This window comes from Pollicipes pollicipes, unplaced genomic scaffold, assembly GCF_011947565.3.
Source record: "Pollicipes pollicipes isolate AB1234 unplaced genomic scaffold, Ppol_2.1 Scaffold_3087;HRSCAF=3621_pilon_pilon_pilon, whole genome shotgun sequence".
Taxonomy (NCBI): domain Eukaryota; kingdom Metazoa; phylum Arthropoda; class Thecostraca; order Pollicipedomorpha; family Pollicipedidae; genus Pollicipes; species Pollicipes pollicipes.
In genome coordinates, this window is record NW_023596225.1 from 38282385 (window position 1) to 38345445 (window position 63061).

At 53.9% G+C, this 63061-nt stretch overlaps 1 protein-coding gene and 1 pseudogene across 1 annotated transcript; both read right to left on the reverse strand.

Annotated features, from left to right (window-relative positions):
- Positions 1-17981: 17981 nt before the first annotated feature.
- Positions 17982-30936, reverse strand: LOC119089527 (extracellular signal-regulated kinase 2-like; annotated as a pseudogene).
- An 8186-nt stretch (positions 30937-39122) lies between these two features.
- On the reverse strand, positions 39123-62955 carry LOC119090113 (putative phospholipid-transporting ATPase IIB). Its single transcript, XM_037212908.1, has 20 exons — positions 62876-62955; positions 58152-58296; positions 57595-57708; positions 56121-56240; positions 55506-55621; positions 54339-54498; positions 53830-54018; positions 53346-53467; positions 52211-52433; positions 51621-51772; positions 50445-50619; positions 48997-49356; positions 48087-48209; positions 46394-46582; positions 45085-45261; positions 44685-44779; positions 43960-44118; positions 42478-42644; positions 41905-42108; positions 39123-39926 (listed from the first exon to the last, which is right to left on the reverse strand). The coding sequence occupies exons 3-20, from the start codon at positions 57685-57687 to the stop codon at positions 39793-39795; spliced, it is 2958 nt and encodes a 985-aa protein (XP_037068803.1). The 5' UTR covers positions 57688-57708; positions 58152-58296; positions 62876-62955; the 3' UTR covers positions 39123-39792.
- Positions 62956-63061: the final 106 nt, after the last annotated feature.

Genomic DNA, 63061 nt, shown 5'->3' on the forward strand with positions numbered 1-63061 from the left:
TACAGCCGAGACTCCAGCTTTTCCTCAGCGCGCGCACATAAAGAAAATGCTCAACTCAAATCAATGATGTAGTGCAGAAGAGCATTAAAAAAACATTACACTGTTCTGGGCCGCATTATGTAGCACAACTCTACTGAAGAGAAATTGGGTAAGTTGTTTGGTGCATTAGCGAGGAACGTTATTCACATGGATAAGACAGTAGTATTAGCCCTACTCATCGGAAAAAACAGTGGAATTGAAGTATAGTTGGGTTTTGTGCAAATTTTTTAAACAGTCCTGGTCTATTTTCGCGAATAGTGATTTCAAAAGCTTATTTACACGTCGCGCATGTGTAAGCGTGCCTTCTGTACTCCAGGAAAGATGAAATCAATCCAAGTAAGCGTGAGCGTTGTCGTTCTGAAACGACATTTCTTCGAAAAGTTTCCGTGATTGCCTCGTTCAATAAAACCGTAGCAAAGTTAGCACAACGAGTTAATACCTAAGTATTTTGGAGAAATTAATTAAAAACAATGGCCTGCAATATAGCATTCTGTAGAGGAAAATAATCTAGATTTTAATTAAGGCAACTATAACTATGCAGTTGCGTTTTTACCCAACTCTAAAAATTTATATCTAAAATAAAAAACAACTTTGTCTTCATTGCCCTGGTCTCTCTGAGGAATAATCACGTTTTAATTGGCCCAATTCCAGCTAGCGGCAGGCGGCTGGAATTGTCGTCAGCTGCGCTGGCTGTCGGGAGCCTTCGTCATTTGTTGGCGGTCGAGAAAAGGCTGTAGATCGAGCTTGGCCCGTTAATGACCAGTGGCACCTCAGGGCACTACACGCTTAAACTGAAATTTGAGATAGTGTTTCTGCGGCGGGAGCCGGCGGCGCGTAATAGCATTCCCGCGTCGGCAAGACCGTGACGGTGCCGTTTGAGTCTTGATCAGTCTCCGGAAAGCCGTGTGAGTCTCGATCAGTCTCCGGAAAGCCGTGTGAGTCTCGATCAGTCTCCGGAAAGCCGTGTGAGTCTCGATCAGTCTCCGGAAAGCCGTGTGAGTCGATCAGCCTCCGGAAAGCCGTGTGAGCCTCGATCAGTCTCCGGAAAGCCGTGTGAGTCTGATCAGTCTCCGGAAAGCCGTGTGAGTCTTGATCAGTCTCCGGAAAGCCGTGGGGGTCTCGATCAGTCTCCGGAAAGGGTGAGGATGGTATTTGGTGGGGTCTAAATTAGCATAATGAATGATGGCGGGCGTTACATTGCTAACGACTGCGTTGTTGCCTTTTCCAGGGATGTGGTTTATGTTTGGTAGTGGACAGATAGTCGACACCGCATGCGCACGATGCCAGTGACCTGGCGCGCGTGAGAGGCCCCATTCTGGATAAGCCAAAGTTTGGCGCTATCCCGCGCCTGTTGTTCTTGATACCGCCAAAGTTTGGCGGTATCAAGTGGGGTCGCTGGTCCTGCGCGCCGGCCACCGAGGAAAGGCTTGACACGCGGGAGGGGAGCGCGGTGCGCCAGAGAGATTCATATTGTGTGGCTTCGTTGGTAAATAGCTTATTGGTAGTGCGCCAAGTAATCGCCAAGGTCAGCGGCATGCCATGGACAAAGACAGCGATGCGTTTTCAAGAGGAGCAATCGGAATGATCAGCGGGATCTATTTGGAAGATGAAGTGAGCTGACTGCAGCGAACGTGCCCCGGACTGTGATCGCGATAATGCGGAAGAGTTAGATGACGTCACAACTGGACGAGCAGAAATGCGCGACGCTCCTAGCTCTGCTCTGCCTGCTCTGGTTCATCTAGATCACCATGTTTCGGCACTCTTTGTCCCTTTAAGTCAAACGTCGGAAGCTGGCTACAGCGCAGAAAACGAGGAGAAAAGAAACAAAGGGGTGACGCAAGCAGTAAAGCATGCCACTGCGGCAGCTCGCTCCACCCAAGTACACGGCATGGGAAAATTCGTGCGATTCGGCTCCACGCAGCTCCCGTTAAAACATGACGCACTCTCTGGAGGTGCGCCGGTGGAGACCATGGAAAAGCTGTCTGCTCTGGGACACTCCAGTGCGTCCGGATGGAAACTCTACGGCAAGCTCGACACATGAAAAGCGCCCCGCTCTTCTCGATTGATGGCTGCGACCTGCAGGTGTTCGTTGGTATGTTCATCCTCCTTGTGTGCGTCACGCTATCAAGTGGAAAGCTCTGAGGGTCTGAGGCAGAAGGCCTAGCCCATGACATAGTTCGGAAGACAAGATTCGTAAGGCACGCGTCGAACACGTTGAGATAAGACCAATGTTCATGAGCAGGATAACTGGAAGCAGCAGGCAAGCATGGATCGGGACTACAAAGCCCCGCCACCAATTAACATGTTGAAGAAGTCGTTCCAGAAGTTTAGCATATTCTAGGAAAAACTCGCAGTGCACAACATGCTCGTCCGTTACCGTGGATGCTACAGACTGAAGACAAAAGTTCTCCAAAGGTTTTCTGAGCGTGTTTTAGCGGTGCCAGAGCACTGCATTTTAAAGTTTTCAGTTGTAAGTGGTGTAAGTGCGCTGCTTGCATAAATGACCTCAAAACTGTATTTAATTTCAAACCTCCTATAAAGTTTACCTCCTTGTGTGAAACATGCGACTAAGCATGTCCGTCAGAGTATCCGACAAGCAAATAGATGGCTGTCCAACATGGCAAAGGCTTGTGGAATCGTGGATGTGGTCATAGTGATGACGTACACGCGGTAAGCAGTCAACTTCCTCAACTAAACGCGCCAGACTGCAGTCAAAGATATTTAGCTAGGGATGACTCAATTCATAACCTCAAAACGATAGTATTTGAGCCAGTAGTCCCCCAGGCTGGATAAGACAGCAGTAACAGCCTTATTCCTGGGAGAAACCCCAAGCGAATTGAGATACAGATGCATTAATATTTCGGTAACATGCCTTTGTCGAAACAAAGAGCAGAATATATATATATATATATATATATATATATATATATAACTGGCGTTGGGGTTTGGGCCCCCACGCCGGGCAGTCCGCGCCAAGTGCACAGAGCCGTTGGAGCTTCTTGGTACCGGGCCATATCTCGAAACCGGCTGAAGACAACGATCTATTCGTTTTTTCAGTGTTATAATAGCTCAACCAGATGTATGATGCCCTGAAATTATTAGAACTTCTTGACAAATGATGTACCCAGTTCTTAATGGGTTTTAAACCTGAAGCCCCGTAAGACAAGAGAACTGCAGTTGACTGTTTTCACGACTGTGCCATCTCGTAACATACGGCTCATATGTCTGCGGTCTGAGCGGCAGCAGCTATTCATTACATTAATGGAATGCTTGTGTACCACCGGCCATTTCGATTGCGTGAGTATAAAGTTGAACAGTGCGACCATGACAGGGCTTCCGACAATGCAGAGAGCTTGATTGTGAGAACCTGACAGGCGAGCACGACATGGCGCAACTGGGCATGAACGTCATTGCTATGTTATGTCATATGCTACTGCGCCACGCCACTGGAAACAAATTTCCTGTACGTGATTTGGTCGGCGGCGAAGAAGAGAAAAGGCACCTTTACATTACCCCGCACGTGATGGGGTACCACCCTCCCCCCCCGACGCCCCGAGCACTCCACCATCGGTGGTCGCTCGAGGTGCACCGAGCACAGTGAGGCCTCCTCCTGCGGTGGTCGCTCGAGGAGCCCCCAGCACAGTCCTGCCTCCTGCGGTGGTCGCTCGAGGCGCCCCCAGCACAGTCCTGCCTTCCCTGCGGTGGTCGCTCGAGGCGCCCCAGTACAGTCCTGCCTCCTCCTGCGGTGGTCGCTCGAGGCGCCCCCAGTACAGTCCTGCCTCCTCCTACGGTGGTCGCCATGGGCACCAGCTGAACCATAAACCGGTTGGATCAGGGCCTCTGAAGCCGGAAAGTCAATGCGCTTCGACGGGCCTGGGCCCTAAATTACATTGAATGAAACTAATAATTAACTTGTATTGTACCTGCCGTGTATGGCCTGCGGTCGGTTACACGGGCCGTGCAAAGGTATGCACGCGACAGAGCGTAGGACGAGGCGCAGGGCATTACGGGACGATAAACTTTCCCACAGCATTCGGCCGTTGGCCTGGGATCTCACAATCGGATGGTGGGTTTAGGGCTAACGCAACACACGCTGCTCAGCGAAGGCTCTGATTCCAGAAATCCATCCATCCAAGCGCTCAGACAAATTCGCAAACAAAAGCTACGGTCTCCACAAATGGATAACAGAATATGCACAACAATTCTGTCCTTGGTTTTGCTGTAGATTTCAGTCATGTGGATGGTACGCTTGCTACCATTCCTGAAACATATTTTTGCAAACAGTCTCCTGTTGTTTAAGAGGTTTTGCTGAAACGCAGATTTCGGGTACACTTATGAGATGAGTAGAAACTTTCATTCGTTGTCATAATCTGCGAGCTGTATTTTTTCGTTATCTCCCACGCAGTAAAAACAGTATTCCAACTAAGGTATCTTAATGAAAGAAGAGATTCGGAGGCCATATCAAACTCACGAGGCAAGCAGAAAGGGTCAAAAGGTGTTAATACGACAATAAAAAACAGCCAGGTCAGGTGACGGCAGCTACACTTTACCTTTGGAACGACAAAGATCTGTGCGCTGGAAATCGCAACCCTTGCGACCTGAATGGAGTAATACTGCTCGCTACAATAATTTAATAAAGGATATGGTTACGGCGACAATCTTGCATGCTACCAGGCAATAGACCAGTCGTGTGGATAAGACAAAAAAAAAACAGCTGATGGCGAAAAGGGCATAAATATGCCATTAGAGTATGTTCTCTAACGCATAAAAAAATTCATTGCTTTCAAATAGAGCAACGGAATTCGATTCTATCTATTGATTGTAATGCAACCCTAGGCTGGTCGACATTGATGACACATCACTTATAAAACGTTGAACGAAGCTTCGGGGTGCCTTACAAGCAAGTAGAAAGTACGATATTTGAGGTACTCGTGCTGAAGTTCGTGGGCTTGGAACACAGTAGTTGCAGTGGGGAGGGGGGGGGGGGGGGCGATGGTTATGTGTAGAGACTGCGTGATTTCTCGCTGGAGGGCCCTTCAGTTGTGCGCAGTGCCACTGCTGAGCGGCCTTACGGGGCTGCTGGGCTACCACTACTGCAGCAGTAGTATAAGGCTTTGACAGAGGAATGGGCCCAAGGTGGGGCAGAAGATGCCCTCACCTCCACTCTGCTGCAGAAGTGCTTTGTGTTCAGTTTGCTTCTGAACTATCTAAAACGCAAAGAGATTGATGGGTCGGGCTTGTTATTCTGACGGCAATCGACTTGCAATACACTTCAGCGTGCCAGTTAAACAACGTTCTCAAAAATGGTTGTTAATGTTATAATAAAACTTCCGACACTCTCAAACCTGGCAGAAGCCCCAGGGCACTGAAGTGTCCAGCGCTCCATTCTCCTATCTATACTGGCCCTCGTTTTGCGGTGCTCGCTCAAAGTCCCTCCGGATGCTTCGTGATTGTGAAGATTATTCGTGAAACTGTCAAGAAAAAATGTCTGATACATTCGTCCCTACGTATGAAAGCAGATCAAACTAGTCACTTGCGGAAGCGCGGGGCAAGCGAATACCAGTTCATACCCTAGCCAAGCGCTTCTCATAATTTAGTTTGTGCTGGTAGGACAGTGGTATTAGCCTTTTTCTGGGAAAAAAACAGGAGAAAAGAGATATAGTCAGGTCTCCTCAAAAATAGTTCTATATATACATATATATATATATATATATAACATATAGTTAGGTATAGTCTTCTGGCTTTTCCGATGAATAAGGCTAATACTACTGTCTTATCTATGTGACTACTGTTCCTCGCTAATGCACTGGACAACTTACGTAGGGATGCGAAATTCCGTAATGCTTGCTGCAGCATACATTTCCCTTTGTTACACATCAGCGAGCTGTGTCACCGATCCTCTTAAGTTTACTCTTAGGATTGAGGACTTAACAAAAGGTTAAGTAAACTAACGTCGCGTGAAAAAGACAGTACAATAAAGAAATCGGCCCACTACCCCTTTTGCGTGTTGTGCACCGCATGTGGGACGTTTACTACAGTGATACCTGGCTTGGTGTGTTGGGAATGCGGCATCAGCATCAGCATCAGAAGCATCAGCATCAGAAGCATACCTTCCTCCCCTTCTCCCTACACACTGTGTGAAGTGGTTTTAGCTAGAGAAGAAACCTTTTGGAGCGTTCCTGAGCCTATGCTATAAACTATGAGTATAGCTTACGCCGTAGGCAGCCATATTTCTGTGCACTCCTGCCCGTTGGAAGCAACCTGTTCCGGGCCAATCGAGCTGCGTCATGAAGCATGTAATGAGGTGGTCGCATCTATGGTGGTCGCATGACGTTACCATTGAATGATGCACATCCTGGACGCTTTACCGTACCCGATTTGCTCATCGATCTCCAGTCTTATGTACATGCAGCACAGTTTAGTGTATTCAGTCATCATTCCCACCTTATTGACCGTCTTCTCAAAGCTTTGGTCAAAGGACTGTCGCTTCAGGTTACCATTCATACATGGCACTGTCTGGCAATGCCAGGGTGGAAGGTTTATGTTGAGTTCATTCATTATCCGTATCACAGGGTGATTGGGCTGCAAAATGTCACATATGCTTACCTCCCTTACCAAATGCCTTCTTTATTTGTTTCCTCAAACAGCGTTGATAGGCTTTTTAGCACAACCCAAGGGAGTGGGGGTGGGGCCTGGACTCCCTCTTAAGACAGCATTGCTTTGTTTTTCCACAACAGATGACTACGAGTCGAAATTTTAAAGTCCACATAACGCGTATACGCCGAGTTCCCCTCCTCCTGCCCCTTTAAACAATCCTGGCCGCGTGCCTGGGGCCGGGCCTGAAGCCCAAGGTAGCTCTGAGCGGGCTCGGTCCGGATCGGCGTGGCGTCGGCGCAGGTCGTGGTGAGCACCGCTCTCCCAGGCGTCACGGGTTGGCGACGACCGCCGGGCAGCGCCCGGGCAGCGATCACGCCCCGCCTCGCCCAGCCGCGTGAGCCGGGCACGGCAAACACGGCCGACAGCAGGGCAAACAGCGGCGGACGCGGCGCGGCCCGCCCGGCCCGGCCCGCAGTGACCACCGGTGGGCGGAACACTCCGACGCTGGGCAAACAGAGGGAGCCGGGGAGGTGCGGTGACTGGCCACTGGCGGGCCCTGTCATCGGGTGACCGGCCGGAGGTGGGCGGCCCGCGAGGGCCGAGCCGCCGCCCACCCCTGCCCAAGCGACGGACACAACAGCTGCCTATGGGCCAGCCCGCGGACTGGACTGGCCAGGTGGCTGTAAGGGGGGACACAGTCGGCCGTCGTGGTAAATAAAACCATTTACCGCCACGAAAATTCTGCTTCCTGTTATTTCATTGTTGTTGTTATTACCTCTTTGCTTTGGACTTGGGACAGAAAAAGCTAAGACCATTCCGGACTTGTCAAGACCGGCTATTTGTGTTGTCTACGGTACACTGAATGCAAGCGATGCAGAGAGCAGGCTGAAGGTATTCTGCTCACTCAAAACATTTTCAAATTTTCTAGCTGATGGGCTGATGGAAATTCTAAAAACCAGCTTTCAAACCCAACAGGTGCTCAGAAAGAGAAAAAGCCTTCACTGGTGTCTTCACTTGTGCATTCGGCCCACGTCTTCATGGAGCTAGGGCATGACATGCCGCGCGCTGTTGGCACGCGATGCTGGTGCCAGCATTTCAAAGGACGCACGCTCCGGACAACGCTTCGCGGACATGTTGCGACGCAAGAGCAAACGCCTGACAATAAGGCAGGCACCACTGTGCAATTAATGGAGAGAAAATGCCGCACATGCTAACGAACACATCCAAAACATGTTGTCTGCCTGCCTGAATGCTTTAAGATATTCAGAATTAAAAGCTCTTAACCGAGGGAGCTTGTCCAGCATTGGGAACTCAGAAGCAAGTCCACTGGTTACCGCCGCAGACCCAACGTTAATTGTTTTAACTGTCTTTGACACACTACCCCTTCCATGAGGCTACAGTTTTCCAGCCCATTCAAAAGCCTCTCATCACCATGGCTCGCAAATGGCAAGTTTATTGTTTGAGCGGAAGAGCACATACTTTTCACGACTGAACAGAATGGGGAGTGGCGTGCCGCGGAGAACACCAAACCCCTCATAAAATGCATTACTGAAGGCTCGATGACTGCCACCCGCCCCTGAGCCAAGCCCTGGCCTTTGTTCCTGCATACGCGAATTGGCAAATCTAATGGACGCGGCTCACAAAAAGCCTGAGTGAGCCCTTGTACCTGGTCGGGTTCCGTCGTGCGGCGGCCGCCCTGAAAAACCGCCCACTTATCCCGGAATAGAATTTAATCTTAATGTTATCGTCGACGGCTGCCCGCCTCGTCTCGGCCATAAAACTAAAAGTGCCGGCCGGCCGGCGAGACAGACTGCATGACGCGTGAGGGCTCGGGGCCTCGCTCGGGCTCGGGGCCTCGCTCGGGCTCGGGGCCTCGCTTGGGATCGGGGCCTCGCTCGGGCTTGGGGCCTCGCTGGGGCGAGGTCGGGCCCCGCGCCAGCGGACCACCGAGCAGACAGTGACACTGACGTCAGCAGGGGTCCCGGAAAGCACCCCGGGTGGGCCGCGGTGCCGGCGGAGCGCGAGCGACGGTTGGCCGCTTTGATGGCCGCTTTCGTCAGCGCCACCCTGTCCCCAGAAAAGAAACCTTCATGTGGCGAGGGCAGCCCGCTGACCTACAACAGTGTAACCCAGTGCCGTTTAGATAGACTCTAGACGCACTTAGGGCTTTACTTGGGTGATTGACAGTGGATGCTTTTGCCGTGGTTTCCCAGGGAAATTCAAAAGTTAAGGTGATTTTGAGTTTTTGCTTTCAATGACAGCCCGTGTCCTTGTTTTGCACTGGAAAATAAACCAACTGTTGGAATGAAACGGCCGCAGTCTGCTTCTTGGGGCTCCTTGCACACTAGGTATGTGCTGATAGACCCATCTGCCATTTCGTTGCTCCATGCTCGTTAGCTCTTTTACAGCGAGATCCTCGTGCGGAATGTGATTGGAAACCTCTCCCCGCACGGCGAAGGTTAGGGCCGGCTCTAGCGAGACCACCGTGGGAAACCCCACCATTTGCATATGACTTTATCTCTGGTTTCTCGAGGCTAGGAGTGACGGCAGTGGGATCTCTCTCATTGGATTGTGGCACTGCCACTAACACAGCGACAATGAAGCGGAACACGCTGGGAGCCAGGGGCAGAGGTGCCGATACGATCCGCTGATATACACGGATGGCTTGAAGGGTGACAGAGGCCCCCTGATGTGGCGTAATCTGTGATGGTGGACAAAGTGCTTTATACTGTCATGCTGTTAAGTTTTTACGGCTGAACTAATTGATACTGAGGTGGCGCTGAACTCTACAGAAGAATGTATTCGCCGTGGGAATGCGCTTCGCTGCCTGACTATCTTTTGTCCACTTAAGACAATAATAACCGGCCAACTACTGGGCGCTTGCCAACTTCCTTTATCTGGCGCGCTATTTCCGGAACCCGGAGTATCTTCGGAAACAATCAGCCGATCAAGCTGACAAAACGGCAAGGAATGCTCCTGGGTCGTGCGAGCCCAGCACCCCCCATTTGTTGATCGGCTGTGGACTGCGGACTTGTCGACCTACGGGTCGTTTTTCGACGTGATCGTTCAGGTCAGATGACACGGTCACTTACAATCTGCTCTAAATGACGCGCCCATGCAAATTTAATCTGATAGATCGACTAGACTAAATAGACCAAGAATAAGTAGACCTGGATGTCTGCAGCGCGCGACATATTTCTGTACGTTGATATGATAACCCAACACTACATCAGCTGTAGTTCTATCGAAACATTGCGACGGTGTTGCCCCCATACTTGCTCATCGTTGCAAACTTGGCATTTCTTAGAGACCAATATGTGAAATGCAAGCTACGGAGATATACGTTACTTGTAAAATGACGATATCAATCATAGCTTAAAAAAGCCGTGGATTTGTGCATCTTAGAGTATGCAGGTCAAGAGATCAAATATCGTCCCTGCCTCTAGGAAACACACTGTAACTGTAACACACTGTAACTGTCATGGACCGATTCCTGAAAACAGTCGATAAACTGCGTCTAAACTGCTTCTGTACCGTCGTGAAACCAATAACTTTTGCACTTGATCGACCGAGCTTGGACGAACTACAACAGAAATAAGTCGGCCATAAGCGTAACACACCCAGCGCGAACGTACGGGGAGCTGCTTTTCGAAACCGACATACATGAGCACGTGACTAACTCTGCAGACAAGAACGACATCTAGCGTTGCATTTTGTGGGATCGTTTTGACATGACCTGGTTGACATCAGGCTTCGAGTCAGTATGACATAAGTCGTGACTTAAAAAGTGACGCTTCACCAAGGTGGAGACATTTGAAACCGTGCACAACTAAAGCTGTTTTCATGATATCGTGTCACAACAGGTCAGTTTGTAGCGGCATTGTGGTATGACTGAGCGTGACCCGAAATTCGATTTGCATTGCAATGATCATTTGACGCGCGCTAAAGCTCATAAGTTAACTGTATTCCCTAACAATCACGCAATAACAAACCTAACAATAGACGTACCAAAGGAACCAAAGTTGTACCTCTGTTAAGCTTTTCGCCTTCTCTTTGATAGCCAGAGCTGTCTTACAAATTATATCCTGAGCGTTTTTAGGAACACTGAAAATTTCAGATCGCAGCTGAATTCACCCCTGAATGTCACGGAAAAACGAGAGAGAGGCTGCAAACCCCAACAAATGATTAGCTGATCCCATTCGTTGGGGTCTGTTGGGTTGTTGGGGTCTGACTCCAAGACCAGTTTTCCAGTTTCGTCAAGAAGAGAGCTCATGCTACCGTTTGAATGGAAATTGTTGTTGATCTTTTTCCTTGAATACTTTGTTCTCAATGAAAAAGTAGTTGTTTGGTTTTAACCATATCTTAGCGACATCAGAGGAGACGAACTCAACAGGATCCTTGGCAACGAGATCCTTGGTTTTATACACCAGAGCCAAACTAATTTTTTGATACAACTTGTGACAAGCTGATCTTGGGTGAACCATGTTGAGATTGCCGTAGTCATTTCCATTTAAAAAAAAAAACAGGTCAGCTGTGTAATCACAATTCAGCGTTATCCAAAATCAGGTCTTTGCATGAAATGAAGCCATTTCCTTAGCACTAAGACTTAGCGGAACACATTGCAGAAAATTCACTGGACCTTTAAAAAATGATTGGCTACCGGCTAGTGGTTGTGAAAGTAGTCATGCTTGAAGACAGATAGCGCGTTTCATGGCCTTAGTCGGAACATACACTTCCGATTTCGTGATGATTTGCCTATTTTATGGTTTCGCCGACCCTGGTGCCTTTTCTATCGTCATACACCCCGAGTAAGACCCGTCTTGCGATTTCACTACAATATTTTGTGATGGCCTCCAAAGGGACGCTCTTTATTAGCTCAACGTTCTTCTGTTGACAGTATTGACCTTCAATGACCGAGATGGTACTGTTAATCAGTGCCTTTTGGTGCATTCAAGGTCAATAGTTGTCAGCGCAAGATCTCTCGACTCACAACGCCAAAAAACCAGGAGCTTCAGGCCTTCCTTGCTTTTATCGAGGTGTCAATGTCAATACAACTTAAGCTAGTTAGATATTTTTACAGCGCTGCTATATTCTTTGTCGTATCACAGGCTGACCCAAACTTCCAACGGCATTGATTTGTGCGCTGATGTTCACTTATAAGTGAGGACCATAGGATTATCACAGGGTTATAGGATTCACAGGATTATCATAGGATTATGCCGTGACGATCTGTAAAAGGGAAGTCTACAGCAGTTTTGAAAGAATGGCCATGAGCATTTATTCAGGGGACATTCCGGTCTGCAGGTAGATGTTTGTGATCATCTGCCGTCAGCTGGTGCACCTAACGAGCGCACCCAGCGTCGGAGCGGCGGTGTCGTCAGCCCCGAGCCCGGCGGCACGACGCGACGGTTTAGCTTCGCCGAAAGGCCGGGCGCGCAGGCCCGCCGTCCTTTGTCGCCCAACTTGCCGGGCGGCAGGCGGCAAACTTCTGAGCGGTAAAGGTCAGCCACTGCAGTGACGGGTGTCGCCGCGCGGGGTCCTCGCCCCTCCGAAGTGACGGGACGGCCATCGTCGCCGCGCCCGCCGGCCGCTGGGCCGATCCCAGCGCTGATTAGGGCCCAGCCCGCGCCCGCCTGTCCACGCATGCCCCCCCTCATTGTTTTGGGCGGCCGGCCGGCATTCCTGGGGCCGGGCGTCCCTTTAATCTGCGATCGTGCCCCCCGCCGCCTATCTGCCGGCGCCATCGGCGCCGCTGCCGGGTGGTCCGTGGCCGGCCTCTAATAGTGCCGCCCCTGGACAGGTCGGCCGCTGGCGCACCGCGGGCAGGCCCGGCCGGCGAGCCGCTCCTGACCACGCCCGGCGCCGGCGGCCTGGTGCCTGCCACGTGCGGCTGACGCGCCGCTCCTGACCGAACCCAGCGCCGGCGGCCTGGTGCCAGCCACGTGCGGCCGCCGCGGGCAGGCCCGACCGGCGCGCCGCTCCTGACCGGGCCTGGCGCCGACGGCCTGGTGCCTGCTACGTGCGGCGGCCGTGGGTAGGCCCGACCGGCACGCCGCTTCTGGCCGGGCCTGGCGCCGCCGGCCTGGTGCCTGCCACGCGCGGTGGCCGGTGGCCTGGTGCTGGCCATGTGCTGCCGCCGAGGGCAGGCCCCGCCGGCGCGCCGTTCGCCACCGCGCGCGGCACCCGGCGCCGGTGGCTCGGTGCCGGCCAAGTGCGGCCGACGCGGCGCCTCAGACAGGGCAGAGTGTTTAGGAAAGCGTATTTTTGGTAGTATGCGCCGTCAACAGCGGGTCTGGCACCGGCATCTGTGGGCTGAGGATCCTGGCAGAACTTGACCAATTGCGCGTGGGACCACTTTACGAGTTAACATGCGGGTGTCACGGCGATGGAGGAGGCCAACTGAGAAGGATCAAAGAGGGCAAGACGCTTAGACCGACGATAGCCACTCACCGTGGCTACCAAAAGTAAACACGGTCCGAACGAATAACAGCGGGCCTCTGACATATCTCACCAGTCTCTGCCGGCCCCTCGGCCTTTAACCCATTGAAACCACTCCCGCTCGCATGCCAATCATTTCCGCGTGGACAGTCTCGCACTCGGGCGTCACTCTCGGTCAGCGTCCGGACTGCGGAGGGCCGCGGCTGCCCAGCTCTGGCGGCTACGGTTACAGGGGTGATCCAGATGATCCGGACCCGCGGCCGGCCACGACACGCCTGGCCCGGCACCGTGGCCGAAACGTGAGACCGACCTGCGTCTCCCGGGTCAGCCGTGGGCTCCGGTAATCGGCTTTCTGTCCCGCTCCCATGCCCGCCCGCCCGCCTGGCCGTTCGTCGTTTTAAGTGCCCGTCTGCTTTCCGCTTGTGCTGATCGTCACGAAAGAAGTGCACCAGGCGGGAGCGTGAGAGCGTTTGTTGGATACCCTGTGCCGACTTCGTTGTAGTGGTTGTGTTCGGTTCCATGTCCATCGCAATGCTTGCTTTACGCGGTTCTAATCATGCGTTGTTTGTTATGAGAGCGGCGTCACAGGGGGAGGGGGGGGGGGGGGCAGCGGGGGCAGAGCGCATGCTCGCACTGCATTAAGAACACCTCGCGGATTGAATCAATCCACGGATGGCGGATTGGGCCGCTGCAAAACATTTGGGCATCACACGAATTTGGACTGAACCGGGTTTTATAGTTTGCCATGTCACACGGACTAAAAGGGCTGGACACCAACGAAATACAAAAAGACGTTTACTAAAATTGCGACCTCCCACTGCAATACTCCCATAAATGGAGCTTCAATTCCACATTGATGTCAACGTGCCGCTTAGCGAAACATCCCACAGAAAAAATGATTTCTAGCTAACCAACAGCAGTTTGATGGGTGGTTATTAACTTATTACCTTTTATCCGTACAGGTGCCACGGTGTACCATGGCTGATCACTAGCAATGTGTCTGAAGCACATAGTGTAAGCCGACCAGTAGCCGGTCCGGCCATTTCCGGCTCTGCCGATCTGTGGATTCATGCCGTCCTTGATGCTGTTAGCTACCCTATCAGCAGCGCGGACCGCGGACACGGCGGCTGTCTAATAACCGCCGGTTCGTCCAAGGCCGTCCAAATAGCTGATGAGGTTCAGGAGAGTGCGACGTTAGAATCGCTATTTTCTATTATTGTTACCTGAGACTCGGCATTGTTACAACAGCCAAAATAATCCTTTGCGCGGACCACGCACAATTCCTCCGCTGTAGCGATCCCAATAATTCGGTACACCTTCGCGATCGCTCTGGATCCACCCTGACCTAGGCTCGACGGTGCTCCCGCCCCCCCCCCCCCCAAGCAAAATTCGTGGCTCCACCGCTGGTTTGTAATACGAAGCAACAATAGCGAGACGCATGCACTGCAACACCTTACTATGACACAGTGGGAAGATAATTTTTATTCAACGTGAGCAATGATATGTCACCTGCACTGCAGAATTCCACAGGAAGCTGGCGTCGATGCTCATTGGGTGACTTGGCCCATGGGGATTTTACCATTTAACCTGCAGGAACGTAGGTTGTTGCCCCTGCATTTGTAGGGGCGTGATTTATTTATAATTTCCACCAACATTTGCCACCAGGGTGAGGCAGGTTTTGCACCGAGGTTTAGCAAAACAATTTGTGTACCAATTTGCGGAATTGTGGTGAGTTCAAGTATCTGATTTTGAAAAGAAAAGGCGGCTTAAAGCGTGTTTTTTATTGTGGTTGAGAGAGCTGGATGACCTTCAGAGGATCGCGAATTACCTCACTCGACCTTCATCTTTTAATAACCCGGAGGACCACCCTTGTGGTGCGCGGAAAACCGCACAATCGTTTCCTCTCGCGCGGCAACAATCCGCCGTACTTAGCTGAGGTGCAGCATTGTTGCGAGACTCCCTCTTGTTTCCCGACATTCAACGGCTAATCCTCCCTTTACCGCCCAATTACGCGGCCGCCACTTTGTGTACCCAGGCTTGCGCCGGCGTTAATCGTATGCCACAACCGCGCTCGCCCACCCGTCCAGCGCTTCAAACAAGAACGAAGCGCCGCACCCAATCTCGCTGTCAGGGTTTCAATAAAAACGGCGCTAGCGGCCGGGCAGAGGGCAGGGAGCGGGCCGGGGGGTCCGGGGGCCGACCACCTGGCCGCCGCAGCCGGCCGGCTAACCACACACGAGTTATGACTCCATTACGGGCGGATCGTCGCGCGGTGCACCGATTACAGAGTACAATGGATGGCTGGCCGCGCCCCCGGCCCCTCGATGGAGCTGCCACGGTGCGGGGCAGGCTCTGAGACGTCCCGGTCTCTGCCGGCCGGCACGCCGCGGGTGGAGAGCGGCACACCGGTTTATTGGCGCGCATTTTGCTCATGGAAAGGGTTGGAGCATGTATGCGGGGTTTTGCACTGAAATAACCACATTGAAGACCTTTCGTTGCTGTTCACAATCCTACCTTCTTATGACCTAAGCCCGTCTAGTTTCTGAGCTAAACGCTCGCGAAAATGGGGGAGAGTATTTCGGGGAGAGTACTTTGGGGAGAGTGTTTCAAAGTCACTTCGGCATTCGTGACGTCATAATAAGTCATTCAAATTCTGCCATTCCATAAGCCATGAAGCGATCAAGACCAATAAAAATATGACTATCGAGGCGTTCATATCTGGCGTTCGTGAGCAAGATTTCCAGATATAATGGCCGTCAACTGGCTCTCAATCAATGTTGTGCAAGATGCAATGACATTATCAAACATAATGCAATGAGGAGCATATTTACTAAACATAGAATTGTGCTGTCTAGAACACAAATGCTGTCTAGAGCTTTCGCGTACGCTCTGCAGTCTCAGCTTACGCGACGTTGCCCATCTCTTTGGGGGTGCCAACACAGGTAGGTCATTTGTAAAATCGAAGGCGTAATTTGTACGCCTTGTTCCGTATTTTGTGATGTAAAATTTGTGTTGTTTGCGATGACTCATTCACTCATTTCTTCATATATATATATATATATATATATATATATATATATATATATATATATATATATATATATATATATTTATTTATTTATATTCTGACGTTCTGACGCTACTCATTGATGATGTCATGGAGCACCCCACTGATGCACATGGTACGTGGATTGCTGAATACATTGACATGTCAACCACGGAGCACCTGGAACGACGCCTACCCGTGAATGGCGCAGTCTTCTGACAGTGATCCATATTTCCACGATCGTTTGAAGTTGGCTGTATGACTGGCTGTTATGACTGACAAAAAACAAAAACAAAAACAAAAACTGACAAAACAAAAACAAAAACACTGACAAAATACGTGCAAAGTGAAGGGGCTGCAACAAAGCCCAGTTCCTTAAAGCTTTACACGTTTTCGTCGGTGTCAATTAGGATTTTTCCATTTCACCAAGTACCCATGTGTCCTAGCGTTCCATACCGGATCACTTATGCTTAACCACTTATTCCTTCGCTCATCACATGCCAATTAAGGCACCTTACCACAGGTGGCGGCGCCGAGAAGACTTGTAAGGCGCCCGCCAATAATCCTGAACGAGACTATCATTTCTGAAAGGTTTTATTGAAAGAACGAACACTAAACACTTCTTGAGTCTCTGTCCTCTCCAAACCCTATTCGCCTCTCATTCTCCTGCGTCCCAGTCATCAGTCGGTGGCGCCGATTCTGCATTTCGATGTTTATGGTTGGTTATGCACTTAAGTTTTTACCATTGATTATTGCTGGGGCTGAATAACATTATTTGCTGCGGTTGTGTCACCGTGCTTTGAGTCATGTTTGACATGTCAAGCATGACTCGAAACACCTCCTCATGCCAGCTGCCATGACAATTGCAGCGTAATTCTCAATATTCGCACGATGCTTGATGCGATGAAAGCGGTGGAAGTCAACGTGGCGGAAGTCCAATGCAAGCAACATTTCTCTGGTAATGGATACATCGGCAGGGGATAATGTTCCAAAATGTATGGTGAGAACGTGACGTTCTCTCTGCAGGACAAGCTGGTGATGTGCTGCCTATATCTTGTTTTAACACAAATATACAATTTAGAGCGTCTAGCGTGCAAAAAAAAACGCAAGAAAAACTGATAGCGTTCGACCGTCGGGTAAGTAGAACGAGTTTTTTGGTCTTCAATAAGCGAGAAAGTCAAATGGTGCAGTGCGTGCTGCAATATTTGGTCCAAGTATTGATTATGTGTTTATTTTCTTCGACAAATATTGAAGATATTATTTTTGGTGTTGTTTGTATTATGATATCTTACGTGCAATGTAGTAAACAGTATCGCATAACACATCGTAGGCCCACTTTTATCATCTGCTTGGATTGTTGAGGTCCAGCGAAGCTCTTCTGTGGTTTCAGCAAGTCCATTCTGAATGTTCTTTGGGGCCATTCATAAATTACGTTACGCCTGGGGAGGGGAGCGGGGCGGGCATGCAGCGCAACCAAAGCGTAAGGGGAATGATGAGGGTTTCGCACCGTGTCACGACACGTTCAAGCGTGGCTGAAGATCAACGTAGGTGTGTTACAATACTTTAAAATCTTGAAGCGGCAATATTATACGGATGTAGGTCGTGAGTCTGCTTTTCCTTATGGCAAACAATATGCCCCTTTTTGTGCAACACCTCCAGCTAAGTTTTGTGGCAAACAGGTATTATTACCTTTTCGGGACCATACGCCGAGCACAGCATTTCCGAGGAGCGGGTTTTACCCAGCGTGACCAGTGCGTAACCAGGAGGATGGGATGGGGAAAATAAATAAAATGCGTAACGTAATTTATGGTCGGTCCCCATAGTCTTGCCGAGTCCCAGACAAGGATCGCAAACTCATGGAGCACACGATTCCTTTAGTATTCATGACGCTATCCTCATAAGTATATCGTACTACTCAGACCTATTTGCGAAGTGGAAGATTTTGGACGCCATTTTCGTTACGGACAGTATAGTCACCGGCATTACACATGTTACGCATCCAACATCATCATTGAGCCTCCCAGCCGTTCGCGATACAGCATGCGGCGCCGCGTGCGCGTCTAGTGACAGAAAAGAGAACTAGAAGTGGCTGCGTTCGGCACCAGCTGGCAGCAGTGCCCAACGCGTGGTGGCGTGCCCAGCTCCGAGCTGGCAGCCGGCCGTGTCACTTGTGATGCAGTCCGTACTGGTGTCGACCCGGCGGCAGGCCGCTGGAGCCGCCCGTAGCCGACGACCTCCGCACGCCGCCGTGGTGTACCACAGCCTGCACCTGCCGGCACGGCCGACCAGCCCAGTGTCAGCCGAAGTCAGGCCTGCTTGTCTCTCTGGTGCAGTGATTGCCTCGGCACCCGCATCTTTACGTCCGTGTTGCTGGAAGCTCCTTTTCCTTCCAATTCCTAGAGCCGCGGAATTATGTTCATCACGTACGAAGACAGTTCACTAGCTGTATCAGTGATGTTTTTGTTGACTGCTTCATATTATCTTATCGAGCGCATTAACCAAACGACTTCGGTGGGCTTAACCAGCTTGCAAGCAACAGAGCACGGGCTGAGAAAAAAAACACTCCTGTTTCTGGAATCTCAAGAATCCCATTAATCAATTTCCTAATGCAGCATGATTTCCCTTCCATCGGAAATATCCCCCACCTCAGCCCTCTCGCATCCGACACAGGTGATCCCAACCGCACTCATGTTGGCAGCAGCGCAAGACCGGCGCGACGCCGCCACACACGCCTGTGGCCTGCCGTCCCCTACAGAGCCAGCGTGGCTGCCCCAACTCACGGCCGGGGCGGGCTTCTCCCTGCGTACGTTAGTGTAGTCGAGGCTGCGCACGAAGGCGGCCTTCAGCTGAGAGAGCACGGGCCGGCCGGGCCGCGGCACCGACTCGGACCGGCTGCCGCCAGATGTCAGCACGCTCTCCAAGCTCTGCTGCTTGCGCAGGCTGCTCGAGCGAGCGTCTGGGAGTCGGGCACGGACAGTCAGGTTCGTGCTAGTTTAGATGTCACGAAACGACGGGCCCGCCTGATGAGCGAACACTTCTCGAGCAACGACGGAAAGACACAACTGTCGAAACACAGTATATAGGATTCCGCTCCTTGGCAGAACTAGGATTACTGAAAGAAATTGAGTAGCCTACGCTCATGTCAGGAGAAATTAAGTCAAAAGAACGAATCAATATATTTCGCCATGCGACGTCATCCAGGCTGTCGAAGTCAAAGCCACAGGAACAGTGACGGGCCGGGGGGAAGGGGGGGGGGGGGGCGGCAGGAAAAGTGCTTGCCCTTCCTTCCCATACAAACACTTTAAGACTGAGAGCGGTGCCATTCCCCAACTTTAACGGGGCTAATCTTAAGATTGTCTTAACAAAATCTAGGTGACGCTCTCAAGGTCTCATAAAAACGAGGATGATTTGGGATTTTTCGCCATAAAATTCACAATATTCTGCTGTTTTTATTTCCGTTCAGCTTTTCATCCATTCATTTCATTTTCATTCATCACTCATTTTAATGAAATGTTGACAAACCTACAATTTCGCAGAAGTTAGTGCTCTGGGGATCTTTGTCAAAATGACACGTTGTCGGCGGCGAATAATCTGTGCGCTGTTGTTTATATTTACAACCGCTCAACCCCCAACTCTCAATGCGTTTTGGCACATGCTTCGAGCTGTTGTCAGCAAGAAAGGCCGTGGGCTCGTGGCGTTCGCCATTATGAACCGTGGGTTCGATGAAAATAATCGGCCTAAGTATGCCAAGAGGCACTGGATTAAACGACGTTATCAAGCAAGCATTGAAACATTGGTTATATGGCGAATACCCAACGTTTTGAAGCTGTGCTCATTGTTAAGTATTTTACCAAAATCGGTCAACACATTCCAATGTTTCTTTCGTTCTGGAACACACCTCACAAAATGTGTCGATAGCAACTCCCGACAGCCATTTTGTGGCACAGCCAGGTGGAAACTGCACCACTGTATTGTACTTTAAACCTAAAATGAGCCTGAAAACGACCGCCCCATCATGCTGCGTAATAATTTGGCAAACCACATGACTACTGAGAAAGCAGTCCTGATATCCCATATGTGGAAGTGGTGGGTGCATCATCTCATCCACAATCGTGTTAGCGTATTCATGTTCAAAAATGCTATCTTGTCCTCGATAACGAGTTTCCCGCAACACAGAGTGAGGTCCTCCGCTTGCTCTGCCCTCTCTTTTTTACAATTGGCGAAATAGTCTTAGAGAGGTGAAACCGACAAATTGTGCCTAGGTTAAACCCCCTTATACAGATGACAAGCTGAGCAGATAGGCGAATGCCACCACACCATCGAGGGGTTTGCACGACCTTGTGGTAGCGAGGAATGGTGGTCCCAGTAAGTCCATGCCAGCTCGATCAGCCCTCAAGAGCCCCCTCGAGACTTCCGCTTGCCCAACTGGGGGTAGGGCTTCCTACACTTATCGATCGGTTTAAATGAAAATGCATTCGGAACGATATGGCATATCACGTGTCTTGTAGCCTCTGTGCAGGGAAATTTTATGAACACCTTGGAGACAAACGTTTACAGAGAGGATACACACCACGGGAGCCCGCCACACCACAAGCTGGCCCGATATTCGACAAACGATAGCTTTAACGCAAATGCTATATCAACGACAAAAGACAACGCGGATCCCAGGATTTGCGCCTCCATAATCTTTGCCCGAGAATGAACACGCAGCGATCTTGGAACATGGTTTGAGCGAAGTTATCTACGTTATATGCGTCCAAGAAAAGTGTTGTGGTTATTATGATCAGCACTGACGCCCACTGCCAAGCTACTTTCCATCCTTCCAAAAAGCGTATCCAGGAGCGGCCTCTGTCCGCGCCATGCACCCTAAAGTTACTCGTCATACGTAGAAAAGTAGTTGAGAAAAGGTCAAGAGATTTAAACGATCTGCTTCAACCCGCTCCGAAAAAAACAACAGAAAAGCCGAGCGGACGGAACCGCCCTTCCCCTCCTCCCCGCCGGAATGGGGTCATGCATGCGTCTTGCGTCACGCAAACAAAGCGACTGACACATCAAACGGCCGTGCCTGTCACCTCATCTCCTTTGCTCTTTAAAGCCTGCGTAGAATAATAAGTCAACACTGAGTACGTACGTCACCAAGCACACGTGAGCGCAGTGTCAGACCCGGCCAGGTGTAATGCCAGCTCACATCAGTGGAGATCGTTCACTGCAAACTCTAGACGCCGGACGACCTGACCTGGGTAGCCCTGGCCTCTGGTGACGTTCTGCACGCTGTGCCGGTGCTGGGCGCTGGTGAAGCGCGGCGCGGCGCGCACGGCCGGCGAGCCGCCGTCGCCCGACTGTTTGGGCGGCCGCGGCGGCGACGGCGGCGTGTGCCGTGTGGTCGGCGACGGCGTCTTGCTGTCGCCGGCGTCGTACGGCTTGCTCTTGGCCAGCTCCACCTCCACGTGCGCCACCGGCCGCTTCCTGCTGTCGACAGGCGGCGGCGGCAGTGTCACGGTGCCGTTCGTGGGAGTAGGCCACCACCAGCTGCAGCTCGCACGCACCGATCGTAGTGAGGCTGCGCACTCCCATCATTCACGCGGGGATTTTCTGGCTGTCCTAATGGGAAACCACGTAACCTTTTCACATGATTGCCAAGCCCTTTTGTTGCCCCCAGAAAACAACGGGTTGAGCATGCCTTCCGCGCGACACGTGCCAGAACCCCGCAGGAAAACAGACCACACAACGACGGCTGCACCATTGACCGCCAACTCTACATGTTAAAGCGAGCGAGCTGGCGAGCCCGGTCCCCGACCCTCCAGTCGGGCCATCCACTCGGCTCACTCGGTGCTGTGGCGCGCGGCGGTGTGACCCGACGCCTGTCCATGCGGCAGCGGCCGGTCGCCGCGCGCGTGCCCCTTCTTGTGCGCGATGAAGTCGTACAGCCGCGAGCGGTACGCCTCCACGCTCAGCTGCACGCTGTCGTCCACCGGCGGCACGATGGCGCGGCCGAACGACGGCTCCTTGGACGGGTTGTGGAAGCTGCGAACAGACACCAGACGTCCGTCAGTCGTCGCTAGAGCGGAACACGCGTGGCTGGGAACAGAGCTGCCAAAGTGAACCACCGTCGTGGTTGGGTTATTTTACTCAAAATCATGTGAGCCAGTCTGTTCGCAACGTTGACTCATATCTCCGAGGTGCGCAAGCTCCGTCGAAGAGCTCAACCGCATGATCGATGAGACCTTTCATGCCTCAACACACACCACCCGCTGCGAGACGACGACCACAGCCTGTCCGTGTTGGCGCAAGCGTGACACGCGGCGGGCGGGCTGACCCCTTGACGTAGGGGTGCCGGAGCGCCTCGTCGGCGGTGAGGCGGCGGCTGGGGTTGAACACGAGCAGCTTGGTGGACGAGGTCGAGAGCATCCGGCGGCACGTCCGACGCCAGCACGGCCGTCAGGGGGACGCCGGTGGGTCAGCACGGCCCTGTCCAGCAGCGACGAGGCGTACCTGAGGTCAGCGGGTCGGGGTCAGCGGGAAGGCCTGCCTGAGGGTAGCAGTTAAGGGTCGCCGGGGAGGAGGCACAAGCCGGGTCAGCAGTTCAAGACAACTCGGGAGGAGCCGTGCCTGAGATTTTAGGGTCGGTAAGGAGAAAGCACCTCCTGAATGAACTGGCAATTGTCACTCGTTAGAAGGCGAACCTGAAGTCGGCGGCCCAGCCAACCGGTTTTAATCACCCCAATAGGCCACATTACATCTATCATCATCACAAAGCATCATCGCATCAGCAAATATCATCGTTCATGCAACGTAGCATCACGGCATCACATAACGCATATAATCATCCCATCTCGCCAAAACTCGAAAGCAAACGCGGAGCAGCTCCAGCTGCCGGAAGAGACTGAGGTCACTGACCCCGAGCAGACGGATGCCACGTCCTGCGGCGAGGGCGTGTCCAGGGTGGCCATGATGCGCTCTATCTGGTTGATGGTGGATGTTCCGGGGAAGAGCGGTCTTTCCAGCAGCATCTCCGCCAGGATACAGCCCAGGCTCCACATGTCCACGCCTTTTGTGTAGCTGGAGGCGAGGGTCGTGTCACCGGCCAGACTGTCCGTAAGCACAACACATCATTCATTTCCACTACATGGTCTGAAGATGTCAAGTTATCTTGAAGTGTAGAGGCACACAAGTTGGTAGTTTTATTAACCTTTCCAACTTTGGGCGCGCTAATTTCTCAATCATACGCCCTGAAAAACTCGTTCAGGGTTCACCAACAGGCGGCGGCGGCAGCGAGGGGAACCGTATCTGCGCGAGACCGTGCTTACGATTTGGCCGAAAGGAGTATCTCGGGCGCCCGGTACCAGCGTGTGGCCACGTAGTCGGTGAGCGGCGGCTCCGTCTCCGTGTCGCAGGGCTCCCGCGTGCTCAGGGACCGCGCCAGGCCAAAGTCAGCCACCTTCACATTGCAGTCGGCGTCCAGCAGAATGTTCGACGGCTGTTGGAATGCGGGCGGCGGGTCAGACCGCCCGAGCCATTGACTGCAGACATTTGTCGTTATTTTTGTAACCGATTCTCAGTTGTGGGGGAAATTCCTTTAATGCGATGTGAGCAGCTGAAACCAGGAATTTTAAACCAGTCTGTTGTTGTTTGTTTTTTTTTACTAATGTTGAGTCATTTAGTACTTCACCGGTGTCTGTTAAGGATAAGCACGGGAGCAATGCCACACGGCGATTTCATATTTTGAGCAGTGTGAGTCCAGATTCATTATCGATGAATTCACAGATCTCCAAAAGAGCCTTTTCGGGTGCGAAAAGAGAAGTTAAAAATTTCACAGAACAATTCAATGACTAAATGCTACCACTAAGGTTTGTCTATGGCCACCAGCCTTGCTCCCACATCACTGTCTTCGCTGGCAGTTCGTGTGTCATTTTTTGGGGGTTTGCCCGGGATTGCACCTTTAAAATTCCCCTCGTACACTCCCGAAAACCTGTGAACAACGGCAGACAATCGTCTAATTGGCGATGAGGTCATGCATGTCGGCGCTGATGGTTTGCCTCGGCGAGGACGGCAAGTGTTGTCTTGCCAGTTAAAAGCTTGCGAACTAGCGCGATAAATTACATGGCTGGCTTTGGACATCAATGTCGCGCCTTGAATGCTCACTTCGCCGAAACCGACGGAACAACAAACGCTGGGCCGGCCTGATCGCCACGCGGGTGGCGGTGGCGGCCCGGCCAGGCCCGGCGGCATGCCCCGGGGCGGCGGCCGTGACCCGGATCGCCGGTGCCCCACGTCGTGGCGCCATCAGCGCCATCGACCCCCGCCGGTCGGCATACCAGCGGCCAGCGGGCGGCGCCACGGCCCCGAAGGGCGCGCGCCATCGCCGACCGCAGGGCTAACGCCGGTCACCGTCGGCTGGCCGGGCCGGCGCCGTCCTCGGCCCCGCCTCGTGATGCTGTTCCGTGAAGCCCGCCCGGCCTCATGTGGACAGCCGCTCAGTCACGGCCGGTGTTCTGAGAACGGCTGCGTGCGTCGGCTCCGACGCGGGCGGCCTTCCTGCGACCCTCGTGACCGTCGCCGGTTAGGGCCGGCCGGGGAGGCCCGGCGGCGCCGCCAGCGGCCGGTCGATTGGCCGGTCAGTGACCTGGGGCCGCCCTGGACGCCGCCCCCGCCGCCGACACCTGACCTTCTGGTCGCGGTGAATGACCTCAGCCGAGTGTAAGTACTTGGTGGCCCGGAACAGCTGGTACATGATGTACCGCTTGTGGATGTCCTTCAGAATGCCCTGTTTCTTGATGACATGGTGCAGGTCCGTGTCTGAGGCAGAACGCGACGAGACATGATGGAATTTGTTCACATTTTAAATAGCTGTAATAGTAAGGCAGGACCAGGATGGCTCAGCGGTTCATGATGTGGATGCTATTCTGGCCGAATGCCGGTGAAGGAAATTCTGCACCGGCCGAATGCCGGTGAAGGGAACTCTACACCGGCCAAATGCCGGTGAAGGAAATTTTACGCCGGCCGAATGCCGGCGAAGGAAATTCTGCGCCGGCCGAATGCCGGTGAAGGAAATTTTACACCGGCCGAATTGCGACGTCTGGCGCAAATATGACGACTGAAGACGCCGGGCGCGAACATGACTGCTGTAGCTACCGGACGCAAACATGACTACTGAACCCACTGCTTTAAAGTAAGGGGCACACGACGAAGCGCGCTGGACATCCTTGACACGAATGTTCGCAACGCAGGTTACGTTCACCCGTGCATTAATACACGACTGATGCTAGAAAGCTCGCTCACTCGAGCCCAGTAAACGGCAGATTGCCTCCCCGGCTACAGAGACGTAGCCAAAGGGCGGGAGGGGGCACCGGGTCATGTTCGCCTCTGAGCCAAAGGGCTTGCACTAGATTCTGGGCGCTTTCGCATAATCCGCAGCGGTCCGAAACAAATTTGATACCCTCTCTTCCCTCTCGTGACGAAGGGTCTGTCTCCGCGTCCGACAGTCTGTCCGAGAGGCCCATCGCGTGCGTGTGTGCGACATCAAACATTCAGCCACGCGAGGAATGCGGCCAGCGATCGGGCTTTTAATGACATATCGCGGAGTGAATGCGGCCTTTTTTGTGCACCCGTCTGGAAACGTTGTTTTTGTCATTCTTTGGAAGCGGCGCACGCACACTTCGGCAACACTTTTTTAGCTACCACTTCGCCTAAATGCTGGCTTAGTTTGCCGTTTTGTTCACAAGTCAGATTTCATGATCACAGAGCTGAAACACAGTGTGCGGCAAATCATCCGACCAGCGAGTGTTCAAATGTAAGGTTGCCATCCTGTCTGTCTGCCTCTCTGCCTCAATGTATCTCCAGTTCTTAAAGCGTTCGCTCACCCATGTACTCGAACACGAGGTAGATGTCGCGGTCGCTGTCCGCTCGGATGACGTTCAGGAGCCGGATGACGTTAGGGTGGTGCCGAAACTCCTGCAGGAACAGGATCTCGCGGAACGTGCGCTGAGCGTCCGTCGGGTTCCTGAAGGCGTCGAAGATCTTCTTCAGGGCCACCACGTCACCGGAGCGTCTGTCGATGGCCTTCCAGACGATGCCGTACGCCTGCGGATGGGCGTGCAGTTGATGACGCGGGGTTAGTGCGGTGATGACGCCTGGTGACGCCTCTCCAGGGGCATGGCTGTTAGACCGGTAAAGGAGAACGCGCCCGTGTGCAGGGAAAGCCAGTCGGAAAGTGCCGTCGATTTGCGTTTGATTGAATAAAAGGTTGGTGGTCCCTGTGTGGAGGGAAATGGATGGCTGTAGTTACTCGGTATTGTATTTAAAATGTGAAGGTTTGCTAAGCGCTTCCTTGGCTATGTATAAGCTACCAAGCAATAATGAATGCACAAATGATTGTAAACTAATAATGTTCCTTATCAGATCCAGCATGCGGAATGATTGAGGATGGAGTGCTAGGTATTGTGTTTTCAAGATATTTTAGTTTTCACAATACTGTTGACGTCTATTTTTCCTTCGGGGTCAACAATATCCTCGGTTCAGTTCAAATCAACAACCACTCTTGCTGCTGTCTATCACATGTGTTATCATCAACGATGATAAAGGCGTCACTTAAGTAATGTTGTTACATTTAATGACGTAAATGTCGTAGCCATCAACAAATCGCGACGACCCCACAAGAACGTAGCATTGCAATACACATGACAGCATCGTGTTCCGCGTTCCAGTGTTAAGGCCATACCTGTGGCTGGGGTAATCCTACCCCTCCCCTCATTATTGGCATTTGCCTGACCTCTAGAGGAGGGGAGGGGAGGGAGGGAGGGGAGCCGATTGATCAATCAGGGAAGGATGGGGGGTCTGGGCTGGGGTACCGGTGCGTCAGTCAGTTATTGATCAGGTATGACATGGCAGGCCATTGTTCCGTTCGCCCTCAAGCCAATAAAACAAAACTGAATTTTCTGATATTGTGGCAATTTGATGCAGCATTTTACGTTACAGTCGCCAGTAAGGTCGCTGCAACGTGTGAGGGGCGAGGCCATAAAATACGTAAGGGCTGTCTATCCCTGTAATGCAGATGAAGCCAATAACTGAGCGTGTGGAGCCAGACACCTTCGCTGGCCGATACCAATAGGACTGATCAATGCGTTGAAAGACCGTCTGTCATGGGAGTGTAACAGACGGAGTTTCACCGATGCAGCACGCGCGCGATAAGCCGTAGATGCCTGTCGGAGAATTGTCTCAGTATGAGTCCGGCCAATCCCGGCAATCTCAGCAGACGAAATCAATGGGTTTTCAGTGACTGATTTGGGGTTACGGTACTCATGGCTAAGGGATTGCGAAAAAGCTTTTAATTGTTTTGATACTTTTCATGGTCTAATTTCTGTCAGTTTTTGATTCTCGGCTCCGCACTCGGCATCCATTTGAAAAGGTGCCGCTATCCGCTTTCCGGTCGGTTACTGAAGCGCCTCTGGGCGGGACAATGCTGCATCCCTTAGTGTGGTATAGAGGGTTCCTCCGCCCGCACCGCACAGCCGGTTGCATGCCCTCATCTGCCTTCAGTGCTGAGCTCTAATATACACTCTTAAAATCACCCCAAAACGGTTGGATGCGTCAGCCCGCGAACATCGGCCACCACGTTTGCCAATACTCTTGTTATATTTCTCCTCCGTCATAGCCTGTTAGCCTCGTGTCGCTGCCAGGTCAGATCGCGGTGATCTAAGCCTGGTCTCGATCCGTTTCATCAGGTTTTTCGGAACGACCAAATTGTGAGTTTACCATGTCTATGGAAAGGATTAGATGAAACTCCGCGGTGGTTTTGCAATATTGCAAACAACATGATCAAAAAATTTGTCTGCAAATACCTAAGCCCTTCAGTAGGCGAGCCTTTAAAAAATGCACCTGTTATTACTGAAATTTGCATGGTGGCTAAGTAGCCTGACTTATTGGGGTGGCGCTGCTGTCCGGTATCCATGTACATTCGAGGAGACGTTTCCCAATGGCAGGCGTATTTAGGAGACTGTAATCAACCAAACGTTTTAATGGACTGAGTTCATTTAACACGTCCATTTAAGGGCTGTTCTTTGGCTGTTCCGAACTTGAATATTTACGACCCAAATAAGGTCTGATTAGGCTAGCACGGAACGTTTATTCGCGAACAGCACCAGTCCGTATGCCAAAAATAGGGACACATTTCACAAGGGTAGCTAGTAGCTGCTACAACAGCAGGGCTACTGCGACAATCATCTTTCGGGCATCGGACTTCGCAACATCTAATAACCTTTTTCGTGATGGTTTTGTGGGATTCCGCTGTCTTAACGTATTGCATTGCTGGCCTGTCCGCACGAATTTGCGAGTGATCACGCTCATCCAAGTCTGAATTAAAATGTAGCCGTTCCCACCGTGTTAGTATCTAACATTTCCAAGTCGATTGCCGGCAAAAACACAGTGATGCCTTTCTTCTGCCATCCTTTGCATTTCATCTTTTCAAGTGCTACCGCCAAAAATACTGTAAGCAAAATGCATGCCAAATTGATCTAAAAATATGATATTAAATTGATCATATTTAGCATTTATCATTAGCATGGTATCGCGTGCTAAATCGTTGCGTGGTCTCGCACTTTGATTCTTCCAGTAGCTGGGCGCGAATCCGCCTGGACCAATAACTCAAAGAAAAAAGTGTTCTGCATAAAATTATAACTCAATTGGGCATGTGTATGGCATGGGCGCAAATCACTGACCTCTGAAATCTTGATTTTTTAAGTTACAATGTCTTTTCGTTGTGTAATTTCCATCCCCGGAAATTGAAAAGATCTTAAGCGTTTGTCAACCAGCTGACATGTCACGTGATGCAACGCGGAAGCTGATAAGCGAACAGCATCGATTAGACAAGCATTTTCGCACCTCGCCATTCAATACAAGTTGAGTGATAATACAAGCAAACGCAATCCGAGCTTATTACGCATCAGACCGCATGTTGCGCAAGCACCGCTTGAGTCACATCAGAAAGTTTTCATCTTGAGCAAGCTTTCAATGCCGGGCGGGCTCAGCACGGCACGGCCCGGCCGTCACGCCCTCTAAAAGGTGTGACGGCGTATCTTAGCGGCCACTTATAGAAGATTCATGGAGGCTTCAGAAACAAGATGACCTTTTTTAATGTCGTGCCGGATAAATAGTTAGACGCATACATGAAGCTGTTCGATCAGATCAATTTACTTGCGACTTTATGATATCGCCAAAGTTTAACCCTGATATTTCATGAACATGGAGAACGACGTTTTCCATTCGACGTTCTGAAAGCGCACAACGCCTGCGACGTTTTCAAAACGTACAAGTTTTAGTGGAAAAAAGCTTAGCAGCGTGGGTCGAAACCAGATTTATATCACGACGAGACGACGTCGCTACGACGCAAAGCTAAAAGATTCTGAATGCGAAAATGGACAAAGGTGGAGGTCGATGCGTGTAGACAGCCACGCGCTCTCGTACGCAAAACACGCATCCACCCACTTTGGAACTTTTGTAAGGATTTTTGTGTGATATCAGCCAACAAAAAGGACGGGGACCCGAAAAACAACTATACAGTGTATGCGAGCATACCTGGTACGTCTCGCTATGTACAGATCTCAAAACTTTCCCACCCATCGGAGTGTCAGCTTTCGTTGCAAGGCGACCAGCGGCACCTTTCCCCGAAACCGATCTCACACGCAAGACCAGGAGGCCTAAACTGAGACGGATTGGTCCATGAGACTACACGGGCCTTCTGTGGCGTTCATTGAGACCAGCATACCGTAAAGCGTCAGCGTGTTGCGCGATGGTTTGGTCACGATCCCCACAAGCCCAAGTCACTGTAATTGCATTGATTTTGGTCACCGAAATTGCCAGGATTGGCCAGGCACTTAGCCGAGGTAACGTGACCTGGAGAAACAGGGTGCGAACGGTATGCCAGCGGACTCAGACTGTTCACGTCTCATAGCAGCCGGATTTCCAACTCACTGGTCAAACCCATTGGTATCGTCTGCCAACGGTGCCGGGTCCATTAGGCGAATTTCTGGCATTACTGCATGATGATAGCTGGTAACCGTCCGTTGTGACCTCACTCGCCCACGCCGGACATGGTGCTTTACTTGTCGCAAAATGTTGAAGAGTATCAAAGAAGACTGAAGACTGGAATCAGCTTCGAAAGAAGGTACATGACTATCACGTAATGCATACTTACCCCTTTCCCGAGTCTCTTCCGAATTTCGTACCGCTGAGTAATATGACTATCAACTTCATTAATTTTGTCCATTCCTTTCGAATTATGTTTCTTCTTGTTCGATTGCACCACCGGCATCTCTGCTTCTTGTCGGCCAAGTAGTGTTCGATTCGCTCAAGTAAGATTTCGTCCTCTTCTCGTGTCGGTGTTCAAAAGAAGTGCTGCAAGCAAGCATACCAATTTATCAACATTCATGAGCGGCTTAAGCAAATCTTTTTTACCACACAACATTGGCATTACAACGCAACGTGCATCCAAAGCTCCTCACCGAAACAGACATGCCCGAAGCACGTCCGTATAAAGCCAAAAGGCATCGAAAATAGCATGCAATGGTACATGTACGTTTTACTTGCGATTGAATGCAGAATGTTTGTAAACTCACCAGCGGTCGCAGTGTCGGTGTATCGAAAGTCGATGTGGCAGTCAGTATCGCGTGTTCGGCCGGTGGTGACGTCCCGTGGCTGGAGCTCGGCCGCTGGGCACCGACTGGCAACAGCCCTGCGCTGCACAGTAGACAGAGGAATCGAATAGCCCCCTGTCGTGCGATCGTCGAACCAGTGGGTCGACGCCGGGCTCGTCCGGCTCGTCGGTTTCGACACCTGAGTCTCAGCTGATCTCAGCTGATATGTTTTGAGAATTCCTGGTCGCCATAACAACTAAGTTAGCAGTGACGGCTGGTGGTGCTTCTGGCTGGGAAGAGATCAATAATCGGTGCTTTGGAATCGCGCTGGTCAAAACGTCAAATTCTGCCAACATTCCATTGCATTACATTGTTCGAAGCAGTTGCGTGCACCAAGTGACGTAACTTTTGTTTCTTATAGCAAGCAAGAAGTTCTCATTTCAAAAGCATTTTTCCATCACAGGCAAACCCCGCACACCTGAAACACCGTACCTTTCGCGCTTTCTCTCCGGCCGTAAAGCTATATGGACCAAAGTGCAACGATAATACAAGCACCATCAGGTGCTGCTCGTTTCGTGCTGTACACATGAAAATCTTTCGATATTTTTTTTATTTTTTAAAGTGAAGATTATACGCGACCAAATCTTTCTCAATGGTTTGGTCCAATTATGCATGTGATTTGTAGCAAAACTGAGCAATATTTAACCGCGCTTGTGTTCCCGCCATCAACACTCCGTACAGTCCGACGCAGGCAGCCCTTGCCTTAAGTGTGGACAGGGCCCCTATTCCGATAAAGAGGGGGCCATCCATGCCACGATCTGGCTCCCTCCGGGGCGAAATGCTGGCTGCGCTACTGCTTTGTGGAGCCGTTATTTACTGCACTAGGTATTATATTTTGGCAATATTGTAAGAGGCTCATTAAAAACAGCCCCAAGTTGTATGTCTTAATCTCAAGCGGCTCGGAAATTACAAGCCAAAAACCATGGGAGCTTTTTCTGGTGACTTCAACGCAGTAGCGCGAAGCGGTGGCATGGTGACGTCACACCGTCTTGAACGCGTTTCAGCGCGATCCATAAGTGCAGGAACAGGGGGGGGGGGGGATAAGAGCGGCGCTTGCTTCCTCAAGACTTAGGCTGAAGAGCCTAACTTTGATAAGTCTAGTCTTAAAGTTTTCGCATACCAAATCGATATAATTTTCTCACTTAGAAATTATTGGTAAGGTGGAGTCGGTTGGGGCTGGTCTTCATGAAGTTTGGAACAAGTTTCCCGCTTTTTATTGCACCTTTTTATTTATTTACGTGCTTTCTGGTGAAATCAAGGCAAAGTTTCACTTTGGTGGAAGTTGGTTGCTTTGCGGGACTTGTTAAAATGGCATATTGTGGGCGATGAATAATATCCGCGCCGTTTTATTTATATTTAAGACCACTTGAATTACGTTTGTCAAGCTGGTAACATACCCATATTCATACAACGATTGGTTCTCGCGACTTGGCATGCTATGGGTTCCATCGTAGACCTTCGTAGTTCAGCTTGTGCGCTCATCGTGGTGAGATCAGTAAATTTATCTCTTACGCAACTTTTAGGGGAAATGTTGGAGACCATTTTACGTGCTATGAACTTACAACAACTCCATTAATCATTCAATCACTAGCAGGGGTAGGACCTAGGGAAAGTGACGTGCCGGTGTTAGCTTTTGCGCTTAAGGCAATCTGGTCCCGGCGCACACGTGCGCAGTTTTTTGAGCTCAATCAAAAGTCCGCTGCCGAACGAGTATCGAGCTGCCGGGTCTATTGACGACATTGCGTCTTGGTGTAAATGGCGAAATCACCTGAATTGGGTACCATTCCTTACAAAAAGGATTTCAGCCGTTTGGTTTTCAGATTTTTTCGACACCGGAACTTTCTTTCAGGGTTAAACATTCAACGGCTATTCATGATACGTGATTGATGAATTGATCGTGGATGGCTCAGAGTAAGCGTGACGGCCATTACACGAATCCTAAATCATAGCGACTCAAGTGACATCTGGGGGATGCAAATATTAGTATGTTGATGGTGGTACCGGTTAAAAGTGCTGATGTCAGTCAGATTGAAATTGTCGTCATGCTATCTATGGTCGGGCAGCAAAACCTAGTGACAAATATCTGACAAGCGCAAAACCGGTTGATAGTGTCTCCTTACGACTGCAATAAGCAGATGCCCGTGCAATAGTTGTTAGGGCTGTCGTTCTCGTATGGTGCGTTAGTGTGTTCGTAACGTTGTGGTGTCAATTTTTCGGCCGTTTTTCGGTGTTGCTGGGTCCTGAGAGGGGCTGAAAAGCGTTCAGTTTTCAGTCATCACGCGCAACAAACAAATTTTGTCTTGGAATTGCTGGGACTCGAACAATGGTCTTCTGATAATGAGCCCATCGTTGTACTGTTGAGCTTGCCGAGTAGGACGTTGTGAAACTTTGTGCATGTCCCAGCGCACCAGGCGACGTCACTGCTCTGTACAGCTGTTCAGACGGCAACACTTATTTGTCGTCTAAATCATTCCGTAAAACAGGAGTAGGCAGGCATTAGACTGCGTGTTTTGACTATATTGAAGGAGCACGAAATTATTAGGAATGCGAACTGTGTCACAAAGCTGAGCTTATCGACGGCCAGAAAGTGTCATAACTACGGAGAGATATGAAAGACAGCGCTGTCGGCACGTAAAATTGTCTCAGGCATTTTGATGCAAAACGTCGGATGAATGGGTGGCTGCTGCGATCTGCTTCAAATCTCTCTGCTCTGCTTCAGATCGGCTCCAAAAACTATCATACTCGTGATTTTTAAAAAGTTAACCTGCGTCTATTTCCTCAGACTTGCACCCAGCGAAGAGATCTGCACTCGCAAGCCAGCACGCCCAGTTCTGTTACGCGTGGAGCGCCGATACATTTTGTATCGTTGATGTCCCGACATGCTTCAATAGCCTGCCCAAAATGTGACACTTTCCTCAAAAACGGGCGTACTTCATGAATCGGTACATAATCTGAGCACTTGGCTCTGAGAAAGACTACTCATTCGGAAGGGCTGAGGTCTCAAAGAACTTCCAAAATCCCAAACGAGGGCCGTCGCGGCACCAGTCGCAGGAAGCCCGATCAAGGCCCTTCGCTGACGCTGCCAAAAGCTCGAGCCGTGCAGGCATGGATCGCCTACCATTCTGACAAAAACTGAACCGGCATCTACACGATATAGGTGTGCTTTCTAAACTCGGTCCCCAGCACATGGAGAAACGGGTTCACAAAACACCAAAGACCTGTAATAATACCTGTAAACCAGAACAACATAATGACCTCTGTAAAATACCTATGAATGTACTACTGAGCAACGCAAATGTATCGCTGTTTGATTCAAAACTTCTAGGATGGCGCAGTGCTTGTGTAATGAAAGGCATGGTAAGTATCAAAAGGGAATTAAGCTGCATTCGTAGAGCGAGAACTGTTGCACGGAAATTCATCAGTGTGCTTTGACAAGGCATGCATGAATGTTCATGTTCTAAACCCGGCTGCAGGCAAGCGCGTTTTATGTTTACCTCTGGTACGCTGTCACCACAGCTCAACACCGTAGATTTGATGAAATATGTAGCTGTAAGCGCCACAAAATACCGAAGCCAAGGAAATACATGTTCTGAAAGCATAATGGAATTTTAGCACACTACCATGTGGAAGAGTGATGCATTTTACGTTTTCTAGGCAAAGGCGGTGATGTGGGCTTACCAGGCGATGTACATTGCGTGCCTCTTGCATTGAGTCGCCTAAACTAGTGCCTCTTTGGCGGTCTGTGTCGCACAATTTGGAAGTGTTTGGGTAATTGAGCGGGAGCATTATCCAGCTTACACCCGAGAGCCATTTCATTTTCACCGCGATCACAATTCACGGTAAATAAATGCTTCTAAAGCGTCATCTGCCAAGGCCATTTTGCAACGTTCGAAAACCAATCTTGTCACGCCAGCTTCTTTGCGCGATTAGGAAAACACCTTGCCGCGACTGATTCTGCGTGCGACTGTCATGCATTTGCGACCCTAATGGGATCAGCCCGTCGCGAGTTGTCTTTAATCGGTCTGTTGTGTGATGCAATGGCACAAGGCATCCTAGTCACGCCAATATGCGATCAGAATCATGTCGATGGAATCAGAAGATTGCCAACATCATATATATATATATATATATATATATATATATATATATATATATATATATATAATATCATTATTTGGTTTGAGTGCAGTATTTGCATCTGCAAGAAACCGCAAGTCATGGTACAAGCAAGCAGAAAAGTGTAATGATATATTTAGCACCGATAGTTCTCGAACCTAGGTGCCGCCTTCGCCGTCCACATGTGATGCTCTTCGCACCTGCTGCTACACCTCCGCTGCAGCGCCTCTCAAAAACTGGCTCGGCCTGAACTGTCCATGCAATACCAGCCCGTCCTCCTCGCCGCAGCCGGTTGCGTGTTTGTGCGAGGGCGGGCGTCGGAGTTGGCGGCGCCGCCGGGGGATGTCGGCACGGCGCGGTGCGTCCGCACCGGCCCGAGAGAGCAGGGGTGCGGTGACGCCGCTCGATGCCACATGATTCACCTGTGCGCCGCGTATCGACCACTCCCGGCCGGCCAGGTGGGGCGCCGCGCACCGCACGTGCTGCCGGCCGCCGCACCGCCGGGCGCGTCAGCCCTCATGCGGCGCGCCGCACCGCGGAGCGGCGGCAGGGCACAGGCGATTGTGGCAATCGATGTTTGGTTTACGGGGCAGAGGCGGATACAAGCATCTCGACAGAGGGGCAACGAAGTGAATGACAGTTCTGTTAGTCGGAACGATGGTCTTTGCTTGTGTGACGGGTGGATGCTGGTGTTGACAGAGGCGGCATCGCACGTACCCGCTCCCCTCCATAACACCATAGCACCCAGTGATTTTCGCACCTCAGTGATATTCACGAGGCTGAATGTGCGCGAAGACATCTGAGTTCGCGTCCCAGAAAACGCACTTTCATGACTCGTCAACGGCGGCAAAGGCGCGGCTGACTGGCAGGGTCAAGCTGGCATGAGCAGCCGCACCGCAGCGCTGCGGAAACGTTAGAATAGTATTTTGGCGACATGGTCCGCTGAACTGGTAGCGCTCTATCAAGTCATTGGGATCAGTTAGTGGGTACCCGCTATAGTTTGCCACGCGAGCTATATCTAGCAGACACTGGGATCCCAAAACCGTCCCTAGAAAGTGTCTGAATACATTTATGCAAACAGAGACGCGTGGAGGACATGGCGTATCAATCAGGCTGATCGACCTCTACAAGGCACTGCCGGATTCAGCGACTGCCTCGTTTTCGTGTGCATCCAAGGTAGGAAGGGGCCGCGATTAAAAATACATTGACTGGGGTGACGTGCGCGTACACAGATCAATATCAGAATATCAGCGACGTCTCTCCCCTCCACTTCCCCAGCGGTGTGTGCCCATGGCTTTTGTGTCGCATTCTGACTGAAGGCCGCACCAGCAACCCCAATGACGTCACCCGCCAGCCGACAACATCACCTGCTCGATTACTGGCGGTGAATATCGATTTGCAAGCCCGCGACGGCCCATGGTATCAGCGCCATGTCATTGTTGATCCTGATGTTCTTTGTGTGACTGGCACGAGCGTGTCTTGGGGCATGGTCAGGTCTGGGTGGATGCGGGGTCGATGGCGAGGACGATCATAAATCGGGTTTAGTTCATCGCTGGAAATAGTGATGATATAAATTGACTGTATATCTATAGTTTCTCACGATCATTCTATCGACAAACTTCTCTCGCTTCTCGACCACCTTGCGATATATGTCACGGTGTATATCGGCCACCTCCAGAAAACAAAATAAAGACCCCACAGATTTGAAATTATTCAAAATGGAATCTCCTCTCCTCACCACGCTGCTTTTAGATGCTAAGTGGGTAAAATTCTGAACAACGCAGGTACGACCGAGTCATCCATATCTGCAGGCTACAATACAGAACACAGCCACTGCTTCAATCAGTTAAACGCGAAGTCACACAGCCAAACGAAGAACGGTGGATAACCTCAGACCTAAAAAGGAAGAATAGAGCCCGACAGGCTGTTCAAAATTGCAAGGCAAGCTCAATGCAATTGCAGCTGGGATGCACGGAGATATTCAACGTGACATGCTTACAGCCATGGATAGACGTCAAAAAGGAATATTTGTGGAACCAAGTTAAAAAATACCGACTAAAAAAGAAAGCAATCAACCCTCATAAATATCGTCAACAATGCGCACCATGGTGAGATGAAACTGAGATGACACCATTCCATCAGTACAACCTGCCGGCCGCGACATCACAACTGACGAACATCACTAAAAAACCACTTTGCCTCACAATCCACGCTGAACATGTCACGGGCTTCCATATGCTACCACCAAGCAAACGTATTAAAGCTTTACGAAACATTGAAGAGGCATTCGAGGAGGCATTCAAGGAAGCATTCGTTATTGTATTCGTGCGCCACAGTTGCGCCTGTGGCGTAGTTTCGCAAAACAGGTTGGGGTTTGAAGGATGAAAAATGATGAAAGATACCCCCAAAATATGCCCCCAAAACTATGCCAGCAAGCTAGCCTCCCGCCAGATTTGTTCCACTTCCTTCTAAAAGTTAGGGGGAGGGGTGGGGAAGGCTGAAGCCCCTCAACTGAATGACGAACGTACCCGGGTTGTACAATTCGCTTTACAATCTCACCCTTTGCTTTCTCTGAATCATTAGTCTGGGCTCCGTCTTAAGCAATAACTCGAAGAAGTAAGTGCTCGATCATGACACTATGATAATACGCCAAGCCGCGCCTCATTTATACAGCCAATACGGCGTCAAACGGCTTACACGCCTCGTGCAGTCGGTGTGTGGAGTTAACGGCCATGATTCGGCAGCCTTCATCCCGTGTTTTCAGGCGGCCACATGATGCATGATGGAAAGACATGGGGTCGGCCTGGGCACGGCTGCTTCATCAGGGGCTGATTATGAGGCGGCCGTCCGGACGTATTCCGCTGCCAGCCCGGGCTGACCTCCCTGACCTCCCCGCCGCGCCCCGTCGGGCTCAGCTGACGAAGCGCCCGTGGACCGCGCGCCGAGGCAGTGGCTGTGCGGCATTCCGCTGAACCGGCCGAGCTGGTAGCCGGGCCGCGTCTGCCAGATGGTATCGTGGCGCGCCATGTTTCGCCGCGGTTCGTATCGTCGCGTTGAGAACAAACGTGCCCGTTTCCCGTTTCACGGGGTGAATTTGTACTTCAGCTAACAGACAGCCCGAGTTTTGGATTCGCCATTTTCTAGCTGAACTCGGCGCTCTACAGTTTAGGTATGACGGTATTAAAGCAGCCCCTACCAAAACGCGTTGCTCGCGCGAGTGCTGCATGACGTTTTTCCTACCAGCCTACACAGTTGGGGTGTTACGGACATGCTTTTCGGAGGGTTGTTGATCGAATTCCTTCCCGCCGAGTTTGATGAGTCTGGCACCAAATGCAAAGTTGTTGCGCAACCTCGCGCATGTCTGTTAACCTTCTGTCTAGAGGGGCCGAGCTCCCACGGCGTGCCGGTTCAATGTTATCATGCACAGTGTCAATAACTTTCCGACTTTTGAAGCACGCCACTCAGAATCTGAGGCACAGTTGGCAGCGCGCCAGGTCCATAATTGCGAGCTGGTGCGTTCGGGCTCGATACGACGGAGGACTCTTTTGCCAATTCCCTATGAGATACGAAGGAGTTTGCTGATAGTCAATGCCTGCTGAAAAGGTAATGCAGCATTTAGTCGGGTGATTCCTTACAAAACTCTGGTACAACATCCAGTTAAATACGAAAAACACCAGCGTCTGCGCTACGCTGCCACCAATGACATGCTGGCAAGTGCTCGGTGGAAACTGAAGTCCTTGCACTCTATTCCACGTTTAGTCAATTCTAGCATTTAAATGAAATTGATGTCCCGAACCTCGTCCCTCCCGACTTTTATTGCCCCAAGATCCAAGAGATAGGGCATATAAGACTGATTTTTTCATAACGTGCGGAGATAAGTATGATCACAAAAGCACTTTTCAATCCCGTAAAGTCCGCAGAACTGATATAATGCCGCTTGCGCGCCGTCATCGGGCATAGCACTGACGCTGGCGTGATGGAGGCACCGTGCACACGAGTTCTATATGGCCTATGTCAAGGTCGAAATTGGTAAGAACGCCAGTTCAAATAGAAGCGCCTGGCAAAACAACAGATAACAAACACATAAGGGCAGTGTGCTCTCACTTTCGTGCATCCCACTCCAAAACGCTTGTTTTTTGGTACGTCAAACACCTTCAATCGACATCATCTATCAGCAAAAAGCCAAATAAATCGCACATAGTTTATTACAAGAGTACCACCTCACTCGCAAAGCTTCCTCCACAGGACTCAAGCTATTCCTCTGCGATAGCAGGCGTCACCAGCCCAAAGCCATGCGGGATACGTTCAGAACGCACTGACAGCCAACTGAGACACCTTTTTAGAGGAGCGGTTCTCGGATCACATAGCAGCACCCAGCAACATCTGTCCATACGTCATACGATTATACACTGACGATCCTATAACAAAAGAACCAACTCTCGGATACTTCCACTCTCTTGTCTAATACGCACAGTAGCAGTCTGAATAAATAGTGACTCTTCCACAGCGCCGCGCGGCGCTCAGCTCCGCCCGGCTGCGGGGGCGTGTCGCCCCACTGACACACTGGACGCCCGATGTGACACCCCTGCCGGGCGTCCGCACACGGCCGCTGTCTGCAGAGCCGACGCCCAGAGCGCGGGCGTCGGCTGGCGGAGCGCGCCGGCGGACGGGGCGAGAGGCGACAGCCGGGCGCGGCTCGAGGCCCACCCCATACGGGGCGGGGCCCGACGGCGGGCCACCCACAGGTCAGGTCGCGCAGGCCACACCCGGCCGCCACCGATCCGCGAGAGCTAAGACTAGAGGCGGTGAAAAGCTTTGGCGACTCTACGTGAGTTTACACATCAGACGACGGTGACGGGCCCAGCCTGCCTACGTCAGTTTAGTGTACGAGGGCGGCGAGAAGCGACGCGTCAAGAACTTGAGGACGTAGAGCGGCAGACAGCTGACCAGCGTGATGGCCAGCACCTTCCACAGGAAGTCGACACTCTGGATGAACTCGCGGTCTGAGACAAAGACACAGAGACAAGCGTTATCGACGGCAGGGACACGGGAGACACGCGTTACCGACACAGGAGGCGGACGGTGTCTGGACGCCGGAGCAGTCACTGAAAACGCCCCGATGAGGACGTCAGACACGGTCACTTCGCGCTGAAAACCCCACACGATGGTACCTGTTCGTTTTCGGTACGCACTGCACCCCACCACCCCACCCAGCGCTGCACAGCGTCCGGCCGCAGCACGACGGCACATCCCGAGACACATAGCAGGCGAGTCACACCAGGCCCCCGGCGCTGCGACCGGCGCGTGCTGACACACGAGTGCTGCCAGGCGCCATGTCCGCGGTCACCGAGTGCATAGGCCGCTGGTCGTCATTAATCACCGGCGGCCAGCCGCATAGGCGCCTCTGGCTATCGATCCAGGTCGTTTTTGCTGGTGTCGCGGACTTCCCCCACATCGCCTGAGGCGCCCTCCCTTTTTGACTAATCAGGACTGATTACAGCTGCCGTTGAGGCTGTGCTGCAGCCTGTCGACTGGGCACGTCGACCTTCAAAGGCTTCGAGGTACTGAACCGCGTTTGTATGGGGTTGGGAACTGATATAGCCCATTGGTTGCGAACGAAAAAGCCATCGAGTACACCTCGGCCGTTACCATACGGTGCGTTATTAGATAGTCCATATGTGCAATACACCTAGGAGAACTCTGGTGCACCCAACGCAAATTATGAGAAAATTGAAACGTACAATATCTATCAACATTATCGAGCCAAGCCACCAAGCCACCACTTTTGCACATGTGCACCACATTCTGTGCAGTTAGCCTCTACGCAGTGCTCAGCATACAGATGAGCACATTCTTATGGAATGAATACACTGACACCCACCATGCTAGTTCACGCATATGCAGAAAATATCATTCGAATCGGATCATTTGGATCGGATCGGGTCAGGAAATATCATCAGATCAATAGTGAGTGCCCCGCTGGTTGTGACATAAGCCGCACGTAACAACATAGCAAACCATGCAGAGCACGAGCAGAAATACTGAGTCTTCAATAAGATCTGAAGGCCACCCAAGCAACCGACATCCCCCGAGCTACACAGGTTGTCATCAATGCCAGCACAATGGCGACATCTTCCTGTTCATTCGTGGATGCGAGATGTAGGATGCTTGCGGCTAAGGCAACCCAGCGTTTCCAAGAGCTGAGTTTGCTTTGTTTAACTCACGCCCGACGAGGGAGAGAGCCTGACAGGTGCGCCTATTAATTTTTGAACTAAGACAATTCGAGCGTTGGTATAAATAAAACCAGCGCGCTGCTTGCAGCCTAAGCTATCTAAATAAATTTGGGTTTTAAGCCCCGGGCCAAAATGTGATATTCCAAGTAACGACTGACCTTCAACAGACCAATTGTTCTCGCCGCCATAATTTCCAAACATGAAAATAGAGTGATCCCGGAAAAAGCAGTGTTCTTTGCTTTCTTGCGATTCTGGCAACACACTCTCCGGGCTCCCCCTAAGCCGTTTCCAAGTAAACAAATCCTCACAAGCTTTTGTTTTACCGGACTTCGTGCTGGCCCCCACTTCTCCAAATGTACAGCAGTCCCTTTCAGACTATTCTCGCCGCCTCCGGCTTTTCCCTGGCAGTATTCAAGTGCGGGACAATGGCGCTGACGATCCGCGCGCTTACACAAGCTCGGGACGAACCGCATCCAGCAGCCAACAGGTCAGAGCTCAGCACAGACAGCTGGGCAGAAGGCCGGAGTACCAGCACAGACAACTGGGCAGAGGTGTGACGTGTGTGGAGTCCTCCGCTCTATAAATTGAGATCCAGAGCTGGCGGTCCTCGGATATTGGCTTAGTCGATGCCGAGAGGTGTGTACACTAGCTGCCAGCGGGAAAGTGACGCTGCATCAGTCAGTAAGCGCAGGGAGCGGCTCCGTGCCGTCTCGGCCGAGCGCGTCACCCCGGCGCGTTCAGCACTCACCAAACACGTCGCGGAAGATGATCATGGAGAGGATGTAGGTGCCGAATGAGAACACCTCGGCGGCCACCATGAGGTAGTGCCAGGTGCGGATGGTGAGGGCCACCATCAACAGCTCGGTCACGATCAGGGCTGAGAAGCTGATGGACACGATGTGGATAAACTCGTCCTCGAACAGCCAGATGGCGCCGTACATCAAAATACCACCTGCCGGGGGTGGCGGGAGGGGTCAGACACGGCCTGTCGGACACTGTATCCCAGTGATACCGAAATGACGTGGAACCAAATGGCACTAGCGTGGTCATGGGAGACCAATCGCTCCGTTCAAATCTACCTGCACTTGGTGCCGTTCACATTCACTGAGGCGGCCCGTGACGTCATCACTGTGGAATGTTACATACGTGTGTACGCAATGTCTCAACGAAAAAGAGACGATGGCCTCGACCACTACCTGATTCGTTCTCGACCATGCGCCATCGAGTGTCAAATGGAACATCGTCGACGACAGAGACGTCACGCCCCACATTGGCCTTCCTCTAGTCTGCCTGCTCCCCAGCGCCGGCTGGCGGCACTCACCCTGATAGATGCTGATGGCGACCCACATGAAGAAGGTCTTGTACGAGAGCGAGCGCCCCTTAGTCAGTTCCTTGTACAGCTCCGGGTAGGTGAGCGCGATCTTGGCCGGCACGTCACGGTCCAGCACCAGCGAGAACACCGGGAAGTTGGTGTACACCGTGGCGTACCTGCGTCGCGCCAACGGGAGGTCAGGCGGCGTTTTCAGTCGAGCGGACAGACATCGGGGCACGGCGGCGGGCCCCGGACCGCCGCGCGCTCGTATGCTCTCGACACGCAAATGTATGGCGAACGGGTTCGATTAAGACCCGACCGAGCGCCGCAGTGAACTGCCGCCTTCGGTACAGAGCCGACCGAGCGCCGCAGCGAGCTGCAGCCTTCGGTACAGAGCCGACTGAGCGCCGCAGTGAGCTGCCGCCTTCGGTACAGAGCCGACTGAGCGCCGCAGTGAGCTGCCGCCTTCGGCACAGAGCCGACCGAGCGCCGCAGCGAGCTGCAGCCTTCGGTACAGAGCCGACCGAGCGCCGCAGCGCTGCCGCCTTCGGTTCAGAGCCGACCAAGCGCCGCAGCGCTGCCGCCTTCGGTTCAGAGCCGACCGAGCGCCGCAGCGAGCTGCCGCCTTCGGTTCAGAGCCGACCGAGCGCCGCAGCGAGCTGCCGCCTTCGGTACAGAGCCGACCGAGCGCCGCAGTGAGCTGCCGCCTTCAGTTCAGAGCCGACCGAGCGCCGCAGTGAGCTGCCGCCTTCAGTTCAGAGCCCACCGAGCGCCGCAGAGAGCTGCCGCCTTCGGTACAGAGGCGACCAAGCGCCGCAGTGAGCTGCCGCCTTCAGTTCAGAGCCGACCGAGCGCCGCAGTGAGCTGCCGCCTTCGGTTCAGAGCCGACCGGGCGCCGCAGCGCTGCCGCCTTCGGTTCAGAGCCGACCGAGCGCCGCAGCGCTGCCGCCTTCGGTTCAGAGCCGACCGAGCGCCGCAGCGCTGCCGCCTTCGGTTCAGAGCCGACCGAGCGCCGCAGCGCTGCCGCCTTCGGTTCAGAGCCGACCGAGCGCCGCAGCGCTGCCGCCTTCGGTTCAGAGCCGACCGAGCGCCGCAGCGCTGCCGCCTTCGGTTCAGAACCGACCGAGCGCCGCAGCGCTGCCGCCTTCGGTTCAGAACCGACCGAGCGCCGCAGCGCTGCCGCCTTCGGTACAGAGCCGACCGAGCGCCGCAGTGAGCTGCCGCCTTCGGTTCAGAGCCGACCGAGCGCCGCAGAGCTGCCGCCTTCGGTACAGAGCCGACCGAGCGCCGCAACGCTGCCGCCTTCGGTTCAGAGCGAACGATCACAGGTGGGCACAAGGCCGTCATAAGCGTACTGCTGGCACGGCTGCCGGTGCGCCACAGGAGCGCTGCCTGCTGGCGGCGTGACCCAGACCAGCGCAAGACGCCCCGTGTTTGACAGGCACAACACCCGGCGGCGTCCGGCGGCCGCCGTCTTCGGGGGACACTGACCCGATCATCAGCACGCCCTGGTAGAGCGCGATCGAGGCGAAGTAGAAGACGGAGGAGAAGACGGCCTGCATGGTGGAGATGATGAGGCCGCGGTGGATGACGAACTGGCTCAGCGAAGCCGAGCGGTGGTACGAGTACCGGCCGTGCACCAGCAGCAGTCTGCAATATGCACACTTTATCACGCACGGTTTGGTGGTGCAGCGTCCCAGGTCTTACGAAGATTCTTGCGCCGCACATTGTAATTTGAGGTTATCGTGTACAATGACGGCTCCTGCAAATACCACGTATCTGCAAACCTACTCACGATGCACAATGGACCGATTTCAGTTCAGCGCTAGCCCTGGTTAAGTCGCACTGGCCGTGGCCAAACAGGTGAATGGCGATAGACGGTACAGCACCATCCGGTCCCCCAGAGACGCAAGACAGTCGTTCAATGTGGGCACATCAGTAGGGCTTTGTGCTTAAGCCGCGACGTGAACTTTCCAGCCACTCAAAAATCAGCCACCAGAGGTACCACATCGGGCGCAGGCACCCGGCAGCCGCCAAAACGTGTTTGGGATTCTGGCTCTTGCATCTCATTTATCCGTCTATTTATATTCATCTCATATATTCCCCGACAGTGCACCACCTCAAGCGGCCGGTCCGGCCGCGGGCTGGCGACCCCCTGGCTGGCGCGCCGCCGCCAAAGGCGGGCGACGGGCGGAGGCTGCAGACGCGGCACGCACCTGGCCAGATGGCAGAACTTGATGATGCTGAAGTCGGCGGCCAGCGAGGCCTGCCGGCCCTCCTTGCCGACGATGCCTATCCCGCAGTCCGCCGCCTGTCGCCGGGCGGAGACGGCACGGCGTCAGGCGATCGCGCTCGATCATTGGACGGCCTCCGTGACGTCACGCCACAGCCGAGGATGCGACACGCGTACGGGCGGTACGCCCGGCGCTCAGGGGGCTGACGCAGTCGCAGCGCCAATGTCATCGAACGGGTGAGAAGCTCACGGAGTTCATTAACAACTGGGAAAAACCCGCCTTTGCTGTTTGGTATATACGTCGATTGCCTACAGAGCAAATCCCGCACAAAGCCGCCGGAGTCCGTCTGACAGCGTCCTGTTGCCGACACGACCCCGCCCACCTGGATCATGCTGACGTCATTGCCGCCGTCGCCGATGGCCGCCGTGCGCTTGCCCGTGTGCCGCTGGATGAGCTGCACCACGGCCGCCTTCTGCGTGGGCGAGCAGCGGCAAACGACCACCGCCGGGCACGCGCACGCCAGCTCCATGAACTCCAGCTCGTAGTAGCGCAGGCAGATCTGGCGGCCGCGGTCAGCGCGCGGTGACGGGAGAATCGTCGCGGCTCGCAACGCGTGGAAGCGGGACACGCGCCGGCCCCACGCGACGCCCGCGGCTGAGAGTCACGGGGCGTGAAGACGGTAACTGGGTGGTAAGCCATGAGCCCAAAAAGAAGAATTGGTTGAAAATCTGGCTTGCCAAGAACTGCCATGCCACACACGTAATGTTTCCGCTGCAGCGAAAATTCCTAAAATTATAAAACCAAAGCCTTCCGATTCGCTGCGGCTAATCAGCGGTGAAGGTCACACGTGTTCGATATCGCGGGTCAGCGCGGGTCAGCGTGTCAACACTAGACTCGCCGTGAGTCAAACTCTGGTGCGGCGGGTCTGGCGCCAAACACGCGAAAGCCTCCACGCACTGCATTGCAAACGAATTTGATCACTTAATGGGTCGTCAAAAATGGACAGGATTGGACAGGGGTGATGCTCTTCGACGATTCGTCGGCACCAAATCCAACCAGTCCGGCGCAATCGACCGTTTCGACTTCTTTATGATTTAGACGTTCTCGGTCCATAACCCCCGGCGCTCAACGATTACCCGTTTGCAAAATGGTACCTTAGTCCCCGCTCCTGACAAGCTGCTGCTTCGCAGATGACATGTAGCATTTATCGACATTCCTTCAGTCCTGTGGAAATTCCCGACAACCCTTGCTGGGACCGAACTCCGAACTCTTCGAACACTGGGTCCTTCTCCGAGCCTTGTAATAAAAAATTTGCGACGCCGACATACACCCATCAGGGTCGCATTGATCCAGTGCACCACTGAGCCAGACGCTGAGCTCAACGTCGGCAAAAATACCGGGGGCCATCGGGGGACCGCGGAACACGTCACACAGTCCACCTCATGTTAGGCTGAACCTCGAATAACGAGCTGGGTTGGCTTCTAATTGGGAATTCCGCGATCTACCCTGCTCTGTAACGAATAAAGTAGCCCACAGTCAGCTCAGACCTGATCAGGACAGGCACGGCTATGTCGGCTCGTCAGGTTAAGCAAGATCAGCACAGCTCAGAACGCATCGGGTCGGCGCAGGTCAAGTCAAAGCAGTACAGGCCAAAAAACATCAGATCCGGTCAGCACACCGCCACAGCCCACCTCCATGGCGTCGCCCTTGATGACCAGGGCCGAGTCGTTCTTGCGGCGGAACGCGTTCAGCTCCTGGTGGGCCTCGGCCCGGCTGGTGATGGCCGGGAACAGGTGCAGGTTCTGGGCGCGCGACACCAGCCGCGACGACTGGGCGATGCACGAGGCCGTCTCCAGCTTGTCGCCGGTCAGCATCCATGTCTGCGGACCGGCGGCCAGCCGTCAGTCAGACCGGTGCTCTAGTGCTCCGGCGAGCCAGTCCATCAGCTGGCCGGTGCTCCAGCGCACCGGCGAGCCAGTCCATCGGCCGGCCGGTGCTCCGGTGCACCGGCGTGCCGGTCCGTCGGCCGGCCGGTGCTCCAATGCTCCGGGGAGCCAGTCCGTCGGTCGCCCGGTGCTCCAGCGCACCGGCGAGCCAGTCCATCGGCCGGCCGGTGTTCCAGTGCGCCGGCGGCCAGCCATCAGCCGGCGGGCAGCAGTGAATCGCATCCATGCGTCCCCGCCGCCATATGCCACGGATCGGTGCGCCGATCAATAGAATCCGGAGTGGACGCATCAATGACAGCGAATCAGTGCATTGGATACATTTGCGAGATGTCACGGGTTAATCAATGGCATCAGTTACGTAATTGACGTGTTAGGCTAGCGTCAGGCAGTGGTACGACGAGATTCAATGACAAGACGCGTGTTGTGGCCGAAGCATCCACTTCGGCACCAACGGCTCGGGAAATACAGCGATTTTCCTTTACCCGTAGTGAGTTGACGCATTTCCGGGGCGTCCCAAATCCATAAATATGAATTTAAATCAAAGAGTTCGTGGTAAATCGATGCAATCAGCATTGGCTTAAGGGGGAGGCGGAGGGGGTGTCGAGATCCATGATAGCCGCTACCAAGATCCGAACGGCGAATAAAGACGGCTTCCGTAACCCGCAGGACTCAGACTCGGAGTCTAACGCGTCGCACACACACGCAGGCCGTACCTTACGTGACATTGGTATGAAAAGTAGGCATCCTCCGCGTCCACGGAGCTACACGTCAAGTTTGGAAGACCCAGCTTTGTGGCCCAAGAGAGATGTTTAGATGTTACAAGATGTTACGAGATGTTGTGGCCCAAGCGAGATGTTACACCCCCCCCCCCCCCCGGCCCGGACCAGTGACACCTTCCGTGTGACGCGCACCCCCGTGACGTGAATGCTGCAGATGTGCGACTGACGGCGCGCTGCCCGTGTCCCGCGCCGCCGATCGGCTCGAGACCACCGCCAGTGTGTCCGTTGAGCCAGCGCATCAGGTGGTACCTCCCGGGTCACGACCCATCGGCACCGCTGGGCGTACCCGTCAAACGCATGCGCACAGATCTACCCCAGGTCCTGAACTTCCCAGAGCGAGCGTCATGCATGAAATCGCGCCTCGCTAAAAAAGTGCAAAGCACGCTTTTTGCTCTTTTGGTTTCAAAATAGCACCATGATCTTTTTTAAAATAGGAATTTCCTATTGTCCACATACACGGAAGCATTCGGCCACCACCTGGCTATGATAGCTGTCTCAACAGCCTCATTTCGCGGGCATCCCAGCGGCACCGTGGTCGGACAGTGGCGCACGTCCACCGGGTCCACAGCCGCCTGCGAGCCCCCAGCTCGACACCAGGCCACCACTGAGGCGTTCTCCAGCACCACTGGACCCGGCGCCGCCGCAGCTCCGGACGTTACCTTGATGCCAGCGTTGCGGAGGAGCTCGAGGGTGGGCCGCACGTGGTCCTGCAGCCGGTCCTCGACTCCCGTCAGGCAGAGCAGCTCCATCTCGCGCTCCAGAGACTCCACCACGGCCGACACCTGGCGGCGAGGCGGGCCGAGTCATGACCCCGTCCCGGTGAGAGCTACCACCTCTGAGCTCCGCTCTGGGGACAGTGTCGCGGCCGGCGCCTGGCATCACGGTTAACGAGCCCAGCTGCGACAGGAAGGGACAAACCAGCGGCAAACCGCCGCATACGTATGTCTTCATGTGCAACGCAGGTGCTTTTTAAAACAAAGCCAGCCCGGATCTCTTCAGTGGGTGGATTCTGGCGATCAGTGCCCACGCTAAGCAGCGCTTGCCGCGCGGGTCCTAGTCCTGACATCCCCATCCGATCGCAAAACCCCTGATCAACGGCAAAAACGTCGCGGCGAAAGTTAAATGTAATGCTCGGCACGGTCCGTCCTGCCCTCTGACGTCACCTGACCCTCAGCACTGGTCGCAGGCCATCCCAGGCGCTTTATGAAACTCGAACCTACCAAGGCCAGCGTGAACGAATCAAGACAGGTACTCTAACCATCTCAGCTTGCAGGGCCGACAAGGGCATAGACACTCATGAAGCCGACCCCCAAAACGCTACCACGATTGTCGCTTCCCGTGTCCAGTCGGGACCTTCGCCTCCCTCCGTCAACTCCCATCCCTCCTCCTCCACCCTGCAGCACCTGACGGCGCCCCATCGCCGGTCACGCACCTTCGCTGCCCTCCGCCTACTCCCATCCCTCCTCCTCCACCCTCCAGCACCCGACAGCACCCCATCGCCGGTCGCGCACCTTCGCCGCCCTCCGCCTACTTCCATCGCTCCTCCTCCACCCTCCAGCGGTCACGCACCTTCGCCGCCCGGTCCGTCACAGACAGCTTGGCGGCCGTGTAGCGCTGCTCAAACTCGGCATACTGCTCGGGCGTCAGCCGCTTGCTAGCCACGACCAGCGTGCGCAGTCCCTCCCGCGCCAGGTTGTCGCACTCCTCCTCCAGCCAGTCGCTGTACAGCACGATCGACGCCATGACCGTGTCGGCGCCCTTCATGTAGAGCCGGATCTCGCCCGAGCTCGTCTCGCGCACGATGATGCCCATCCGCTTGGTCTCCGAGGTGAAGGGAAACACGAGCAGGATCTCGTAGTCGAGCGTGTGGCCGGCCGGCGTGCGCAGCCGCATGCTGCTCAGGTCGCGGTGCACCAGCGTCAGGTTCACCTGGCCACGCGAGGTCAGGTCAGGTCAGGTCGCGGTGCACCAGCGTCAGGTTCACCTGGCCGCGCGAGGTCAGGTCAGGTCAGGTCAGGTCACGGTGCACCAGCGTCAGGTTCACCTGGCCACGCGAGGTCAGGTCAGGTCAGGTCACGGTGTACCAGCGTCAGGTTCACCTGGCCACGCGAGGTCAGGTCAGGTCAGGTCACGGTGCACCAGCGTCAGGTTCACCTGGCCACGCGAGGTCAGGTCAGGTCAGGTCACGGTGTACCAGCGTCAGGTTCACCTGGCCACGCGAGGTCAGGTCAGGTCAGGTCAGGTCACGGTGCACCAGCGTCAGGTTCACCTGGCCGCGCGAGGTCAGGTCAGGTCAAGTCACGGTACAGCAGCGTGAGGTTCAGCTGGCCGCGCGAGGTCAGGTCAGGTCAGGTCACGGTGCAGCAGCGTGAGGTTCAGCTGGCCGCGCGAGGTCAGGTCAGGTCAGGTCACGGCGTGCCTAAGTCTGGCTCACATGGAGAGAGGTTAGATCACTGGGGCCGGTGTCGTCGCAGCGCGCTGACGCCACTGATCTGAAGAGAGAGGTCGTAGGAGACCAGACCAGGTCATGACCACCAGTCCGCCTCGCATGAAGGTCAGGTTGATCTAGAGGAAAGCACCAAGTACTGCAAAGCACTTCCAAAGCAAAAGCAGAGCGGGCAAGCCCGAGCTTTAAATCCATGGAGTCGGACACGGCAGCGCTGTCTGTAGCTAACCGCAGTCTGCACGGCACGTCCGGTGAGGAGTGCACACCAGCGCTGCCCAGCGCCAGGGAGCACTGGGTGTGGGTGTGGATGTGGGTGTATGCATGGGTGTGGGTATGGATGTGGGTGTATATAGGGGTGTGGGTATGGATGTGGATGTCTGCATGTGTGCGGGTGTGGGTGGGTGTGTGGGTGTGGGTTGTATATATGTGTGCGGGTGTGGGTGTGGGTGTGGGTGTGGGTGTGGGTGTGGGTGTGGGTGTGGGTGTGGGTGTGGGTGTGGGTGTGGGTGTGGGTGTGGGTGTGGGTGTGGGTGTGAGCGTGTGTGAGCGCGGGTGCGGCGAGCGCGCGCACCTCCTCGGTCCAGGTGACGAGCGCCACCTCGTCGGGCGAGCTGGCCTGGTAGACGACTGGCCGGCGCGCGGCGCCGCCGGCCGGCGGCTGCTCGCGGCCCGACTCCAGGTCCGGCGACAGGCTGCCGCCGGTCGAGCTGCCCTCCGAAGACGACAGTGGGCTGGCGTCCTCGTACCTGCGGCGGCCGGGCGGCGTCACGCGCCGGCGACGTCAGGCGGACGGCGCCACAGCCCACCCCCGACACCGCTCAGGAGTGCACATCGGGCACGAACCGGTGCCGGACATCACACGTGTGGAGCTGGCCAACAGGCGCGACGCCAGCGCTAGTAGCGCCAGGCTGAAATAGCCTCTGCCAGCCTGTCTGTACCGGCCACAACGCTCGGCTCTCGGTCCATCGCTGAAAGCATACTAAAACTGGCTATAGAAGGAGGCCTAGGTCATCGTGGAATCCAGTGCAAGTGTCAATGGGGCATAGGTATAAGATTTGATTTAACCCAATTACATCACATGCAGCGGACGTTTTGATCATGCTGTTGGATTCGTCCGCTGGTCCTGGTCTTTGGACTGAGTAGCAAGCGCTAGGATATCAATGTGGCGGCATGATTGAAAACGAGGATACACCACTTCCTTACCTCCGTCAATTTGTGCAGGTCTTAACTGGTAAAAACGGTAAAACAATAAACTGGCAGGCACCAATTTCAGCAGGCCAACAACGAAATAAAACAACGAAAACAAAAATGCCAACACTGCGCGAGGGACGTTCGACACGAGTGAGAGGCATCCAGTGTCAGTAAAAGGCACGCGTCAGAACCGAATAGGAGTTAGATGTTACACATCTGTTCACCGGAGACTTCAATACAAAGCAAACGCACGACTATCGGGCAGATATTATGCGCACGTAGGCGGCGGATGTCGACACGAATCTGAAGAATGCCTTACACAGCACCCAAGAACATCTCATAAAACTCGAGTAAGTGCACCGCCCGCCATCAGTCAGAAGCAAGAATCAGGACAATGCAATAAGGAAAGGAGGAATCTGGACACGCGAGCCAAGTACACCACACACAACAGTAAACCACACCAGTGTGACGCATCAAAAGCAAACAGCCAGCCGGCGTCCTCCAGCCCCAGCCGGTCGGACGTCGGCCGCTCGCCAGCGCCGGTCCACCGACTCACGTGGGCGTGACGTTGTGGCAGAGGGCGAGCGCGCGCACAGCCTCGGCCACGCGCGCCACCATGGTGCGCCGCGTGCGGCCGCCGCCCGGCGGTCGGCCAGCGGGCGGCGGCTCGGCCGGCGGCGCGAAGTGTTGCTCCACCAGCGCCTTCACCTGCGCGCAGAGCGGCGGCCGGCGCGGCCGTGGTGACCCGCGACCCGGAGAGCGCGGTTACGGCGCGAGGCGAGCGGCGCGGGCGCCGATGACGACCTCAGAAACAACGTTCGAGACAATACATTCCCGCTAACGAATATGACAAGGGTTATACAATGTCTTGCACGTCAACAGCACCCAACATTTGACTGTTCGTACCGGCAATTCCTTTGTGGCTAGTGCCATCAACAAGTATATGAAAACAAGCAAGCAAGGTACTGCCGGCGTTTGGAAACTGTTTACACACATTTACCCGCCGCCGCCCCCCCCCCCCCGTGTTCCGCGGGCGCCCAGAGCCGCTGTCAACAATATCGGCCGCGTTTGTTGTCAGCCCCCCTTAACGCCACGCACCACCTGCCGCAGGCATTCCCAGCCACGGTCCCGCATCTACCGCCTCACCTCGTCGAACGTGTCGACGCCGTACGACACGGTGCCCATGTGGATCTTCTTGAGCGCCATCTCGTTCTGCGTCAGCGTGCCCGTCTTGTCCGTGAGCAGGTAGACGATGCGGCCCAGCTCCTCGGGGATCGTGGTGGAGCGCACCACCGCCTCCGGCATCTCGGCGTCGCGCTGGATCGTCCACGAGTAGAAGATCTTGCCCATGTCCAGGTTGACCCGCAGACTGCGACGGAGCGGGCAAGGGGATGAGCCGCTCGGTCGGAGCGGGGGCGGCGCCCAGGGGCTCTATACGCCTCAACACTTCACAATGTTAGCGTGCATACCGTCGATTGAATGCACATGTTTCACTAACCACAGCTCGCCGTTTTCCACGTCGCTTTTCGTCTAAAAGCACCATGCGTTGTCAGTGCGCATGGCAACATAATGACGTCTGCACTCCTGTGTCTTGGAGCGTATCCGTTGAGTCAAACATGGCTTTCTTTCAGAGATTGAAAGCGACGTCATCGCAATAGTGGACATTTCACGTATGGGTTGGTGGATATTTTACGCGTGGGTTTGGTGGACATTCTACGTATGGGTTTGGTGGACTTTCTACGTATGGGTTTGGTGGAAATTTCACGCATGCGTTTGGTGGAAATTTCACGTATGCGTTTGGTGGAAATTTCAAGCATGGATTTTAGACATGCTCCAAGCATTTTCCGCAAGATGAGAAACCAACTTCTAAAATGTACCCAGTTTCGCGCAGCAACTTGTGCTTAGAGCTCGTTAAGTGAACAGCTTACAGCAGCAATGCATTTTTAGGATTTCGCAGGCCTTCGTAAGTTTGCGTGCACTTGAAAATGTATTTGAAAAAATCTTACAATCAGTAGATCGCTTAAGGTCGAAAGCTCGCTGCCTGCACGCAGGTGACCACGCGTGTTCTTATTTCATGTCAATACGTTGAACCGAATAGAGTGAAAATGCATGTGACACAAATCCCATCCGCTTCTGCGTAATTATGCGACAAAACATAAATTATATTGAAGTGAGCGCTAAGCAATGGCACAAATTGAGTGCCTAATCAAGACTACCACCAGACAAGGCTACTCCTAAGCAGTGTACCCCAAAAGCTTATCCAATGTCTGCCGCCACTCACCTGAGAGGTATGATGTAAGAGAAGAGGAGGACGAAGCGGAAGAGGTAGCGGTACCACGGACCCTGCCAGCCCTTCAGACACATCATCACCACCGAGAGCGCCAGCACCACCCCGAACAGGATCTACGGAGAGAACCGCGACACACTGTCATCGGCAGAATCCACGGTGGGACGAGGCGGCAGAAGCCGGCCGCGTCGCTGCCCCACTGGGCACGGCGACAAGCACTTCACCGCAACGGCACGTGACAAACCTGGGAGCACGGCACAAGCAGAACCTCAATGTCACTTTCTCTCACAAGCCAACTGCCGTGTAGAAGAAACGTGAGCGGCGCTTGAGACCAGCCGGTCCACAAACTCAAAACAACACACCGGCAAACCGAGCGCGACCCCCGGCGCGTCCAGCACCGCGGGCCGCGCCGGCAGCACGCGGAGCCGCGGCCGCACGGACACCGCCACATCCTCGCCAGGGCCGGCGCCGCGCCCACCTTGGTCAGGTTGTTGATCTCGGTGTCGAGCAGGCCGACCTTGCTGCGCGGCGCCGAGTTGTTCATGACGGAGCGCGTCTCGCGCCCGGTGTACACCACCAGACCCAGCGCCGTGCCCGAGGCCAGCACCGTGTTGGCCCACAGCGTGTTCTCCACCGACAGGCTGTCACTGTCGTTAGAGGCGTCGTGCTGCCGGCCGGGTCACGCGTCAGCACAGGGCGCGGCCGTCGGTTCACGAGGTCACACTCGGACAGTTGCTGGGAGAGGAAAACGTTGCTTTACACTAGCGGGTATAGATCAACCGGCGGAACGACGCAATACAATTTGCATTGCCTCCACGTCAATGCATTGCTTACATGACGCGTAAAAACATTCTGATCATCGAAGAGCCAATTTCGCGCTTTGGATATCATTAAAGATACACCACATGATACGTGGCCTGCGCGTAAATCATCAGTTCTCAGCTGCGATCATCGTCTGCACCCGTGCCGTCTGCAGTCGCCGCTGACCCGCGTGAATGTGCCGATGAAGTTGTGGATGTCCTTCTGCGGCTTCTCAGCGTACACCTCGGCGTCGATGCCGAAGAGGTGGGTGGAGCGCGCCAGCTTCTGCGTGGAGGAGACGGCCAGCCGCAGCTTCCAGTCCGTCTCGCCGTCCAGCTGGTCGGTCCTGCAGCAGCACGCGCCGACGGGGCCGGTCATGGCCGGTCGGGGTTAGGGTACCCGAAGTAGACTATGACAGGTAGGGCTGCGCAGATGGGAGCAGAACAGGGCAGAACGGGAACGGGGCAGGGCAGGGCAGGGCGGGGCGGGGCGGGGCAGGGTAGGGTAGGGCAGGACAGGACAGGACAGGATAGGACAGGAAACGATAGGGTACAATAGTATACCATAGGATGGGATAGGACAGCAAAGAACAAAACGGAGTAGGAAAGGGCAGGACAGGGCAGGGCAGGACACAGTAGGACAGGACAGACAAGACAGGACAGGACAGGACAGGACAGGACAGGACAGGGCAGGGCGGGGCGGGGCGGGGCGGGGCGGGGCGGGGCGGGGCAGGGCAGGGCGGGGCGGGGCGGGGCGGGGCGGGGCAGGGCAGGGCAGGGCAGGGCAGGGCAGGGCAGGGCAGGGCAGGGCAGGGCAGGGCCAGAAAAGGACAGGTCAGCTAGCATCTGATCCAGTCCGGGCAAAGCAGGGTCGAGTGGGCAGATCACGCCACAGTACTGGTTGAGCCCATTTGACTGACCTTACCTCTGTCGAGGTAAATACAGGGGAACAGGGCGAGCCGGCCAGCACAAGACGGGTCAGGCCATATCAGACCAGTACAATTAAGTCACCCCAGTTCACATCAGCCGTATGACACGTTAAGCCGCAGACTCTTAGATAAGCTAGGAAACAGAGCCAATGACACAGTGTGATGCACACCAGCTGTGTCTATCCTGGCCTCGGCGATACCCCGACATCACGGACACCCCTGATCTGATGAAGCAGGCGCCACTGCGTGCGGTGGTCCGTAGCAGTACCGTGACCTGACCCTGACACTGGCCTGATGAAGCAGGCACCACTGCGCTTGGTGGTCCGTAGCAGCACCGTAACCTGACCCTGGCCTGATGAAGCAGGCGCCACTGCGCTCGGTGGTCCGTAGCAGCACCATGACCTGACCCTGACCCTGACCCTGACCTGATGAAGCATGCTCCGCTGCGCTCGGTGGTCCGTAGCAGCACCATGTCGGCCGGCACCCGCTGGTTCTTCTCGATCAGCAGCATGTCCCCCACGTGGATACGGCTGCTCGACACCTGTCCAGCACGAGCGACAGTGAACAGCAGCGCTAGTCATCTCCTCCGCACAGGCGGCAACGGGGTCGCCTGTGCGGTAGGGCGACAGTAACCACCAATGTCAATAGGATGTATACCTTACCATGATAGTGGGCACTCTTAGGACATTTTTACAACACCATTTTTCAGCAATGGCGGTGTCCGACAACCGTATGACTGAAGCGCCTAGAAAAAGTGGCATGCTTTGACTGTGTTACCAACACGGCTCATGCGGACGCCAAAACAAGTAACCCCTAACAGACGGCGCGGGCCACGCGATAGCCACTTCCCAACGATACACCATCCATCCATATGCTGACGAGAAAGAGCATATCATAACACGCGGTGACAACTAATCTGTCCTCCAACTCTACGCAATGCAACTATTCCACATACATACGAACAGATGCCGGTGGCACAGGCCGCTCCTGCCGGCTCGGGTCATTGCCATAACCGTAGCCTGGTACTCCACCACACGCACCTTGACGTGGCCCTGGTTGGTGAGCTTGCTGTACTTGGTGCTGTTCATCTCCTTGTCGCGTCGGTAGCGCCGGTAGTCGTCCACCGCCTCCCGGATCATCGTCACCGCTATGACGAACCCCTGGCGGTCGTCACGACAAGTGTAACTGCCCATCGGCGCCGCCGGGCGGCGCAGGTGAAGCAGGACTCGCATTTGGAGCGCCGACCGCGCCTTATCTGTGACAGCGGGAATGGAACACGTGTCCCAAGTGCATGCTTGAGAGTATGACTAACGTCCACAGCTGAGCGCGGTCAGGCCCTGCCACAGTTCCTATCGTAGCCAAACCGAGATGCTACTGGCCACGAAAGCCTGCGAGGTCAGCAGGCGTCCCTCGCGCTCTCGGCACCGCCGGGTCGGAGAGCAACATCAGCCACCAGCGGCAAGTCAGGTCCGATTAGCGGCGTACAGCTTTGCCGTCCAGGGGCAAAAAGGCTTAGGTGCTATGTTAACTGATGGCCCTTCGACCTTTTTTGCCTTTGGACGGCGGAGGCCGCTGCTGCTGATCACTCGCCCGCTCGCTCGCCAGCTCCTGGCGAGGCAGCTCCATGAATGCTAAACGGGTTACAAATTTAACCTGAATGACGTAACCAAGGGGGGGGAGGTTGGGTCCATGACCCGTGGCCCCCTCAGCCAAGAAGTTTACATTAGATACTGGCCGATTTCGCAGGAACTCGTCACAATTCGAAGGAGTTCGGGGAACATCCGACAATCACTACACTCCCATCCCAGCGCTCCTGCGGAAATTTTGATCTACGTGCCTGCGTTAAGATCGACCTCACACTGCTGACACGAGCTAACGCTACATCTTCGGCGGCGGAGCTACCAACGCCAGCAGCGTCGCCGCTTCGCGCAGCCCACCACGCGTAAATCTCTCATCCCCTTCGACAAAATGGCCAGCGTGGCCCGATGGCATGAAACGGGGACAGCATGCATGTCATGGACGCGGCGATCAACAGCCGTGGAGACGTCTGACGCATTAAGCGAAGGTGTGACGCATGTAGCGAATGTATGACGCCTGCATAAGCGCGTGGCGGGGGGATGGCTGGTAAAACCGCCCACGTGTTGTTGTTAATTGGGGTTTTTGGGCGCGCCGACTGCACAGGTCATATTGCGCCCATAGCCGTGAGCCACCCACGACCTCAACCTCTGCGACGGACCGGCTAAAGGCCGTGTAATGGCGGCCTGACGCATGCGCAGTCAAAACTGCACGGCTAATCACAAACAGCTGTCGCACATCCTGAGTCATGGTCTCCGAGAGGCTCTGGGCCGCATACAAGACACTTGATAGCGGGCCTATCAGCTGGGCCACTCACAGGCGCTATCGCTCGCTCGACCTCCGACCGCAGAGGGCGCACCCGTCACCACAGCCGCTAGCTGAACCCCGGCATCAGCCGGCGGTCGGACACGAGCGGTGAGCCCGGCAGGCGGAGCTTACCAGCGGCCCCCAGTAGGTGTATATGTAGCCCACCCGCAGCTCCGGCACAAACTGCGACAGCGCCATGACCAGGAAGAACAGGTTCAGGAACATCTTGAACTGCTCGTACAGAACCTGGGAACAGCGCGGCGTGGTGACACACTCGACCGGACTCATGTCATTCAGGAGATATCAATGGCCTTGTGGGAAAAGCAGTGCCGCGCCAAGCCCGCTCGGAACCTACGTGCCGGCTGTGATACATGAAAACGCTCGGAGAAGCTCGTAATGGGGCAGTACAGGACACGCTATTCAGAGTGATTTCGGTCCATACTGAACCAGCCACGCTTGCCCACACAGCGTGAATAATGCTTACACCTGTACAAAAACCGGCATCAGTAAGTCACAGAATGAGAAGGCCCCCGAGATTTCAACAGCTATTCACCAGCAAAATACAACCGTCGTCGTCTTCAGTGGGATCACCCGGAACCGAGCTGGGCCTCACCAGGCAAGAACGTGCACACCGCGCCTGTACCCACAGCGTTTCATGGCGCGTGCCCGCGCCCTTCAGCCGTTCTCACCTTCGGAATGAACGTGATAATGTTGTATTTCTGGTTTTTGATCGTGTTCGGTGGAAATTTCTCTGTGCAGGGGCGTCCGACCCGGACCAGCCGAGCCCGGTAGTCGCGGTCCCCGATACAGGCCGAGAACAGCCACTGGAAACAGCTGGGCACGGGCGGTCCGTGTTAGCAACAGCACCCGTCACCACAGCCGAGCAGCAACGGGAATAGCCGCTGGCCATTCCGCACACGATCCGCGGGCAACAACAGCACGCGTCGCGACAGCCGAACAGCCGCGGAAATGGCTGCTGCCGCACGGAATGCGTTGGCAGCAATTTCAGCACGTGATACGGCAGCAAAAGACACTAAAAACAACTGTCGACAAACAGCCTATCAGTGACAACGTACAATACGACAGCGGAGTAGTCATCGGAAACAGTCGTTTCCACATAGCCCACGTAAGCAACAGCACAGGGTACGGCAGCGGACCGACGGTACGACAGCGGACCGACGGTACGACATCGGAACGGACACTAGCGACAGGTGCCAACACAAGGCCGCCTATCAGTAACACGGCACGAGGCAGCGGCGGGGCAGGCGCTGGAACCAGCCGCTTATATGCGGCCGCTTGTGCCGTGTTACGCGCCCTGTCAGCAACGGCGCATATTTCAGCCGGCGACAGACAATGCAAACAGGGGTTTCAGAGTGCAACAGCGCGGCACCCACGCCGGTATGAGCAGACGGTGCGACAGCGGAATGGGCAAGAGAAACAACCGTCGAAACATGACCCATGTTCGCAATTTGCAGGACAATTTCAGGACAGAAACACATTCAAATCAATTCAAATTTAGCCACACCCTTGTGTGCTTTTCACTCATACTTGATCAGACGGGTCCAGTTTGATCGATAGTCTTTGTTTTGTTTTGTTATATCGATAGTTTTGCGAAATCCCTCCAAACATGTCAGAATTTTGATTCAACGTTGGGTTGGTGGGTTTTCCGACTGGAGACATCCCACAGGACTCCCTGCTCACAACTACGAAAGCAATCCCGGGTGGAACGGAGAACAATTCCTGATTCAATACACATATGATGGAGTCAAACACCACACCAACACGTGCTTCTTCATTCCATTCCACACCACGTGCCATTGAGTCTGAGTTGGTCTGCCCCACGCTCACTTGGTGTTATGGTTCTACTCAGCACGGAGCGAGAGGTAACATTTGTTAATTTCTATCGGTCGACGAGATCCAGTCACCACACAAAGACAACTTAGATTTCGCTTCTTCGAAGCCCACCACGCGCAGTGAACAATACAGTTGTGCGCCTGTGGGAGAACCTTCTGAGAGGTGCTTGTACTGAACCAAAACACACGAAGATGGAGGAGGGCTGTCGGAAGGGACGACATAGTGCATTGCAAAAATGTAGTCTGTCACTACTACGGACTCGCCAAAATCCGTCCAAGAGAACCCTCAGAAGGCTGGCACCAGTCCCACAACCTTACCGGGAATTCTATAAATACATTAGGCCTGAGCCCGATCCTGACTTGTGAACCGCACCTGGGTCGGCGACGAGGCCCGCTTCCATCTGCATTGGGCAGCGGACGTTCGCAACGTGTGATTTTGCCTCAGAGCTGCCAGACACCGTGCTGGGGAGTTGGCTGCGCAGCCCATGGGCGACAGCACGGCCCGTCATGGGTTCAAGCGGCCGGATTGGATCGCTCTTGTTTCAACGCGCTGACGGCTCCATGACCACCGCCAACAAGGAGCGGCATATCTGCATGCAGCGCTTATGCAGGCTGTCTGAGCAAGACCGCGAGGGGGCAAAGAGGACATTGGTCCCTACCTGACACCGCAACTCCCCCATACAACCGTGTTGGCACCGATCTGGCGGGAGGACCATTTCGGAGAGCGCATCATCAGCTGAACAGACGCCCAATCCGCGATCGGCTCACTCTCCTGATCTGAGCCCTCTCCCCGTCCCCCAGATGTGTGTCTGTGGGGTATCCTGAAATAAAGTCTGCAGCGAGAGCTCTCAAGCGCTCTAAGAGTCCTCACAGCCTCGATGATTTGATTGGGGATGTCGGCCACGCACCGCACAAGACCGTAGCTGACGCTCGCGCCCGGGCGACAATTTGGGGGTTTCGGACCCATCGACTGCAGTGGGTCACGCATACATCGCCGCCTCCTCCGAAGATGGGGTCACCTGGAGCACGTGCCGTCAACAGCTCCCCACGTCATGACTGTGTGTGAACGATTGATGACAAACATTTCAATTAATTCGGAAGACCTTTGCTTTAGTGCATTCGATATGCGACGTCATTGCTATGCCACGCGCAAATAAAATTCGGACATTTTTCCGCTCTGTTCGTTACATTTGCTTTGCTTTTTCTAGCAGGCGGGTTCTTCAATGTTGGCAATGTACGGAGAGGCGAAAATGCTCGTGCCATACACGGCATGAGAACTCCAAACACTGAGACACAACATTCTGCTTATACATCTTGTCGGTGCTGCTGTGGTACCCCGCAGACTATCACTGTGCATTAATGGTCCCGATCTTTCAACAGAGCATGCAGGTTTTTAAACGCTCCAAGAGTGGCACACGCCCTTTAAGGTTGAAGCAAAAGTGGCCGTACGATGCGCTTCTAATGGCATTCAGGCCAATAGCTTCATTGGCCAAAAATGGGTAAAATATCGTGAGTGCTTCAAGTGTGTATATGCATGTGTGTGTACGTGCGTGCCTGTGTGCGTGCGTGCGTGCAGTTAAGTGCGCGTGTGCAGTGAAGTGCGTGAGTGCTTGAAGCTCTGTTCTGCGTCACACACGGATATGTGAGGCCCCAGCAGAATGAGGAACGACGCAACTGAGCGAATCACTCGCCCAGCTACGGGTTCGCCATGGCTCAAAGGCCACATCCAGGTGTAGCCAGTAATAATGTCCCGTTCATGTCCGCCAAATGAACCCAGGTGACCAGCAGGACATACATAGTCCCTAACCTTCATAAATACGCATTTTCTTTCCTCCGATGGCGTCCATGGTGCCTGTTAATGCAAGACCTCTACTGGTTCATAATCCTCCCATCATTTCACTTTGTTAACGAACGCGCTGCACGTCGTCGCGCACCCTTTTATGGAACGCCAGTGAATGCGGCGGTTGAATTAACGCCCAAAGGTCATGGTACGACAGGGATTCGAACCGACGGCCCCGATCGTGGGAGCTGACGGCGCTAGCCACTCAGCTATTACGCCCGGCAGCATATATATATATATATATATATATATATATATATATATATATATATATATATATATATATATATGTATATATAACCACGAACAGTTCTACCGTCCAGATGCAAAAAGGCCCAAGAGCCACTAGTTAACAAAGCACTTAAACCTTTTTGCCTTTGGACGGCACAGTTCGAGACATTCAAGATTATAAAAACATGGTCATGTCATTGATCAATGGCCCAAATGTTCACACCTAGTGTTTACAACCCCAACTACTAATCATCATCAATGCTTTAAACCCGTGATTCATAAGCGCTAACATCAGCTTGAGCGGACGATACGCAGCTCGCGACAGGAGATTGTCGTCGATAATGGCCCATTACCAGAAGCTCCCGCCGGTATTTTGCCGCAGAACATCACGTGAGCGTAAACATAACTTGGTATGCAACCCTTGGCATTCTACCGAAGTACACCACGTGGGCGCGGAAATGCCTCGGTATGCAGTCATCTCACCAGATGACGCACCAATGCTAGGAATGGCCTTGCCGCTGTCAGCTGCTGACAGGAAGTCTCTAGCTCGCCGCGGCGTGCAGTTTAAAACACGCGTTCGCAGGGCGCGGCCGGCCGTCATTCACGACAGGGAGAAGAAGCGCCACTTGGCCAGCTATCCACAATCAGACAACTTAGCCAGTTGCGGCCTGCGAAAGCATGTTCTCGAACTGTATGGCACGGCGGGTGTGTGCTCCGCTATTAGTGCCTGGCAACCACATTGTACGGCGCAAAGCAAAGCTTAAAGTATGTTTGTGTCATCTTGCAAGTCTACGCATTTCAAGTATGTACACACTCGCATAGTGGACTTCGGTTGAATGCTGACAGTCACGTGGCAGTGGCTCAATTAGGAGTTCTGCATGCTCGGAGCGATGCCCCAAGCATAGAGATAAATCAGGGGTTATGCACATTAGAGGCTTCGATGCAGATATGCCACGCCACACCACAGGGGGGAGAGGCGCAGGACGATAAGCAGGACCAGGGGGTGCGCGTCGGTCCAAAACGGCTGTGACGGAGGCAAGTTGACTGCAATGACCGTGCGGATGCCATGACGTCATTGGGGCTCCGGCGACCGACAGATCGCCGAACAACGCACAACGAGATGGCGCCTACAAAGCGTGTAATTCCAGTCCAATGCAGGCTCATTGAGGTCTCCAACTGATGCGCACTCTCATCTCTTTACATCGGATCCATAATAACGCACGTGCATTGCCAATCGCCGATGCACGGCGGGTGGTCCAGATGACCGACTTGTGACACTTGTCCGTCGTACAATACCCGGTGCATGCGGTTGGCGCATTTGCACCACCCGTATGCACCCGCCCACGCCAAATTCCCAATGACGTCACGGCGCCCGCGCAGTCTGATTGACTAATCTGAATGAACGTTGTCACCCTCTCCGCCGCACGTGGAACGAGCTGAGCGCACCCCGGCTGGACAGGAGGGGCGGTGGGCGGGACGGGCTACCGACCGGGAGAGGTGTCGACAGGGCGCCGCGCAGCACAGCCGCCGGCGGCCGGAGATGAGGCGGGTGTGCTCTGACGAGCGCCGACGGCCCGAACGGCTTCTCGTCCAGCTCCAGGTCCTCTTCCATCATCGCGCCACGCCGCGAGACGCACCGCGTCACAGCACGCTGCGTCAGGGGACGCCCGTCACG

Excerpts from the sequence above, each read along its gene's own strand:
- LOC119090113 (XM_037212908.1), bottom strand. The coding sequence starts at position 57,687 with ATGTTCCTGAACCTGTTCTTCCTGGTCATGGCGCTGTCGCAGTTTGTG. Across the intron at positions 44,119-44,684 it reads AAGTTCTGCCATCTGGCCAG|ACTGCTGCTGGTGCACGGCC; the intron begins GTGCGTGCCGCG and ends TGCATATTGCAG. Across the intron at positions 42,109-42,477 it reads CGCCATCAGCATCTATCAGG|GTGGTATTTTGATGTACGGC; the intron begins GTGAGTGCCGCC and ends CACCCCCGGCAG.